The sequence below is a fragment of the Marmota flaviventris genome, chromosome X (assembly GCF_047511675.1).
Source record: "Marmota flaviventris isolate mMarFla1 chromosome X, mMarFla1.hap1, whole genome shotgun sequence".
NCBI classification, from domain to species: domain Eukaryota; kingdom Metazoa; phylum Chordata; class Mammalia; order Rodentia; family Sciuridae; genus Marmota; species Marmota flaviventris.
The window spans coordinates 43,833,423-43,905,511 of NC_092518.1; the positions used below are offsets into that span (position 1 = coordinate 43,833,423).

At 38.0% G+C, this 72,089-nt stretch overlaps 1 protein-coding gene and 1 pseudogene across 2 annotated transcripts; one reads left to right on the forward strand and one right to left on the reverse strand.

Annotated features, from left to right (window-relative positions):
• Positions 1–17,108: 17,108 nt before the first annotated feature.
• Positions 17,109–24,564, forward strand: Maged1 (MAGE family member D1). Of its 2 annotated transcripts, none has more exons than XM_071606448.1 (13): positions 17,109–17,128; positions 17,838–17,910; positions 18,623–19,345; positions 19,983–20,651; positions 20,779–20,842; positions 21,055–21,134; positions 21,304–21,395; positions 21,611–21,690; positions 21,782–21,824; positions 22,097–22,159; positions 22,747–22,861; positions 23,758–24,143; positions 24,356–24,564. In XM_071606448.1, exons 2-12 carry the CDS (start codon positions 17,866–17,868, stop codon positions 24,133–24,135), a joined length of 2,352 nt encoding a protein of 783 aa, XP_071462549.1. In that variant the 5' UTR covers positions 17,109–17,128; positions 17,838–17,865; the 3' UTR covers positions 24,136–24,143; positions 24,356–24,564. The 2 variants fall into 2 exon arrangements, with proteins under 2 accessions (XP_071462549.1, XP_027808069.1); XM_027952268.2 differs by lacking the exon at positions 17,109–17,128 and adding an exon at positions 17,145–17,337.
• A 7,917-nt stretch (positions 24,565–32,481) lies between these two features.
• On the reverse strand, positions 32,482–32,969 carry LOC114105679 (RNA-binding protein 3 pseudogene; annotated as a pseudogene).
• Between the last annotated feature and the right edge of the window lie 39,120 nt (positions 32,970–72,089).

Genomic DNA, 72,089 nt, shown 5'->3' on the forward strand with positions numbered 1-72,089 from the left:
CTCCCTGTGCAGGTCTTTCTTTTGGGGTACTCTGCTTTGTTAACTCAAGCAACCTTGGTCTTTCCAATCCCTCATCTGTCACCTCACCCATGAATCCTTTGAATTCTGACTGCTCAAGTGAACTGGAACGTCTCAAGCAGTAAAGGCTGATCTCATTCTCCAACATTTCTTAGAGATCACTGCTTTTCATTGCATAATTCCAGTGTCTTAAAAACCAATGTTTCATATTGCTGTCCATTTTTTTTTAGTGTTTTTGTTAGGTTGGAGGGCAAACCCAGTGGTGATTTTCTTTTAAACCTGTTTGATGCCCCTCTCTACTGCCATATATCAGATATAAGCAACAGTTGTATCAGTGACAGTCATTTTTTTGTTGTTGTTGTTATCAGATAAGGAGAAAATTCTAAGAATAAGAAATTTATTCAGAATCAGGAATTCAAGGAAGAATTTGGATCATAAGGAATATGACATCATATACCAAGGGCCACTCTTCATAACTCTGACCTTAAGAAACTTCTGAGTAAAGACGAGTTGGAAAGACAGATTAACTTCCCTTCAAAGGATAGATGTTTAAAGCCTGAGACAGACACAAGGTTGGTTCTCTGCCAGGGAGATTCCAAGATGATAGTTAAGTGTCAGAGGAGTTCTGCTCTAATCTCAGACACTCTCCTGTGTGCCAGTGAAAGCAACATAGAAGCACAGGCGGCTCATGGTGTGGGTTACAAGACCATAGTTTCAGAGATTATAAATCACCCCAAAAGGCCATTATGGTGAGAAAACATGTGTGAAGAGCATTCAAGAGCCCTTAATCAAGCTTCATAACTTCACCCTTCATCTGTGAGATAAACCCTGAATATAGTTATTATTGATGATCTGTCAACCACAGAATGTTTAAAAAAAGAGTTATTAGGCAGGACCACAGTAGAATTTTCTTAAAGCTTGACTTAAAGCAAACATTACTGAATATTAAATATGTAGTGAAGAGAAGCCATAGAAATGTAGTTGATGTAGAAAAACTTTCAGAATTAAGTTGAATCTGAGTAATCATCAGGCATTTCTTGACTAAATAAAATGTGAAACTTCCCTCTTTTCTTATCCCATGCAGGCTCCCCAATTTCAATAAGTGATTCCTTTAGATTCCTCTTCACATGGCTTGGGTGAAGAGGTCACATACCCCTCCCCTCCTTCTAGGGAGGGGAAAGCATGCTTCCATGCCAGGGACTCAAAACACTGTAAATTCTGATTCTCTCTATATCACTGCTGAAAATACATGAGATGAATAAGAATAATGTGACTAGTCCAAAGGCCCTACTTAAGCCTTGTAGGATTCTTTTTAGAATTCCTTAATTGCTTTCTCTAGAATGTGGATGTACTTAGTCCCTTTTTAAAAGCTATGTGGCGTTAATCAGAATTCTTAGGAAACTGGGAGAGTCCCATTCTATATCCTGCTAAATTTGTATTATGTTTTCTTACTTAATATTGCAATAGAAGCATACTTCTGTCATTAAAAATATCTAAATAATTAATATATTTTTTAAAAAAGTCAGTTCCCTCCTGAGCATTCAGTATTCAAAGGTAGAGCTTTGTGTGTGTGTGTGTGGGGGGGGGGCGCTAAATATACATTCCTGAATTGCTTTCCAGAAAAAGGAATATTTCTTTGATTTTTTGGATAGAAAAAAAAACCCTTAGTATAAAAAATGGAGGAAATACAATGGAAAAGAAAGTAATGGTTTACATTTTTTTTCTTAGATTAGGATTCATAAGGAAGACTAAGAGGTAAGCCACCAATTAAAAAGTATACTTGCATGAAATGTGATAGACATGTTAGTCTTCTTAATATAAAAAGAACTTTTACAGCAGAACTACAGATGATTGAAAAAACACTTGAGTGTGATCCTGTTCATTAATTATAAAAGAAATGTAATTTAAATCGATTAAATATAATTTTGTCCTTCATACTGGAAAATGTAATATTTTAAAGCAAATGTTCATAAAGGATACATGAGATCTCTTCTGCATTGTTAGTGTTAACTAAAACCTTTCTGGAAAGCATTTTGGTGTTATTGAATAACAGCCTTAAAATAGTTCATATCCCTTTGACCTAGTAATTCCATTTCTAATAATACACTATACAGGAATAATTGGTGATATGCACAGAGGTTTGTGGGAAAAAATCATAATGAGAATCTAGTGAACAAAAATAGATGGAAAGAACATTTTTGTTATTTGGTTAAGTAGGTAAGTTTATTTAATGAATAATGTACAGTTATTATAAAGAAGTAAGCACAGGACTTTAAAAAAATTGTAGTTGTAGATGGACAGCATTTTATTTTATGTGGTGCTAAGGATCAAATCCAGTGCCTCACATGTGCCAAGCAAATGATCTGCCACTGAGCTACAGCCCCAACCCAGCACAGGCCTTTTAATGTTCTGAAAAATGTTTCAGAATAATTATGGTATAACATTGTGGTGTACAAAAGAGTCTCAAATAATATGTATTAGTTACAATTGGGCATGTGCGTATGTGATAATGGAATTAGAATAGATCATTTCCCTAATGTTTTTCTGATGATCTTTGTTTTATGAAATGAAATCTGGAAATCTCATAAGCTGGAGTTTGTGATGACTTTTCTCAGTCTACTTCTACACCTGTTTTAATTGTTAATGCTCCATGATTTGCAAATTAAGTAGTTCATAAGTTTTATATTGATGTTGAAAATCAAGAACATATGTGATACTAAATCATATTCCAAGTATCTGACAGTATTCAGATATATCATGGGATTTTCCAGTGCAAATGAAATAGAGGCTCTGTCACAAGATGCCATAAGCCCATGTGGTAGGCTCATCTGATGAGATAGCAAGCAAACATACCCAAACTCTGTACTGAGGTTCTACTTGCAGGCTTCCTCCCCTTGTCTCTTCTGATAACCTGTTTATTAATGGAATATGTATTGATATGATGTAAATATTTAAGGTATAATCTGTTTAAGTATATGCCAAAATGCATTTGATGTAATCTTAGGATGCTATTTTGCCTGGTTTCATGATGCAAATTGACACTAAAAACCCAGCAAAGCTGGGCACCATAGTGCATGCCTATAATCCTAGTGGCTCCGGAGGCTGAGACAGGAGAATTGAGAGTTCAAAGCCAGCCTTAGCAAAAGTGAGGTGCTAAGAAACTCAGAGAGACTCTGTCTCTAAATAAAATACAAAATATGGCTGGGGATGTAGCTCAGTGGTTGAGTGCCCCTTGAGTTCAATCCCTAGTATCAACAAAACAAAACCCAGTAAAATTTCTTAAAATTATGCAAGTATGACTAGAACCAGTTTTCTTTACATTAGACTGAGATCACTAGTCCTTGAAAGTTAAGTGATACAAGTGATGTTTGCTCATCATTATTTCTGTAACTCTTTGCATATAGCACTTAGTAGATATACTTTTAAAATGTATATCCTTCCACATATATGATGAATAGAATGAAATCAAGTTGGCTTCAGTCCAGAAAATATGTGAGAAGTATTTAAGAATTCTGAAACATTAATTTTGAGGCACCATAATGTTTTATGTTTGGAACTCAATGTATAGTATTGGTGTGGAGGTTTTGACAAGGACACGTTGTTTCACATGATTATTCTATTATTTAATTAGAAAGGAGCATTACAATCTTATGCTATGATTTTTTTCTTGAGTCATTGCTAAATCATAGGCTTCTTATTATCCTGTTTACAATATATAGTGAATATTTAACCTAGTAATGTTTTGCTTTAAAGTACCATGCCTGATTTTTTAAAAATTGTAGTTACAGATGAACAGAATGCCTTTATTTTATTTGTATGTGGTGCTGAGGGTCAAACCCTAGTGCCTCACACATGCTAGGCAAGCACTCTGCCACTGAGCTACAGCCCCAGCCCCCATGCCTGATTTTAACACACCTTATTTTTTTCATGAATTATTTAATTGTGCAGATTTAATAAAAATGCTTCTGTCGTTCTTATTCTAAATTCTTTAAAATTTTTAAAAATATTTTTGTTCTTTTTAGATATGCATGACAGTAGAGTGTATTTTTATATAATATACATGGAGTATAACTTATTCTAATTAGCATCCCATTCTTGCAGTTGTATATGATGTGGAGTCTCACTTGTTGTATTAATACATCTAATTTTGTTTATTTTTGTCTGCTATAACTTATCCCATCCCTTTATTTTCATCCTTGCTGTACTTCTGTGTTCAAGATATTTCTCTGGAGAATTATATGTAGTTTTTTAATAATGTAAAATGTATGCATAAATTTCCTTTGATTACAGCACCCTAAAATATTCTATAATTGCAGATTCTATTTCCTCTTTGAAGGAAAACTCCATTTATTCACTCTCCTGTGCTTTTTCTTTCTTTATGCAGTCTCAAATTTCTGTCCTATTTCATTTTCTTTCTGCCTGTAGAAAATCTAACATTTCTTGCAGGGCATGTCTACTGGTGATGAATTTATTCAGCTCTTATTCATCTGAGAAAGTCTTTATTTCTCCTTCACTTTGAAAGATACTTTTGCTATATATAGAAATCTAGGTTGCTGGGTTATTTTTTTAAACACTTGAAATTTTTTACTACACTCTCTTTCTTGCATGGTTTCTGACAGAAAGTCTGCTACAATTCTTATCCTTAATCCACTACAAGTAAGATATGTTTTTTGAACTTCCTGGATCTGCAGTTTGGTGTCTGTTGTTAATTTTGGAAAATTCTTAGCCATTTATTACTTGCAGTTTCTTCTGCTCCATTTGCTCTGTTTCTTCTGATTTTCCATTTATGTATATGTGACACTAGATTTGTCCATCCTTTAGGATTTCAGGTTGGTGATTTGCCTTGAAACTTCATTTCTCTGATAGGTATAAAAAAGTCATTGATTTTTAGTTTTCCCAGATTTTTCTTCTTCTTCTTCTTGGTCTTTCTTTTCAAGGCTGTACTTCTAGCCTCACATTGATTCTGTGAGGAAGAAAAGCACAGGGGAAGCAAAGAGTCAAGTGGATATTGTGGGTTCTTGTAAAAAAGAGAACTGTAGGCCCTGTATTCCAAGAATGGAAAAAAAAAACCTCAGGTAGGTCTGTAAGATCCTCAAGTAACAGAGCCTTGTGTCTAAATTCTTGGAAATATCTGTATGGTATCTATAGACATTCTGGGCCTTAGGCTTCTTCCCGCATTTTCCCTCGGCCCAAGTTATCATGAGAGTGCATGCGGGGCAAAGAAAGTCTCACAGAGATTAAGAGGCCCTAGCATATGATAGGAGCAACATGTTCCCCGTGGATATGAGTGGTATATGCCACTGACATAGTCAGCCCCAAAGGAGTTTCACAGTTGAGACTCAACTCAGCAACTGCCTGCTTGGACAGACACAGGTAAATCAGATATGACATGATTGCCAGCACGGATTATGGTATTTAACAGAAGTCCTACATCCTGATGCTTTTTTTCAGTTTTTGATAGATTTTTTATTTATTCATTTATTTATATGCAGTGCTGAGAATCGAACCCAGTGCCTCACACATGCTAGGCAAGCACTCTACCACTGAGCCAGAACCCCAGTCCATCCTGACATTTTGACACTATTTAAGATCCCCAGAATTTAGGTGCAATCTCAAAGCAAAGGGTGAGAAGGACTCCATACTGTGAAGATTAAGTTTCAACTACTCAGTAAAATGGGAACTTGACAAAGAATTTATGTTGAGCTGCAGAATAAAAAAAAACAAAAACTTAAATTTTCTGCAAACTGAGTTTGTTAGATAACATCCATACCTGCAAAATAATCAGCAGCCCTGTGATAGATGTCAAGTATCCCTAACAAATTCATCTACTCAAAACATGGGGTATGTGGCTCTTACAGTTGAAAATCACAGTGTTCTTACCTTGAGGCCAGAGTGACTTTACATAAGAAATGACTTTAGGCATTTCAGTGGGTATTTGAGGAGAGAAAAGAACTTCTGACAGTCATCATTCTTTTCTCTGCAGAATGAAGTATCATTGGTGAGGTATGATTTTATTTCATTTCTTCTTTTTTCCTGTCTCCATTCCTCTTTATTTCAAGCATTTACTTTTCTCCCTTGTTATTTCCTTCTTTAAAAAAAAAAATTAATGTTTATTTTTTAGTTTTCGGCAGACACAACATCTTTGTATGTGGTGCTGAGGATCGAACCCGGGCCGTGCGCATGCCAGGCGAGCGCGCTACCGCTTGAGCCACATCCCCAGCCCTCTCTCCCTTGTTATTTCATCTACTCCCTCCTTCCTCTTTTTCTCCCTTCTTGTTTATTTTCCTTTCCTCTTTACCTACTCTATAACCCCTTGTCTTAGTCAGTTCAGGCAGCTATAGTAGAATGTCATAGACTGGTTGGCTCAAACAGAAATTTGTCAACAGTTTTGGGAGCTGGGAAGTCCAAGATCAAAGTACTGGCAGATCTGGTGTCTGCAAAGGCCCCTCTTTCTGATTTGCAGACAGCCATCTTCTTAGTGTATAATCACAAGGTTGGGAGCAGAGAGCAAACCCTCTCATCTCTTCTTATGAAGTCACTAATCCCTACCATGAGTGATTCACCCTCATGGTCTGATTACCCCCACAGACCCCATCTCCGAATACTACTACATTGGGAATTTAGGATTGAATATCTGAATTCAGTGAGGATACATTTTGGCCAAAGCACCCTACTATCTCTTCCTGCATCTCTCCCCACACTCCTCTTCTCCATCCTACATTCTCTTCTCCCTTTTATATTCTACTTCCTTATTCTCTTTTCCTCTAGCTTTTCTTTTACCTCAATCTAGCATCCATTCTTTCTGTGCTCTCTTATTTTTTCCTTATCTTTCTAATTCCACTTATTTCCAACTACTGTTTTCAGTCGTTGTCTCTTACTTCCTTTTCTTCTCTCTTTCCCTTTCCATTCCCTTTTGTTTCAGCATGGCTCTTCTTTTCCTTTTATCCCTAACTCCAGGTTCCCATCTAACAACTATTGGGAAAAGGTGAAAGAAAGAGAATAAAGTAGAATCAAGTTGCATTTTTGAGTATTTTTTGAAAAAAAAATGTAGTTGTAGATGGACAGCATGCCTTTATTTAATGTGTTCATTTTTATGTGGTGCTAAGGATCAAACCCAGAGTCCCTCACATGCTAGGCAAGCACTCTACCACTGAGCAACAGCTCCAGCCACTCAAGTTGTATTTAAAATGATTGAGTCAACAGGACTAGATAATGGATTAGGTTGGGAAATAAAGCAGAGAGAGACATTCTGAATAACCCAAAGTAAAATAAGGACAGAAAGAAACTTTAAATATGATTTTTCAAAACTACTTATAAAAAAGCAACAATCATTCTGATTGATAAAATATCAAAGTCATTTCAGGAAAAAGAGATACTTATTGAAATTATTACTGATTATTGTTCTTGATGTTTTAGTGGATCATAGAAGACAACAAAATAAGTACTGTGCATAATGTAAAAGAGTTGATCAAAATTAATTTTTCCATTTTTAGTATTATGCAGTAAGAAATCAGTAGTTTTATTTTTTTATTTTTTAAAAGAAATACACTAAAATTGGGAACTTCTGTTTTAAGAAAAAAGAGGTAAATGGAGTAGATGTATTTCCCCCTATTCATCCATAGTCATATATAAACCAAATGTAAGAAGACTTTAGAAGTTTAATTGAAGATGGAATATTCTCTAGGGAACATTTGAGTCCAAGGAATGATTTCCCTGGGCTTTGTCTTTTTTTCTGCTTATATCCCAGACCAGATGCTAGTGAAGCCTGCAAACTGGAAACACTAAAAGACACAGACAAAATAATAATTTTCAACTGAAGTCTGCTTTATTTCTCTGTCCAAAGAATTGGACAGCTTAGAAATACCAAACAATAATCACTCTACTCTGGCTAAGCACCAGAGCGGAGATTGTAGCTCCAGCCCTACTTGTAAAAGCCAACCAGAGGCCCTAAACTTCTTCCATTGCCAAGGTATAATGATCTCCAATTTCCTTACTGAGTGATGTTAGAGAAGGGCAAATGGGGAGTGGGAATAGCTCAGATCCCTTAGTGTTAGTAGATACCTCATGGGGCTTCTGTATCTCCCTGCCCCACCGTGGGTGATAATGAAATACTCCTCCCCTAACCAATAGTTTGATATCAAGAAAAAAGCCTAATGATGACATTTATCCACCGGTGGTCACAATGGGGAAATAATTAGGCACCCGAGTGTCTTCCAGTTAGAGTAAAAGCTTAGTGTGGAGCAGAAACTCTTTTAGCCCAGTAACAAGGCTGAGTGGGGAATGTGAACTTCACCCATATGCAGTAAAAGAGAAGATTTGAATAAGATCCAACTCCTTGTAACATAATAAGTAAAATATCTATGATTTACTTGAAAATCACTTGCCATAGTCAGCACTTTAATAATCACAACATAAATGAGAAAAGACAATATATCAACATCAAGATGACATAGATAATAGAATCATCTGACAAATATTTTTAATAGTCATAGTAAAAATGTTTCAGTGATCAAATGTGAACATGCATAGAACAAATAAAATAGAAAGCCTCAGCAAGAAAATAGAAAATCTCAAAAAGAAATAGAAAGCATAAAAAGAAATTAATAGGAAATTTAAGAATAGAAAAATCCAATCAAAGGAATTTTAATAAAGAAAAACCTCAATAGATAAGCTCAGTGGCACACTAAAGATAACAGAAGGAATGAATCAGTGAATTTGAAGATAGAACAATAGAAATTATCCAGTCTAAACAACAGAGAAAAAATAGTCTCTTAAACAAAAATAAACAAAAGATTAAAAGCCTCACTTGTAATGTATTACACTAGACATAATATTGATGTCATTATAGCTACAGAAGAAAAGCAAAACAATAAAGTAAAAAGAGATATTGAAAAAGTGTTCAAGGATATAAAGGCTATGAAAATTTCCCAAGTTTTGGGGGAAATTTCCCTAGATTCATGAAGGTGAGCAAATTCCAAACAGGATACGGCCAAAGAAACTCACACCAAAACCCTTCATTTTCAAACTTCTGAATGCTAACGACAGAAAAAGATACTTTGAAAGCCATCAGAGATAAAGAAAAAAAAACCTATATGGAATACCAAACCAGTGACAGCAGTTCTGTCATGGAGATCATGACATTTTTAAATGTTGCAAGGAAAGAACAATCAACTCAGAATTATATACCCAATGAAAATATCCTTCAATAATGAAAAGGAAATCAAGACATTTGCAGAAGGGAAACTAACAATTACTGCCAACCTGTGTATCCCAAAATAATGGTTAAAGGCAGTTCTCCATTAAAAAAAATGGGGCTGGGGGGCTGGGGTTGTGGTTCAGAAGTGGAGCGCTCACCTAGCATGTGTGAGGTGTTAGATTCGATTCTCAGCACCACATAATAAATAAATAAATAAATAAATAACATAAAGGTATAAAACAAACAAACAAAAATCGGTTCTAAAAAAATGGGGCTGGATGTGTAGCTCAGTGGTTGTGTGTGTGCTTATTAACATGTGTAAGGCCCTGGGTTTTATCCCCAGATCCAAGAAAGAAAGAAAGAAATGGAGATTTTTTTTAATACCATTTCTACACAATCTCATAAAATATGAGGAAATAACTCATTAATTTTATTAAGTTGGTGTTACCCTGATCCAAAAACAAGAAAGAATCTTACACATTAATGTCTCAGAAAAATAAATGCAAAAATCTTCAACAAAATATTGGACAATCAAATACAGCAATGTAGAAAAAGATATACTCTGTGACCAAATAGAGTTTATTTCATGTACAATTCAGTATTCATAAATCAATGTACTTTACAATATCAGCAGGCTAAAGAATAAAATTCATGCCAGGTGCAGTGGGACACACTTTTAATCTCAGCGGCTCAGGAGGCTGAGACAGGAGGATCACAGGTTCAAAGCCAGCCTCAGCAAATTAGTGAGTCCCTAAGAAACTTAGCAAGACCCTGTCTCTAAGTAAAATATTAAAAAAGGGCTGGGGATGTTGCTCAGTGGTTAAGCACCCCTGTGTTCAATCCCTGGTACCAAAAAATATAATAAAAAATAAAAGTCTTATATTGACCGACTCATTAAATCATTGTAGAAAATCCAACAACTCATTTATAATAAAAACTGTTAGCAACCCAGCAGTAGAGGGTAACTTTTTCAAAACCACAACAGTTTATACTATAACTTCAACTAGCAGAAGAAATAAGAAATAAAACTATTGTCGTAATAGTGTGTAGGGGTTTCCAAAAATCTACAAAACAACAATAACAACAACAACAAACCTTCATAGAACTATAGAACTGGTAAGTCCCAGGATACAAGATCAACATACCATTATCAATTTTATTTCTGGATCCTAGAAATATACCTGTGGAAACCCAAATTAAAAATGAAATGCTATTTAAAATGACTAAAAAAAATGAAACACATATAAATTTAAAAAACATGCACAGGACTTATATGCTAAAAATACACAAAAGTTTAATGTAGAAATTAAAGAATACCAAAGTAAATGGAGAGACATACTATGTCATGGCTTGAAAGAATCAGCATAAAAAAGATATTAATTCTTCTAAATTGATAAGCCATTTGATTGCAAATCTTATCACAATCACAGCAAATTTTTGTAGATAAAAACAAGATTATTCCAAAATATATAGAAAAACTAATAGATAATTTTGAAAAAGAAGGATAAAATTGGAGAAATCATTCTACCTAATTTCAAGATTATTGAATACAGTAATCAGGACTGCAGTATTGATAGATGAAGAAACACAGAACAAACAGTGGAATGAAATGGAGAACTCAGAAACAGACTTCCATAAATGTTACCAATTGATTTTTGACAAAAGTGCAAAAAAGAATTCAGTTCCAAGGATGGATTGTGTTGTAGTGATTGAATATCCATAGCTCTGACTTCCTCTACCCCAAGAAAAAAATGAACCTCAGCCTGTACACCTTAATCAAAACATAAAACTAGGAGCTGGGATGTTGCTCAGTGGTAGAGTACTTAAGTGGCATGTGCAGTGCCCTGTGTTCAATCCTCTGGACGAGAAACAACAGCAACAACTTAAAACTAAATGGTTGGCAGACTCAATGTCAAAAATTAAAGCTATAAGATTTTTAAAATATAACAAGAGAAAAATCTTCAGATCCTAAAATTTGTGGGAGAGTTCTTAGAAATGACATAAATCCACAGTCCTTACAAGGGAAAAAAATCAATTAAGTGGACTTTTTTCAAATTTTTGCTTTACACAAGAATATTCAGAAGATAAAAAGACAAGCTATAAACTGGAAGAAAATATTTGTAAACCATGTATCTGACAAAGGATATATGGCATATATATATATATATATATATATATATATATATATATATATATATAAATTCTCAAGATTAAACATTTTTAAAAAGCTAGAAGGAAAGCAAACATTCCAATTAGAAAATGTCAAGAGACATTTCATCAAAGAAGATATATGGATGGCAGATAAGCACATGAAAATATATTCAACACAAGCATTAAGGAAATGCAAATTAAAACTACAATCTGATATTACTACACACCTGTGGCTAAAAACAGTTAACAGCTGGGCATGGTGGCACACGCCTTTAATCCCAGCGACTTGGGAGGCTGAGGCAGAGGATCATGAGTTCAAAGCTCTAAGCAACTCAATGAGACCCTGTCTCAAAATTAAAAAAAAAATAAAATAAAAATAAAAAGGGACTAGTTATATGGCTCAGTAGTTAGGCACACCTATGTTCAATCCCTGGTAACATACCCCCCCAGAAAACAACAACAACAAAACAACTAGCAGATACTGTCAAGGATTTGGAGAAGCTGGATCACTCACATATTGTTGAATGGAGTGTAAAATGGTAATCCACTCTAAGAAAGTTTTGTAGTTTCTTTTTAAAACTAACATGTACTTACTGTAAGACCCAGCAATTGCACTCTTGGACATTTGTTGCAGAGAAGTGGGAACCTGTGTTCACGCACACACACAACTTGTACACAAATTTTTTTTTAATCTTTTTTTTTTTTGAGAGAGAGAATTTTAATATTTATTTTTTAGTTTTTGGTGGACACAACATCTTTGTTTGTATGTGGTGCTGAGGATCGAACCCGGGCGGCACAGCATGCCAAGCGAGCGCGCTACTGCTTGAGCCACATCCCCATCCCCCACAAATGTTTATAGCAGCTTTATTCATTGTAATCACAAACTGGAAATGACCCATATGTGTTTTCAGTGGATGAATGTATAAATCAACTGCAGCACATCGATGCTATGGAATAGTACTCAGCAATAAAAAGAAAAACTATTGAAACACAAAACAAACTGGATGTATCTCCCAGGCATTACTCTGGTGTGAAAAAAGTCGATTCTCAAAATGTGACATATTGTATGATTCCATTTTTATAACATTGAAATGATAAACTTACAGAGACAGAGAGCACATTAGTGGCTGTAAGAGTTTAAGGTGAGAGAAAGGAGATTAGTGTGACATTAACCGGGAGTATGAGGGAAATCTTTGTGTTGTACGAAATCTTTGTATTGATGCAATAATTCCGTATCTTGATTGCTGTGGTGATTTATAGAGACATCCTCATGTGATAAAGTGGCATGTTATTGTACCATATTTGATTTTGTCCTATATTATGTCCATGTAAACATTTGAGGAAGTAGATGGAGGGGGGTACATAGAACCTGCCTGTACTATCTTTGCAATTTTCTATGTATCTCTATTTCAAAATAAAAAAGAATTCTAAAAACTTTATAAAGTAGTGCAATTAAGAAAATATTGCTAAAAGTTGCTGGACACCAGCTGTACTTGAGAAATCATTCCATTAAATATTGTTGCCGCCATTGAACACTGGACGGTGGATACTGGCCTTGTTACCAGTGCCCACCCTGGAAATTGCATTTTCTTGTGACTTCTGCTCCTACCACCAGAACTAGGACAATGGATTCCATCATTGCATTTTTTAATCACTCAGAATAAGTTAGGTGGGCATTGTGACTGCAAAGTGAAAAGGTTGATTCAGCAGGTCTGGAGTGTTCCAAACCCTGTGCATTCCAAAACAAAAATGTCTTGTACAAAGAAAGGTCTGGCTCTTGAGCAACTTTGGGAGGTAACCTCTAAGCCCTTGGAAAATATTCTGCCTGATTTGAGTGTCTTTGTTTGCCCAGGGCCTTGAGCCACATCAGACTGTTTATACTAACAAAGTTTATGGTAGGAACTTTGGGCCTTGGGGTATTAGTCTGGAGACTGAATAACTAACTCAGGTGCTCGGGGATTAGCCGACTGACCCCCAGTAAAAACCCTAGGTACTAAGTCCTGGGTGAACATCCCTGTTGACAGTGTTCCTTACATTTTTTTCACATTGTTGGGAGAATTAAGCACCAACCATACAACTCCTTTGGGAGACAACAAATGACAATTCATGTCTGGTCTGTCCTGTATGTACCTTTTACCTTTGTTGACTTTCATCTATATCCCTTCATTACAATAAAGCATGTCATATGTGTATCACTTTTTGTGAGATCTATGAGTCTTTCTAATAAATCACTGACTTTGAGAGTTGTCTTTGGAAGCTTGCAGCACTGGTAAATCTGAGATCAAATTCTCTTAGGTGCCAAGGGGATGTGAATATTCTGGCCTTTGTGGCATTTTCAGTAGCAAGTGTTCTGTAATATAAAGTATATGCACTTGTATTAGCTTACTGAAATGTGAACTCCTAAAGCTGAGCATGGTGGCACACTCTCCTGTAATCCTAGTGACTCTGGAGGCAAAGGCAGGAGGATTGCAAGTATCAAGCCAGCCTGGGCAATTTAGCAAGACCCTATTTCAAAATAAGAAACAAAAAATGGGTTGGAGAAGTACCTCAGTGGCAGAGGGCTTACTTAGCATGTGTGAAACCCTGGATTCAATCCCCAGTACTGCAAAAATAAATAAATAAACAAAAGTGGGGGAGGTGCTGGGGATATAGCTCAGTGGCAGAGTGCCCCTGCATCAAAAAACCCCTAAAAATCAATAAGACAAAGACAGAATACCCAAATAAAAAATAGATAAAAGACTTGCACATACACTTCACTAAATAAATTTAATATGTCCATTACTGTGTTCTGCCACACTACTTCCAGAAGTATAAATAAAACACAAAAATGTCCATAAATATGCATCAGTCTGGGAAAATTTGAAAAGGTCTTATAATATGAGGCGCTGTAGAGTATGTCAACCTTACTTTTGGGCACGTGATTTTTTAGAAATAAAACACATCACGCATTAAAATGAGAATAGCTGGGTGTGATGGCACATGCCTGTAATCCCAGCAGCTCAGGAGACTGAGACAGGAGGATCAAAGCTAGCCTCAGCAAAAGCAAGGCGCCAAGCAACTCAGTCAGATCCTGTCTCTAAATAAAATACAAAATAGGGCTGGGGATGTGGCTCAGTGGTTGAGTGTACCTGAGTTCAATCCCCAGTACCAAAAAAAAAAAAAAAAAAAAAAAAGAAGAAGAAAGGAAAAAGAAAAAAAGAATATGTATAGAGGTGTTTTGATTGAAGTGGTTTTTGTAGATGCCCCTCCTCCTCAAAACCTTATGACTTATATGAATGTCTGTGAGGGGAAATTTGCATTCTGGTTCACACCTATTGTGGAATATTATGCAGACATTTAAAAGAATGAGTCAGGTAGATGTTGTTAAATGATGTAAATCAGATGCATAAAAGTTTATGAAATATCTTAATTCTTGTAAAACAATAAAACATGGCTTTTTGAAGTTAGAGCTCTGTCTGGCAGGTGAAGATAGAAGTGAAAGAATAGAAAGCAGTAAGCAAAAGAATTCAATTTAAAATATTTATGGCATTTCTATAATCCTTTTGATGTAAGATTTTTCATGTATTTATGCATAAAGTGGTATATGGACAGGTAGCATAAAATCTTAGCAACTTTCTCAAGATGATGTTTACATAATGTCTAAAATATTTAGATATTGTTTGAAGCTTTAATAATAAATAGATTTTATAATGACAATGTAGTATTTGTATAATGAAAAATAAGTTAATTTATCCCAGGAAAAATGTCTCTTGGGTTTCTTGCTTTAGCAGTATGATTCATTCATTCATCAAATGAATATTTATTGAGCATATAAAGTGTTTTCAGGCATTGTTGTATGTTCTGGGGATGCAAATGAATAAAACAGACAACAATCTATCTCTCTAAGCAGCTTATATTCTACTGTAGAGAGAAGGGTACAACTAGAGGAGATGGAAGGGAGGAAGGACTCAGTTTAAGACCTGTTATTTTGAGTACCAGAGGGATCCAATTGGATAAGTGAGGCAGGCAGTTGGATTAGGGATCTAGAATTCATAGGCCATGTCAGGACTGGAGATACAGATATGGAAGCAGATAGTATATAAAATGGTGTTTCAGATCTCCTTTCCTGAGTCTGATCACGTCTCACTGCAGACACTTTACAGAGGAAGTGCTGAGGAAAAACAGGCAGCTGACAGGGGAGGTTGCTATGCAACAGATGAGGAAAGTCATCCAGCCAGGCAGAATTGATGTTGGCCCTTGGGGACCAAATGCTGCAGTCCTTCCTAGCATTAGCTTCCTTTCATATGCAGGCTCCTGGCAGGAGCTGATGCCAGAACAAATGGGAAGTGTACAAAGATCTGCCTTGGATTCTGGCAAAGTATCAGTTCGGTTTGAGTCATCTCACATGTGTCTACGTTTTCTGGCTTTTTGAGCGTCTTCAGCCATCCTGGAAGCAGAGTAGCCTGTGTGTCCTTGAGCAGGACCCCATTTTCTGTGCTTCCCACTCTGCATACTGAGAAAGCAGGCTCAGAAGTCAAGTGACCCAAAGGGGTTCAGCTGCCAGGGACAGAGAAGCCAGGCACTCCATCTCTGGAATTCTGAAGCCCAGCCCAGCTTCTTTCTGCAAGACCACAGCTGCCTCAGGCTTCAGGCCTGGAAGGCAGCAGGAGGCCATTGACTCTGAAGCAGGGCTTGCCATGGCACAGACACACAAGTGCCTGACTTGTGTGTTCCGGGAAAACGTTGGGGGGCAGGGTGATGCTGTCACTCCTAGGAAAGAGTCTTGAGAGTGGGAGCAGAGAGAGGGCCCAGTGTAGGATCGAGTCCTACCACATAGAGCAGGCATGGTTCTGGGTCTTGAATGCAGAGCCTGAGCTTAGGCCTCCTGGAATGCAGCCCTTGCTTGTTTGGGGGCAGATGTAGGGGTGGGGGTGGTCTGTTTCTCAAATGGAGGAGGAAAGCTTGCCTTGGTCCCCAGGCCAGCATAAGCAGAACAGAGGCTTTGCATTCAGGAAGACCCATACCCAGATTTTGCATTTCTATTTACTGGCTCTGTGACCTTGTGTGGCCCATGCACCCTGTGCCTCAGCTTCCCTGGTCTGTAAAATGGGGAGCCTCCCATCCACCTTCCAGGGCTGCTATGTCAGGAAAATAAGCCACCGCACTGATCCTGCTGTGAGGTACAAGCTGTGCTTTTCTCTGCCCACTCCCCTTCCCCTCCAAAATGTTTCCATGGCTGGAGCTGCAAAAAAAAAAAAAAAAAAAGGCAGGAGGGGAGCTAGTGTTCTGAGCCTGGGCAATAGTGAGGGGGGAACATGTAAGTCACGTGGCGGGCATATATTTTACCTCTTTCAACAGTGCATCCTCTGGCCTTCCCTTTCCTGGTTTGCAAAGTAAAAGAACTCCAGGGGAGGCCTAGCACTTGTTGCAATTAGAGACCCCCCACAGAGACACCCTCAATAGAGACCTAAGCGGTACTCTGCAGGCGGGTAGAGAAGCCATCAGTTCTGACCCTGGGGCCTTGAATAGGGGAGGGGCAGAATAGAGACGCATTGCGGAAAAGGTAGGGGGCCGGTGTGTGGGGCTAGGGGTGGGATCCAGAGGCTCAGCGCATCTGTTGGGGGAGGGGATGTAGAGGAAGGGGAGGAACTGCTGTACACTGTCGACCTGGTTGGTGGTGGGGTGGTGTGTTGGCAAAGGGGCGGGACCTTCTTCCAGTGCACATGCGCGTCGTAGTCTCCAGGACGAAGCTTTTGTTGGGAAAGCAGGCGGGACTCTTATTTGGTCGGTTAGCTCTTGCGCATGCGCGCGGCGTCCTGAGGCGGTGGGTGGTATATTAGGCGAAGAGGCGGGGTCGTCTAAGCTGCCGCGCTGGCATTTTCTCCTGGATAAGGAGAGAGTGCGGCTGCTGAGAGCCGAGCACAGCTATCCCGATCCTCTGAGTCGTGAAGAAGGGAGGCAACGAGGGGGTTGGGGTTGGGGCCTGAGGCAAGGTGAGATTAGCCCCCAGACCGGGCATCTGCCCCCTGGTGCGGGCTCCCCATTTTCTGCCCCCGACTCCTTTACCCCGGATTCGGAACCCCTCTCCATTGCCTGACTCCCCACATCCCCCACCCGCTCTTTCCTGATTCGAACCCCCGTATCACCCTCGGAACCCCTGTCCAATCCCTGCCATCGTTCCTCACAGAATCCTCACAGATTTCTCGATCTCGGTCTGTACTGTTATTCCTCCTGATTCGAAACCTCCATTCAACTTCCCGAGCGCGAATCCTATCTTAACCCGAACCCCGATTGGGAAGCTTCTCCCTGTCAAGCTTCTCGAGATCCAGAATCTCCATCGGGACGCCTGCTCACTTTTCCCGCTCCGTCCCTCCTCACATCCAGCCCCTCCTCCGCCCCCACAATCAAACCACGCGCACGCACACCCCTCATTTCGGCCCTCCGTGTTTGCCCTCGGTGGTATAACGCCCAGCTCCTCTTCCACAACCCCCAGGCTCTGCTCTCCCAGAGGGACAGGAGCCATGGCTCAGAAAATGGACTGTGGTGCGGGCCTCCTCGGCTTCCAGGTGAGATCTCCGCTCCCCACCCCTCCATTTCCCGGGCAGACACTCCCCCCGCCCTCGGGCCCCACGGGTCGCCCACACGCCAAGATCCGATTTTGCCCTCTTTTCGTGCCTAGACTCCTTCATCTTTCAAATTCCCAGCGTTTATAGAAGGGGGGTGGGGCGGCCCTTTTCAGCCATCAGTCCCTGCTCAGAGAAAGGGGAGACCCTGTTAGTAGTCAGGGCAATCTGCCCAGAGAATGCGGGTTGGGTAAGGAACCATTTTTTTTTTCCACAGTCCTGACGCGTGTGAAGCAGTCTGTCGCCCCCTCCCCCAACCAACCGCCTCCACCCTCCCTTTCTCCCGCATTCCCCCCTCGGGCGACCCCCCTTGTGCTCCTCAACTCCTCGCTCCGCCTCGTCCTAAGCTCCCTCCGCAAGCCCCACTGGCTCTTCCCTGAGCCCACTCCTCCGTCCCTCAGCACCCCCCTCCCCACTCGGTTAGCACAGCTCCGCACGCTGCCCCGCCCCTCGTCTTGCCCCTGCGTCCGCCCCCTCCACCCGTCCCAGGTTCTGCACCCGCCCCGCCCCCCTTCGACCCTAGTCTGCTCCCTAGGTGTGTCCCAGCCTCTCCAGGTTTTGCACCAACGGCCTCCTGCAGCTCCCCTACTGCGCTGCGCCCCTCCTCCTGCTTCTGAGGCCCAGACATTGAATTTTTTCCCCCTGTATTTTGCAGGCTGAGGCCTCTGTGGAAGACAGCGCCTTGCTTATGCAGACCTTGATGGAGGCGATCCAGATATCGGAGGCTCCACCTACCAACCAGGCCACAGCAGCTGCCAGCATGCCGAATGCTAGTCCCCAGAGTTCACAGCCCCCAACTGCCAATGAGATGGCTGACATTCAGGTCTCAGCAGCTGCAGCTAGGCCTAAGACAGCCTTTAAAGCCCAGAATGCCACCACAAAAGGCCCAAATGGTGTCTATGATTTCTCTCAGGCACATAATGCCAATGAGATGCCCAACAATCACCCTAAGGCAGCCTTTAAGTCTCAGAATGCCACCCCAAAAGGCCCTAATGCTGCCTATGATTTTTCCCAGGCAGCAACCACAGGTGAATTAACTACTAACAAGTCTGAAATGGCCTTTAAGGGCCAGAATGCCACTACTAAGGTGGGCTCAAACACCACCTACAATTTCTCTCAGCCTCCTAATGCCAGTGAGGTGGCCAACAACCGGCCTAAGACAGCCTTCAAGGCTTGGAATGATACCACTAAGGCTCCTACAGCCGATACCCAGAACCAGAATGTAAACCAAACCAAAATGGCTGCTTCCCCACCTGACATAGAGGCAAACCCAAGTATCTCTGAACCTGACGGTGCAGCTGCGCAGACATCTGCAGATGGTTCCCAGGCTCAGAATCTGGAGTCCCGGACTATAATTCGGGGAAAGAGGACTCGCAAGGTGAGATCCCCGCTAGCTTCACTTTGCTTTGGGTTCTCTCCTTTCTTCTCTGAGGTTCTTTTTTTCTGAACGAAAGTGTATGTAATTGCCTGTATTTGGCTAGGCTGAAGGGGATGTTAAGGTGAATGTTTATTTCTGTCCGCTGAGTGCCCACAGACTAATGGAGAGTTAATACGTAGGCATGTTGACAGCAGCCACCATGTTAAGTCATTTTACATTTTGAGAGCAGCCACCATGTTAGGTCTTGAGCTAGGCCCCCTCACACAGGTTATCTCATTAAATCTTGAAAATACCTCTTACTATCTAGGGATCATACTTGAGTTTTACAGAGGAGGAAATTAAGTCCCAGAGAGATGAATTGACTTGAATGATTCATTCAGGATGATATAAGCAGAGCCAGGAAGAGTAAGCCTCAAGCCTCCAACCTTGGGTTGCTTTTGACCTGATTTAGAGATGAGATTCTAAAATTAAGAAATTCTAAAGGGAAAGACAAACCTCAGACTCAGGGTGACCAATGGCCAGTCGGTTAGGTGGCTGTCAATACAGGTAAGGGTTTAGGGGACCTTCCTGGAATAGATAGGGTAAGGATATAGGACCAAATAATTATCTTCAACTTTTCTTCTCTCTGATGTTGCAGATTAATAACTTGAATGTGGAAGAGAACAGCAGTGGGGATCAGAGGCGGGCCCCACTGGCTGCAGGGACCTGGAGGTCTGCACCAGTTCCAGTGACCACTCAGAACCCACCTGGTGCACCCCCTAATGTGCTCTGGCAGACCCCATTGGCTTGGCAGAATCCGTCTGGCTGGCAAAACCAGACAGCCAGGCAGACCCCACCAGCACGTCAGAGCCCCCCAGCTAGGCAGACCCCACCAGCCTGGCAAAACCCAGTCGCTTGGCAGAATCCAGTGATCTGGCCAAACCCAGTGATCTGGCAGAACCCTGTGATCTGGCCAAATCCCATTGTCTGGCCTGGCCCAGTTGTCTGGCCAAACCCACTGGCCTGGCAGAATCCACCTGGATGGCAGACCCCACCTGGATGGCAGACCCCACCTGGCTGGCAGGGCCCTCCAGACTGGCAAGGCCCTCCTGATTGGCCGCTACCACCTGATTGGCCACTGCCACCGGATTGGCCACTTCCTACTGACTGGCCACTGCCACCTGACTGGATTCCTGCCGACTGGCCAATTCCACCTGACTGGCAGAACCTGCGACCCTCACCTAACCTGAGACCCTCCCCCAACTCGCGTGCCTCACAGAACCCTGGTGCCCCGCAACCGCGAGATGTGGCCCTTCTTCAGGAAAGAGTAAGAGCTATACCTTCCCACTCACTTCTCTCTCGCTTTTTTATGTTGTTGTTGTCCTCCCATTTATAATCAACCAAATTTTCTGAAAATATATTAAAGCTTTGATGATTTCCTTTTCTCCTCTCAGGCAAATAAGTTGGTCAAGTACCTGATGCTTAAAGACTACACAAAGGTGCCCATTAAGCGCTCAGGTAGGCATCCAGTGCCCTCTTCCAGAGATCTGCCCTCCCCCTCCCTTTGCTTTATGGCCATCCCTTTGCTTATATGTCCCCTCAATTTCATAGCTAGTTCTTTATTTTCCACCTTTGAGGACATTAGCTGTATTATTCTCAGTAAGACTGGCAAAGGGGTTACTGCTCTATGGCCCTGCTCAGCCCAGGTGCTCCCTTTTCTCTTCTTACAGAAATGCTAAGGGATATCATCCGAGAATACACTGATGTTTACCCAGAAATCATTGAACGGGCATGCTTTGTCCTGGAGAAGGTGAGAAGGCAGCTCTGAGGGACAGGAATGATGGGGAAAGTCTTGATTTCAAAGATTCATAGGGTTCCTACTGGGAATTTAGGGCAGTCACACGGGGAGGTGATTGACAGCGTCTGGGTAGCTTGTGATAAATTTTGTAATTTCATAGTCTGTTTTCTTTCCCCTATAGAAATTTGGGATTCAGCTGAAGGAAATTGACAAGGAAGAACACCTGTATATTCTCATCAGTACCCCTGAGTCCCTGGCTGGCATACTGGGAACGTAAGATGGGAGAGGAGGTGGAACATGGCCTTTCTCAGTGATGCTTTTTTCCGGGAATTTCAAATAGGTCAGGGTCCAGGATTCAGGTTCACATAGCAGGTCATGGGCAGAGCTGGGGTATAATTCTCTCCTCACTAATGAATGTTGGGGAAGCTAGATGGGTAAGTGATCTGGGGTCTCTCTGCTGAAAACATGTTCTTTTTGTACTCTTTTAGGACCAAAGACACACCCAAGCTGGGTCTCCTCTTAGTGATTCTGGGTGTCATCTTCATGAATGGCAACCGTGCCAGTGAGGGTGAGTGACTGGACTTGCAGCTGGGGGTTGGCTACAGCCTGATTTTCATGCTCATTTTCCGTGCCTTGTCTCCTCTTGCCTCCCATTGCAGCTGTCCTCTGGGAGGCACTACGCAAGATGGGACTGCGTCCTGGGTATGATTGGGCTCTCTCATCGCTTGCCTGTTTGAATCATCCTTTGGCAACAGAGGATGGTCCCAGGATTGCATTAACCTGGTGGTCTGGGGGTTTGGTTTGGGAAGAACCAGAGCCCAAGGATATTACCTGGGTGGATGGGGAAATAGTCCTGAACTCTCTGCCTTTTTTCTCATCTCTGACCTTGTGCTAGAAAGCTCTTTGCTTTTCTTTGGGCAAAGTCAAGTAATTTCTGATTATAGATTCCTTTCTTTTCATTTTTTAACTGTTAGGGTGAGACATCCCCTCCTTGGAGATCTGAGAAAACTTCTTACTTATGAGTTTGTAAAGCAAAAGTAAGTGATGCCTAAGGGGTCTTTTCTGGGTATCATGATTCTGACTGTGTGATGGTCTGCCTCAGAAAGCCCCTTCTAAGCTCATTTCTTAACTATACCTGTATGTAAGTTCACAAAATGTGTAATTAGGAGTTACTCCTTGAGATTGAATTTTTCTACAGCATAGTTGTTTTACAAGCAAAACCTGTCCTCCATCCCCATGGTAGACATTTCCAAGCCTGGGGCAGGCAGAGACTTTTGTACTGCTATATAATGATGGCAGTGATCCTATCTGGGGGCTCGTTGAAATGATTACAAGAACCTGGAGCTAGAGCTTTGGCAGAAGGGTGAGGTTAGTGTTGTCCTCTGTGTGACCCTAAACAAGCCTCCTGTGCACCTCTGAATGATTGCGTACTATAGAATCACTGGCACAGGAATTCAGAGGTCTGATTATTAAAGTGTAAATAACCTGATTGTGTTTAGGAATGAGTCTGGTAATAAGAGAGTTGCTACCTGAAATCAGGAGTTTTAAAATCTGAGGTTATTGTGCATTGGTGGACTACCACTCTCTTTGGGTAGGTAAACACAAGACTTTTTTGCTCTCTCAGATACCTGGACTACAGACGAGTGCCCAACAGCAACCCTCCCGAGTACGAGTTCCTCTGGGGCCTCCGTTCCTACCATGAGACTAGCAAGATGAAAGTGTTGAGATTCATTGCAGAGGTAATGGAGGAACTGCTTCAGAACTGATAGGTTAAGGGATGAGGTATCACTGGCTGGGAAAGGCCCAGAGCAGGAATGAGATCCTAGGTGTGTTGTTGTTGTTATGTAAGCAATAACACAAATTTAGGTGCTTAATATGTATTGGATGCCTAATATATAGTAACTAATACTGTTATGAGTTTTATATTGTTTTCTTTTTTTGGTCAGGTTTTTTTAGTATATTTTTATTTTTTCCAAGCTTTATTAAGGCATAGTCAGTAAAAATTATATATATTTATGGGTTACCTGGGTTTTTTTTTAAATGTTGGCTTTTTTCGGTTTTTTATTGACTAATAAAAATGGCACATATTTGTGGGGTACAATGTGATGTTTTATGTATTTATATATTGTGGAATGGTTAAATGAATCTAACTAATTAACTATCACCTCACATATTTACCATTTTTTTGTTTTAAGAATGATTAAAACCAGCTCTTAGCAATTTTCATATATATAATACATTAACTATAGTCATCGTGTTATACAGTAGATCTCCAGAAATTATTCATCCTATCTAACAAAATTCCCACTGCTTAACCAATATCTCCCCATTCTCTACCCCAGACCCAGGCAACTACCTTTCTACTTTACTTCTATGATTTTGACTTTTTTTTAGATTTGACACATAAGTAACATTATATAGTATTTATCTTTATGTATCTGAATTATTTACTTAGCCTAATGTCCTCTAGCTTTACCCATGTTGTCAAAAATGTTGGGATTTCTTTCTTTTTAAAGGCTAAATACTATTCCATTGTGTGTATAGACCACCTTTTCCTTATCCATTCATCTATTGATGAACAATTAGGTTGATCCTATATTTTAGTAGTTATAAATAAAAGCTATTTATATGTCAGGTTCAGAAGAGAGACCCTCGTGACTGGACTGCACAGTTCATGGAGGCTGCAGATGAGGCTTTGGATGCTCTGGATGCTGCTGCAGCTGAGGCTGAGGCGCGGGCTGAAGCAAGAACCCGTATGGGAATTGGAGATGAGGCTGTGTCTGGGCCCTGGAGCTGGGATGACATTGAGTTTGAGCTGCTGACCTGGGATGAGGAAGGAGATTTTGGAGATCCCTGGTCCAGAATCCCGTTTACCTTCTGGGCCAGATACCACCAGAATGCCCGCTCCAGATTTCCTCAGACCTTCGCTGGCCCCATTATTGGCCCCAGTGGCACAGCCAGTGCCAACTTTGCTGCCAACTTTGGTGCCATTGGTTTCTTCTGGGTCGAGTGAGATTTCAGGTAGGTACATCAATTTGGATTGGGGAGTTATGGACCTTGGAGGGTATAGGGTTGATAGGGTTGTATATATCTACATAAGCTAAGATTCATAGGAAGTCTTTGTTGGGGAGATGATGGAAGTATAGGAAAGCACTGTTTGATATTTATGTTACTTGTTATTTGATATATATCATTAATTTTTTTTTTTTACTTTTTCTTTCTTGTGTTCACAGATATTGCTCATCGGTTGCAATAGTCTTTCCCCTGAGTGAGGCTGAAGCCTCAGATTCCTTCTAAACACAAGCTATCTAGAGAGCCACATCCTGTTGACTGAAAGTGGCATGCAAGATAAATTTATTTGCTGTTCCTGTCTATTGCTTTTTTTTCCTTGTGTGCTGTCAAGTTTTGGTATCAGAAATAAACATTGAAATTGCAAAGTGAATTTGATGTGCTATGTTTTCTTTTTTCTGTTTTTTTTTTATATTCAGGGAGAGATCAACATATTTAATGTGAGAGGACATCAGCTCTAACCTGAAGGGTGGATCAGCTTTCACCTTTGAAATGTGGGAGGATCCAGCTAATGGATTGGGAACCAAAAGGAAGGAATCATAGTGCACACAAGAGACCCAAGAATAGTGTAGTTTATTCAGTAAATATCTCAAAAACTTGTAGATATACTGTTACATGTCCTGGAGTGATATTGAGAGAAAAGAAATGAGGGAGAACTCCAGGTAATGACAAGGTTCAGAGTGGGAGTTGAAGGGGAGAGATGAATCAGTAAGTTGGTTATACTGTCCATGTGGGAAGTGAAATATCTCCAAGGATGGAGATAGGAGTAGGAGTAAGAACAGTAGGAGCCACGTGCCAAAATCAGGAAGAAAATATACCCATAGCCACATTGTCCAGGCCTCCTCCCATCTCTGGGAATGCAGCCCAGTTAGCCTATCCCTCTAGGAAACCCTCATCATTCCTCACCCCCACAGAACCAGGCTTTATCATAGAGACAGGGTTTTATGGACAGTGAAGGAGGACTTACAATGGCCTCTTCTTTCCTGCAGGGAGAAAGAGGAGCCTTTGTTGTATAGAGAACAAGGATTAAGTAAGACAAAGCTCCAAAGTTAGACAGCCTTTTGCTGTGACTGAACAGTGACCTGGCTTGATTACTGAAGGTCTGTGCTGGAAGCAAGGCTCTCCCACTGAGAATGAAATTATGCCTAGACCACAACTTCCTTAAGAGTTTGGTGGTATCTGGGCATGCAGACAAGGGCATAAGCAAGAGCTTCTGGCATAGGAAATGAGCAAAGGCAAGTTGGCCCATTGTAAAAAGCTCAGTAATGGGTAGAGAGAGTGTTCAGAGCTTTCTCAGGCTTTCAGATGATGTTTGAATTCTATAAAGGCCCTTGCTTAACAGAAATGAGACAGAAGTCAGTATATGACCCTAGTTCCTCCCCTGTCTCCTTGTCTTCTCTGCTAGACTCCTTTTTTCAGCCAGGTCTAGGTCCTGATGCTCTTCTCTGAAAGGCTTGGGGGAATCAGCCTGAGGCCTTTTCAGCATGGAATGTCCTAGTCTTGCATCTGTGACTCGGACTGTGCTGTGGTTCCTGTATTTCTGGGGTTTTCTTCCTGGTGACATGAAGCAGCTGAAATCTGGGATTGGGGCAGCCTTTCTGTGGGAGAGGGTGCTTTCACCACATGCTGTGTCCACAGCAGGCTTGAATGTGGAGTCCCCCACTTGCCTCAGGCTTCTCAGTGTGTTTTCATATCTTCCACATTCAGGTAGCCTCAGAAAAGAACAAACTATGTATCTGTAAGCCACCAAAGTGAGGACAAGTCTTTTCTGAAATGTCATTCCTACCCTCCTATCACCACCCACACCCCAGCTCCATACTGTGTGCAGATTGTATCTGCCTGTATGGAGGAGAATTCAGATGAGCTATGTAATATGTGGTAAGATGACAGGCTTAAGAGATGCGAGTAGAACATCCAGTTCTGCCCTGAACTATCCAAGTTATCTGCACTCTCCTCTGTGGCCTCCCTCAACTTTTGTGGCCTATGAGATGGTGTTTTAATCTATGCAAGACTGATGGAACTCTGTGGATCCTCCAAGCTATGCTAGGTACAGAAGAGGTAAAAGAGTCCTGGGTCACTGCTTTAGGTGATCAGATCCAGGAAAAGTTTATTTAAGAGGACAATACAGTTCAGCAAAACCAGAGGCATGTAAGACACTAGGGAGTTCTAGGGAAACTGAAAAAGGAGGAACATGCATCATTGCAACCAGGGGCTTGCAAAGGAGGCCTAATGCCTGTGGAAGACCCCTTAGATCCCTCTGTACTGCAACTTACTGCAGGCTTCAGCAGAAAAAGAGCAGGCTTCCACTCTGTTCATACCCCAGACTAGATTGATTCTGTTGCTCCCCTGTTCAGAAAATTCTGTTGTGACTTGTACAATTGGCAAAATATGAATAAGGGCTTTAGATAAGATACCAATGTTGTGTCAATGTTAGTGGTCTTATTTTGATACACTGTTTTCTGTAAGAGAATGTCTTAGTAACTTTCAAAATATTTAAAACTCTGTGTTTGTGTGTGTGTTTGTGTGGAGTGTGGAGGGGAGAGGGAGGGGTAGAGTGAAATAATGAAGAAATATATTCCTTAGACTAGGGAGATCATCCTGGGTGGGCCTTTATAGTCAAGTGAGACTTTATAGGGGCTTCTAGTTTTCTTGGCAAGAGATGTTTGAAGAGTGAGATAAATTTTATGCACGGAATTTTTCCATTCCTGAATTTGGAGATGGAGGGAGCTAGATAGAAAGCAAAAAATATGGGTAGCCTCTGTGACATAAGAGATGCCTCCAGTTGATAACCAACAAAGAAACCAGGACCTCAGATCTATAGCTGCAGGGACAGAAGTTACAACAATATTAGTTAGATTGGAAATAGATTCTTCTCCAAAGGCCCCAGAGAGGAATGCAGCCCTACCAACCCATTGATTTCAGTCTTGCCTGGAAAGAGAACCCAACCAAGCCATGCCTGACCTACACTAACTAGAAGGTAATAAATGGATGTTGTTTTAGCCACTCAGTTTGTAGTCATTTGTTACGCATTAATAGAAAGCCAATACTTAACCTTTGTGGGATGGCAAGCCCGGATGTTTGTCTACCCCTATTGAAACAGAGTAAATCAGATTATTCCCCCTGAAATTGCCAAAGGGCAGGCATGCAACCTACTCTTAGTCAATCGCATGCTCTCTCCTTGGACTTTGAAACTTAAATGATTGACAGGAGTAAAAAAATAGGGTTTGTGATTTTGCCCCCAGGGCAGCATCCTGATCAGACTGTTCCGGTCTGTGTTTTGTTCCTATTCAGTTCTCAAGTTACTTTCTTTGGTCTTTCTCCAATTCTAAGAGGATCTGACATCTTTCTAATAAATTTGTTTTATTTACATTGGCAAGAAAAAGAGAGTCCTAGATTCCAATTCCACCTTTTTTTTCAATGATGTGACATTAAGCAAGTATCTTTTCTCTGAATGCTAGTATTCATCCATAAATGTAGAAGAGGAAATAAAATATTTTGTAAAAACTGAATTTCTATGCACTCTCCTATATTTCCCAGCCATCTCTGCTGCTGTGCTGGGGTCATATGACTATTTTTGGCCACTGTCTCTGTACTTTCAGGACAAGACACCTTATGAGTCCCTATATCTTCAAAATAATGTGTTCAGCAGAATCCTGGGAAGTTCCCTGAATGGTTAGTTGAATGTCCTAGTGGAGGTGAGGCAGTAAGATGAGAACAGGGAAGGACTTTGATGGCCTTTGAATTTGGGGCTTGGCTTCAACTTTATCTGTCTCTGCCATAGCACCAACCTGCAAAAGACTCATATGCATAGGTAATTAAATAACTTTGGTTTTGTGTAGAGAGGGTCAAGTGAAGGATATGGACAGATTAAACTGGAGGGCCAAAAGGGACTAGATGAACAAGTGTAGGTTGGGATCAGATTGAAGAAAAACCTCAAAGATGAGCCTAAAGAGCTTAGACTCTCTTCCTGCGACCCTAGCCATGCATATGATGCCAGTTTTTTCACCCACTAGTTTTAGTATCCATTGATGATTCTTCCCCATTCAATGACTACCATGTTTGTTGTACAGAGATAACTTTCTATTTCCATCATTATTTATGATATATGATATAATTTATATAAACACATAAGCTTATAATTAGAAATCATTCTTTTCAAAATAAAAATAAAAATTTAGTTTCATCTAAAAATATTTTATCACTACTTTATAATTTGAGGATCAACTCATTCTTTTTATAAAAATGTTTTTTAAAATTTGATCAACATGTCTTAATTGCACAAACTAACAGGGTTTAGTTTGATATTTCCACACATGAATACAGAATGCACTGATCAAATCCAACCTCCCTTAATTTGTTGCCCCCCCACTCGCTTCCCAATCTCTATTAATCACTATACTGATTTTACAACTTTTTTTTAACCTTCCATCATTCTTTTCTTTCCAGCTTTATTGAGGTATAATTGACAAACAAGAATTTTATATATTTGCAATGTACTACACAATGTTTTGATATATGGATACATTGAGAAATGATTGTCACAACCTAATTTATATATCCATTTGCTCATATTGTTTGTGTGTGTGTGTGTGTGTGTGTGTGTGTGTGTGGTGAAAAAATTTAAGATATGCTCTCAGCCAATTTCAAGTATACAATCTAGTATACTAGATAGCACCATGCTATATATTAGATCACCAGAAATTATTTATCCTGCCTAACTGAAACTTTGCACTTTTTGACCAACATCTCCCCATCTTACCCCTCCACCACACACCCAACCTCTGGCAATCACTATTCTGACTGTTTCTATGAGTTTGAAGATTCCATATATAAGTGAAACATGCAGTATTTGTCTTTCTGTGCCTGATTTATTTCACTTATCATAGTATCATTGAAGTTCATACATGTTGCTGCAAATGACAGGATTTCCTTATTTTTAAGTAGTATTGAATAGTATTCAATTGAGCATACATATCACATTTTCTTTACCCATTCATCTTTTAATAGGCATGTAGGTTGACCTGAGTGATTGTGAATAGTGCTGTAATGAACATGGGAATGCAGACCTCCCTGAGATATTCTGATTTCATTCCTTTGTAAATATATTCAAAGGTTGGATTGCTAGATCATATGATAGTTCTATTTTTAATTTTTTGAGGACTATCCATATTGTTTTCAATTTAAAAAGTTCAACATTATTAAACATCAGGGAAATGCAAATTAAAATCACAATCATGCCTATTCAAATGGCTGTTATCAAGACCAATGATAATTTGTGATCACAAGGATACAGAGAAAAGGGGACCATTATACACATCAGTATATCCATATAATTAGTATATTCATATAAATTTAAATTTAAACTGGTCTATGTCTACAAAAAAAAATTCTGCCTAGACTTTGGCACTAGTTGCACTGCACTCATGGATCATTTGGGGGAAATGTGCATCTTTACAGTGTTATTACTTCCACTCCATGAGCATGGCCTGCTTCCTCATTTATTTAGGCCTCATATTTCTTCATCAGCATTTTTAGCATGCAACTATTGTATGTATTTTGTTAGTTTAGACCTTTTCTTTGAAATAACTGTAAATGGTATTATTTTTAATTCCCATTTCCACATACTTGTTAGTAAATAGACAAGTGATTGATTTTTGTGTATTGAATTTATATCTCATGAACTTGCTAAAGTTAATAAATTATGGTGGTGCAGGCCTGTAATTCCAGTGGCTCAGGAGGCTGAAGCAGGAGGATCTCAAGTGCAAAGCCAGCCTCAGCAACTTAGTGAGGCCATAGGCAATGTTGTGAGACCCTGTCTCTAAATAAAACTAAATGGGCTCAGTGGTTAAGTGCCCCTGGGTTCAATCCCTGGTACCAAAATAAATAAATAACTAAATAAACAAACAAATAAATAAATAGACAGATAAATAAATAAATAAAAATTTAAGGATGAGCTTGCTAAAGTCACTTATTAGTTCTATGTGACTTTCTTTTTTACAGAATCCTATGATTTTTTCCTCTGGACAATCAGATTATCTGCAAATAAGGTCAGTTTTGTTTCTTCATTTCCAATCTGAACTTTTTTTTTGGTATCTTTTTTTTTGGGGGGGGGTTCTTATTGCACTAGCTAGAATTTCCAGTACTGTGTTAAATGAGAATAATGAGAACAGATAACTTTGCATATTGTTAATAAAGTGGAAATACTTCTGAATTTCCACATTTTAAGTATGACCTTAACTATCTATAGGTGTTTTATGGATGCTCTTTATGAAGTTGAGGAAGTGTTGCTCTATTCCTAGTTTGCTGGGAGATTTACTATTAATTGTTGTTGAATTTTGTCACACTTTATTTAACATCAGTAGATATGATTGTATGATTTTTCTTCTTTTAGCCTTTTTGTGAGTTTTTTATTATAGCAAAATGCACATGACATAAATTTTAGCATCTTCACTATTTTTAACAGTTCAATTGTGCTAATATATCCACTTTATTGTGCAACCTGTCTATAGAACCTGTCCATTTTGCAAAACTGAAATTCTATATCCAATAAACAACTCTCCATTTTCCCCTTCTCTAGTCCATGGAAACAATTTATTTTCTGTATCTATGAACTTTGACATTCTAGATACCTCATATAAGTTGTATTTTACACTATTTATCTTCAAGGAACTGGATTTTTTCACTTAGCACAATGTCCTCCAGGTTCATCCATGTTATTGAATAGTGTGATTTTCATCTTTTTAAAAGTTGAATAGTAGTTATTATTTTAAAAGCAGAATATCAATCCATCGTATTTTTTTAAAGAGAGAGCAAGAGAGAGAGAGAGAGAGAGAGAGAGAGAGAGAGAAGAGAGAAAGAGAGAATTTTTTAATATTTATTTTTTAGTTTTCGGTGGACACAACATCTTTATTTTATTTTTATGTGGTGCTGAGGATCGAACCCACTGCCCCACGCATGCCAGGCGAGCGCGTTACCGCTTGAGCCACATCCCCAGCCCCAATCCATCATATTTTTAAGGTTGCACAATACTCTATTTTATGAATGTACCATATTTTTATCCATTTATCTGTCACTCACATTTGAGTTTCTTCAACCTCTTAACTATTTCAAATAGTGCTACAATGAACATGGATATGCAAATATCTTTTTGAGACCCCGATTTGAATTATTTTGGATAGATAACCAGGAGTGAAAATTCTGAATCACATGGTAATTTGATTTTTAATTTTTTGAGGAGCAGCCATACTGTTTTCCACAGTAGTTGTACCATTTTACAATCACACCAGCAGTGTACAAGAGTTCCAATTTTTCCTCATCTTCAACAGCACTTGTTATTTCCTTTTGTTATTGTTATTGTTTTTCATCGTAATGTAATTGAGGCGATATTACATTCTTGTTTTCATTTGCATTCCCAGATTGATTAATGATGTTGAGCATCTTTCAAAATGCTTGTTGGACATTTGTATAATATTTTTGTAGAAATGTCCTTTCCAGTCCTTTGCTCACTTTTTAAATTGGGATAATTGATTCTTTTTGTGTGTTGTCTGGTTTTTATGAGAATGTGTGTGTGTGTGTGTGTGTGTGTGTGTGTGTGCGCGCGCGCGCATGCGCGCGCGCGCACTCACAGGTTTCATATTTTCAGTCAGTTCTGTGAAGGATATCCTAAACACTATATAAGTCACAAAAGAACATTTTTTTCTTCCACTATTAAAATAATGACATTCACAAACAATTTTTTTACCTTTATTTGATTTATTTATTTATATGTGCTGCTGAGGATTGAACCCATGGCCTCGCATGTGCTAGGTGACCACTCTATTGCTGAGCCACAACCCCAGCCCCTTCACAAACATTTTTAAGAAGCTTGTCTGCATCATCAGGGTGGTGATCCTGAATTTTAAGCAAAAGTATCACATTCTTGACACAGATTGCTTATAGGTACATTTGGAAATTGCTTTCTAGTCATGATAAACATCGTATACAGGTTTTAAAAATATCCCCACTTTAGCTTTAAAAAATTAGTTGGGTCAAACATTTTTTTTTCCAGAAGCAATGATATTGAGAACCCAAACTAAAAACCTAATAAATGGAGAAATACCTGGTCTCAATAAATGTCCCCGAATTTGTCTTTAAATGAGAAAAAAAAATTATATGGAGCTTTTTAAAAAGTCTTTTGACAAGCTACCTTGGGAGCTCAATTCAAAATAGAAGTTGATGTACTAAAACAGATGTTTCAGTGCAGCTCCAAAAATCTTTATAAGTACAGCGATTTGGAAGGACAATCCTGGATCAGAAGTGTTATTCCTTGTGTATCTACTTTACGTGTGCATGCCTCAACTTAGTTGTCATAATTGTCTCGGTAATTTCCTCCTGAGTAGTGGTCATAGCCACCCTGGCTCCTGCCACAGTAGTCTCGGGACTATCTGTATCCATATTCATAACCTCCAGGTCAACTGTCATACCTGCCATTCCCATACCCCTGGTCCCCACCATCTCTAGAATAGCTGCAACCATGATCTCTGGTGCCACGGGTAGATGTGCCTGGATGGTCCACATGGATCTGGCGACCATCCAGGGACTCTCCATTCATGGCTTTCATGGCATCTGAGGCATGTTCTGGGTTGGTGATGGTGATGAAGCCAAAAGCCTGGGATCACTGGGCCTCCCGGTCCTTGACAACAACCACTCAGAAACAGGCCCAAAGGTCTTCAGGACCTGCTCATCATCAGTATTGAGGGTGAGCCCTCCCATGAAAAGCTTCCCTTCTTAAGAAGACATGGCAGTGAATCTGAGTCCTGAAAATTAAAAAGTAAGAAAAGACAAGCTCTGAAGAGCAGGGAGAATAGGGCAAGTTATGGGATTTATTTATTTTGTTTATAAACCCCTTATTAGATATATGACTTGCAAATAGCTTCTTGCATTCTATGAGTTTTCTTTTTTTAATTGTTATTGAGAGAGAGAGAGAGAGAGAGAGAGAGAGAGAATTTTTTAATATTTATTTTTTAGTTTTCGGTGGACACAACATCTTTGTTTGTATGTGGTGCTGAGGATCGAACCCTGGCTGCACGCATGCCAGGCGAGCGCACTACCGCTTGAGCCACATCCCCAGCCCTATGAGTTTTCTTTTCACTCTGTTTATTTTGTCCTTTGTTGCACGAAAGTGTTTACATTTGATGTAGTGCCATTTGTCTATCCTTGATTTTGTTACCTGTACTTTTAGTGTCATAACCAACATTTCATTGCCGAACTCAATGCCGTGAAACTTTTCTACTATATTTTCTTCTAGGAGTTTTATACTTTGGGGCGTTACCCTTAAGTACATTTGAGTTGATTTTCGTTCATGGTATATTATAAGGGTCCAATTTCACTTATTTGCATATGGATATCCAGTTTTCCCAACACCATTTATTGAAGAAACTATCTTTTTTCCAGTGAACAATCTTAGCATATTTGTTAAAGTTCATTTAGCCACGTATGTGAAGATTTGTCTCAGACTCTCTATTCTATTTCATTAGTTTCCATGTCTATCTTTATGCCAGTACCACACTGTTTTTTTTAAATGTTATTGTATTTTTTGAACCTTTATTTATTCATTTTTATGTGGTGCTGAGGATGAAACCCAATGCCTCACATATGCTAGTCAAGAGCTTTACCACTGAACTATAACCATCGCCCCTACCACGCCGTTTTGATTACTATAGCTTTGTAATAAATTTTGAAATCAGACAAGGTGAGTTTCCATCTTTGTTCTTCTTTTCCAAATTGTTTTGGCTATTCAGGGTTCCTTGAAATTCTACATGTAGTTTATATTTTTTTTTCTATTTCTGGAAAAAATGCTGTTGGGATTATATTGAATCTATAAATCACTTTGAGTAATATTAACATCCTATCAATAATTAGTATTGACTTTATTCCATGAACACAAAAATCTTTCCATTTGTTTATGTCTTTTTTTATCAATTTTTTTTTAGTTTTCTTTCATCTCCTTGGTTAGGTCTGTTCCTAAATATTTTACTTCTTTTTGATCATATTGTAAATGGAATTGTTTTCTTAATTTCTTTTTTGAATTGTCTATTGCTATTGTATAAAAATGCAGCTGATTTTTGTCAGTTGATTACATATCCTGCAACTTTGCTGAATTTATACTAATCTGGCTAGAGCAGGCATTCTTGTCTTATCCCTGATCTTAAAGGGAAATAGTTGGCTCATAAAATTAGCTTGGAAGTGTTCCTATTCTTATGTTATCTGTAAGAGATTGTAAAAGCAATATTAATTGTTTAAATATTTGCTTATATTCTCATGTGAAACCATATGGGCCTATACTTTCTTTTTAGGGAGTCTTTAAGTTATAAATCATTTTCTTTAATCACTATAATATATATTTTTATTATTTTTTTTTTGGTATCTCATTCTTCCAAGATTTTGTCCAGGTCTAAATTATAGATTTTATGAGCACTTGGGTTATTTGTTGCATTTTCTGTAATCCTCTTTACATTTGTAGTGTAACAAGTGTAAAAAGGTGATGTTTCTTATTTCATTTTTTTTTTTTGGCTCATCCCATCCCTCCTCCCCACACAACTCTTATTTCATTCTTGATATCTATTATTTATCTTTTTATTTTGTTAACTTTACTAACGCTTCATCATTTGTTGATAATTTAAAAACACTAGCTTTTGATGCACTGATTTTCTAGATCATTTCCTGTGTGTGTGTATATGTGTGTGTGTGTGTGTGTGTGTGTGTTGCTGAGGATTGAACCCAGGGCCTTGTGCATGTGAGGCAAGCACTCTACCAACTGAGCCCCCATTTCCTATTTTTAATATTATTATTTTCTATTCTTATCTCTATTATTTTCTTCCTTCTCCTTGCTTTATGTTTATTTTCTTCTTTTTCTAGTTGTTTGAGATAAAAAAAAAATTAGGTCACTGATTTGAATTGTTCCTCTTTTTAAAAAAAATTTTAATTATATTTAGAGGGGTACTGGGGATTGAACTCAGGGGCACTCGACCACTAAGCCACCCTTTATTTAGAGACAGGGTCTCACTGAGTTGCTTAGCACCTCACCATTGCTGAGGTTGGCTTTGAATTTGCGATCCTGCTGCCTCAGCCTCCTGAGCCACTGGGATTACAGGTATGCACTATGCCTGGCTAAAACTTTTATTTTATTTATTTACTTTTATGTGATGCTGAGTTTCGAACCCAGTGCCTCACACCTGGTAAGCAAGTGCTCTATCATTGAGCTACAGACCTACCCCAATCTTTCATGTTTTTAATGTAAGCATTTAGAGTTATAAACTTCCTGTTCTTCACTATTTTATTGTATTGCACATACATTGATTCTTTTGATTTCATTTTCATTCAGTTCTATGCTTATGTGTGTGTGTGTGTGTGTGTGTGTGTGTGTGTGTGTTGTAGATGGACACAATACCTTTGTTTTATTTATTTATTTTTATATGGTGCTGAGGTTTGAACCCAGGGCCTCACACATGTGAAATGAGCACTCTACCACTGAGCCACAACCCCAGCCCTCTATGTATATTTTTAAATTTCCTTTGAGACTTCTTTGATCTACTGATTATGCAGAAGTATGTTGTTCAATTTCTAAGAACATACAGATTTTGTTACTGATTATTAATTCTATTTTTATGGTTAGAGAACATACTCTGTATAATGTTTTAGTGTTATTGAGATTTATCTTTAAGGCATGATTTATTCTGTTGAATTTTCCATGTGTTCTTGTAAAAAACGTGTTTTCTGCTGTGTTTAGTTTATATATCAGTTTATATAGCAGTTTATATATCAGTTATCTCATATTGATTTATTATATTGTTCACTTCTTTTACATCCTTGTAGATATTTTGCCTTGTAGTTGTATCTATTTTTAAATTGCTTTTATGTTTTGAATACATGACAGTGGAATGCATCACAATTCTTATTACACATATAGAACACAATTTTTCATGTCTCTGTTTGTAGTTGTATCTATTGCTGAGAGTGTACTTTTGAAGTCCCCTGGTACAATTTTGGATTTTTCTATTTCTCCTTTCTGCTTTATCAGTTTTTTTGAGGCTTCATTGTTTGATGCATATGTGTTTAGGACCATAATTTCTTCCTGGTGATGGATGCTTTATCATTACTTAGTGTTCCACCACATCTCTAGTAATTTCCTTTGCTTTTTTTTCTATTTTATCTGATAGTAACATCAACATGCCTGCTTTCTTTTTATTTATTTCTGCATTATATGTCACATTTCATACTTTCACCCTAAATATTCTTTGAATTTCCAGTGAATTTCCTTTTTTTCCTTGTAAGCCATTTTATTTTATTTTTTACTTTTAAATAAATTGTATTGTATTTAATGTATACACCATGATATTATGGGATATATATAGATAGTAAAATAGCTACTATAGTAAAACAAATTAACATACTCATAATCTCAAATAGGTTCCATTTTTCTGTGTCTTTGTAACAAGAATAGTTAAAATCTGTTCATATAGCAAAGATTTCAAATGCAACATCTCTCATTGTATATTAAGTCTGTAGACATGTTAATCCCCCATATCTGCCACTTTGCATCCTGTGGCCTACACACATCTCCCCATTTTCCCCATCCCTGCTCCTGCCTCTTTAATTTTTTTAAAAAAATTCTCTCTCTCTCTCTCTCTCTCTCTCTCTCTCTATATATATATATATATATATATATATATATATATATATATATATTGATTTTGATAAAATTCCGTATATCAGTAAGATAATGCATTATTTTTCTTCCTGTGCCTGGCTTATTTCACCTAGCAGAGGGCCTTCCAGTTTTATCTACAGTGTAGCAATGACAGGATCTCTTTTTTCAAGACTGAATAATACTCATACTTTATCCATTCATCTGTTGACAGTCACTAAGGTTGTTTTCACTTTTTTGCTATTATGAATAATGTGGCAAGGAACATAGGAGTACAAATATATTTACAGGGTGGTAATTTCATTTCCTTTGGGTATACAACCAGATGACGTTTTGCTGGGTCATAAAGTCATTCTATTTTTAATTTCTTTAGGAACCTGCATACTCTTTTCCATAAAGGCTGCACCAATCTAAACTCCTGCCAATAGTGTGCAAAGTTTACTTTTTCCAACATTTGCTATCACTTGTCTTTTTGATAATAATCATTCTTACAGGTATGAGGTGATAGCTCATTGTGGGTTTGATGTGCGTATCCCTGGTAATTAGGGATGCTGAGCATTTTTTCATATGCCCGTTGGCCATTTCTGTGTCTTCCTTGGAGAAATGTCTATTCAGGTGCTTTACCCAGTCTTTAATCGTTTACTTGTTATTCTGCTATTGCTTATATGGGCTCTTTATACATTTTGGATATGAATCCCTTTTCAGATATCTGGTTTACACATATTTTTCAACAAATCCATATGTTACCTCTTCATTTTGTTTATTATACCAAGGATGAGCCAGTCCTGATTATGAAATCTGGACTTCAAATTATTGCCCTTTTTTGTCACTGGAGATTTGGGGTTCTGTCATAACTGCCCAGTATGACTCAACTAATGGTAAAATGTAGAGTTAGAGAAATAAAGAGACCCTGCTTCATTTTTGTGAATGAAGCCTGCCTGGGCTTCTTCCCAGCTATACCCTGAGGGATCTTCATTGAGAGGCACTGGGAGCTGACCCAGTGAACAATAAACCGGTTCTGTGGGTCTGTGTCTCCTCAGGGAAAAGACATGGGAATGAACAAAATGACTACTGTATAGGGTAGGAGTGGGGCATTCTTGTGTCCTCTGGATAAATACTAGCCCTACACTGCTACATTCTCCCTCATAATGACACATATTCTGATGTCTCTCACTCTGTTGCAGATAGTGTACACACCCATCCAAATGTCATAACTCACCCTGAAATGCCATATGTATCCATTCAAATAGACCTACATTCAGTTGTTGAGCTGCCCCCATAGAGACAGCACTGAATATCTGCAGGCATGATTAGTGCACTCTATTTATGAATAGGTAAGTTTCTGTAATTCTTAAAATTTCAACCATCTAAAGAGTCATCTTTTCCCTATTCTTCTTTCTGCTTTGTCTCCATTTGTTCCTTGAACTGTCTTTCTATTTGGCCTTTCTGGCATCTGCTCTCATTTTTTAGTTCATATAAGAATGTTACTGGTGGGGCTGGGGTTGTGACTCAGTGGTAGAGCGCTCGCCTAGCATGTGCCAGTCCCTGGGTTTGATCCTCAGCACAACATAAAAATAAATAAATAAATAAAGGTATTGTGTCCAACTACAACTAAAAAATAAATATTTTTTTAAAGAATGTCACCAATGCCCTTCTGCCTTCCTAGGGCTTATGATGATGCAAAAACAAGTCTACCAGCAACCTGAATAAGAAGACTGATTGTAGTGGTAGTGGGAGAAATTGATTGATGGGAAGTCTCCTGAATTCCAGTAGTTTTTCAATTATTTGTCCCCTCTGTGTTTCTTGAAGCATCCTCATACTGTTAAACCAGTTTCTAGTTCTTAATCTATTATTTCAGTAAGCAAGTTGTTCTCATTTAGACAGCATTTTATCTCTTAGTAGTTTGACCTTGACATTTACACTGTCCAGACAGCAAACACCTAGCAGGCAAAACTGTTGGTTTCTGCTATTTCTCAATTATCTTAGTTACAGTTAGAATTGGACCCTTTAGTTCATCATTTATAACTATTCCCCACATCTCTATTTATTGGCTTTCTTCACATACAATGTCATTTTATGTACCTCACATTTTACAATTTTGTTTAAATAGAAAACACACTCTTAGTCCTTTTGGAAATAACTCTCAGCTCTCAGTAAGTTATGTATTTGAGATTCTGTCCTGTAATTTTGCTACTATTGTTGCTTGTACAAAAGATTACATTCTTAAAGGCTCACATTCACTGTTAATATAAGCATAGTCAAATGGGATGAATAAATTATCTATAGGTGGCTAGTTTTCAAGAGGACATATTTGGGATGATTTGTCTATCTCTGGAAAATAAAGCCTCTGTTCCCACAGTCTTTAGTAAAGTTGCATTCTTCTGCCCATCATGAAATAAATCCACTATTCAGATCAAACCTACATCATATGAAACCATCACTCCAAATAAGCCTTAAAGTAAGTATTCTCTAATATGTTGTCAGAAAAGGAGAGTAGAAGAACCTCATGATAAAGATAAGATTGGTGCAATAAAGTGGTTTCAGGACAGGAGGCACTTTCCATTTTAGCTAATTTAAACACTCAAAGTCTTGCCTAAAATACTCCTTACCAGCTTTGTTAATAATCCTGGCTCACAGTGAATTATAACACAAGATATTACCTGAGAAACATATAAAAGCCATTTTGTACCTTTGCATTAAGATTACCTTGTCTGATTGTTAATAGTTGTTAATACTTATTTGTGGCAAGGGACTAATTTTATCATGACTCCTGAATTTATGTTCCCTATTTAGTAGTTTCATTTTAATTTTTTAAATTGCAGTTGTACACAATACCTTTATTTTATTTATTTATTTTTATGGAGTGCTGAGGATTGAACCCAGTGCCTCATATGTGCTAAGTAAGCACTCTACCACTGAGCCACAACCCCAGCCCTAGTAAATTCATTTTTATCTAATGAATTAAAAATATCAGCATGAATATCTTCCTAAGAGAGAGGATTAAATAACATCCCAGGGTCCTAGAAAAGGGCGTGGATACTTCATCATGAAATATTTGAAATATTCCTAACAGAAACATTTAAGCAATGACAAATGCAGTAGTTGATACTATGCACTAAGTGTGGAAAGAGGCGCCTACCACTTTTGTCCACTCCATAAAGTTCTGTCAGTATCAGTTTTGTAAAAGCATGCTCCTGCTAAAACTCTTTCAACATCTCCTGCAGGATAAACATAAAACTATGTCATGTGAGTTTTAAAGACTTGCTATGTTTTGATCAAACTACCTTAACAGCTCTATGTCTCTTCTTGTTCTTCTAAGAGTCATCACTCCCCCTTAAAACGCCCACATCAACACAGAACTCTCTGTCCTTTTCTAAGTCACAAATATATTCTCCCCTAAAGTCTCGGACTGTGCCTATTCTTGGTGACTTTGCTCTATGTTTCTTGCAGCCAATTTGGTGATTGCTTGTCCTAAATTGTCAGTGCTTTTTGATTGTTCACCCTGGAACCTGGGTCGGGGGGTGGTGCGGGAACCACAGTGCTGTCCTTGGGTCAGGCAGAAAAGATCACCCTCTAAGTAGCGCTGCTCCAGGCAGGGTTGGCAGCAGAACAATGGAACTTTCACTTATTTTTCCTGTGTGGGCCCTCTCTTTGGAAACATTATGTCTCTGGCTTCTAAATATTTCCAAATTGGGGAAATTGGACTCATCTCAACACCCCAAACATGGAAAACTTTATTAGGAACTTCCCATTGAAAGCCTCCCAGTCTGATTCTTTCTGTCTTAATATGAATTTCTCCTGGTCCCTGTTTTTGATGTTGTGTTTGAAATCTTCCATATTTCTTTAAGGCTTTTCAGTTCTATGTGGAAGGTGTTGGGGCAGAAAATTTAAGACAAGGTGCTAGGCAGGTAACATTACTTCCCTGCAGAACAGTTTGTATGATAGATGAGGGGCGAGTCCATTACCCCATTCCTTTCCCTCCCCATGCTCAGCTGCCCTGCTGGATAGTCTGAACCACTTTTTAATCTCCTAATTGGATGATAGGAGAGATGCCAAGGCCGCCTCAGAGATATGAGGTGCCCTTGTTTTGGGTGGCTTATTGTTCTGCCTCTGAAAACCACTAACACTGATTTTTAGTCCCAGCACTAGGGCAGAAAAACAGGAAAGAGGAAGAAGGAAGTTTAGATTTAACAATGAACTAGAACAAAGTTTTTACATTAGTCCCCAGAAAATATTGTCCCTTAATTTTCTTCAATATATGTAAATTGAGAAATAGAAAAATAGGAAAAATAACTGATCGCACCAAAATTCTATATCATATGTTTGGTATATATATGCACTTGAGAAATGAGTGTGAATTACAAGCTTTTTATGATGAATGAAGGCTGAGGAATTTAGTCATCAGCAGATCAGTACTATAAGTAATGCTAATAAAGTACTTCAGACTGAAGCAAAATGAAATCCAAAGAAATTTTGATCTGCAATGAGGAATAAAGAGCACCAGAAATGCTAAGTATAATATATTATCTTTTATTTTTATTGAATTATAAAAGAGAACAGATTATTTAAAGCAAAAAAGACATTATTTAGGTGTCTATAACAAATACTATGAAAAAATATACAACTGCAACCACACAATTGAGAGAAATGAATGGATTTCGAGTATTGTAATTGTATTATTTTTATGTGGAATGATGTATGTTAACTCTACTACATTGTGATAAATTAATGATGCATGTGGTAACCCTTAAGCAACCACTAAAAATAACACAAAAATTATAGCTGTAATACATTAAAGTGGAATACTAAAAATCTTTAACCCAAATAAGTTAGTAATATGAAACAGGGAAATAATAAATGTGAAAAAAGTGAATACAAATAACAAATGATATACTTAATCTCAATCACATACATAATTGTATTCAATAGAAATAGACAAACATTTGAGGCAGACATTATTAGACAGCTTAAGAAAGCAATACCAAACTATTTGCTGATGAAAAGAGAAGCACTTAAATATAAAGACCCAAATAGCTTGAAAATAGAATAATCAGAAAGCAAAATGTAAATCTAAGAATAATGTTGGGGCTATATAAATATCAACCTAACTGGCTTCAAGAAAAATAATATTGCAAGAGATAAAATGAGTAGCCATGAATAAAGTCTTCTTTGCTATGTTAAAAAACAGATAAATTGAGAAATTTCATAAAGTTAGCAGGTTAATAAATAATGACATTAAATATGTATTCACCTAAAATCAGTTCTCTGAAGGAATTTCAAATGCAGACAGTACTAAAGAGAGAAAGAGATACATTCACAATCACAATTGATGATGACCACCTCTCAGTAATTAATAGAAGAATGAAACAAAAAATCAGTAAGGAGTTAGAATATTTCGATAATGCTATCATCCAAATTAATATATCTGACATTTCATATAGCACTACATTTAACAACTGCAGAATTCATACTATTTTTAAGGGTACATGACATTCTCACAAAGGTTTATTTTATTATGGTCTGTGAATCGTGTCCAAAAATATAAAAAATTTGAAATCTTACACAATATATTCTCTGCCCCCCAATTAAAAATCTTTATGAAATATCTAGAAATACCTACAACCTCAATAATTAAAAATGAAATAATATGCTCCTAAACAAAATATTAATCAAAGATTAAATCACAAGGGAAATGGAATATATGTTAACTGAATCTTATGTAATCACAACATATCAAAATATATGGGATACGGTGAGGTCAGTGCATGAAGAAAAACTTAGTCTTAAATGCTTATATTGAAAAAGCATAAAGTCTTATCAGTTATTTAAATGTCACCTTCAAAAGCTATTAAACCAGAACAAACTAAGTTCTGAGAAATGAGTGTGAATTACAAGCTTTTTATGATGAATAACTGAATCTTATGTTGTGATTACATAAGATTCAGTTAAAATATATTCCATTTCCCTTGTGATTTCATCTTTGATTAATATTTTGTTTAGGAGCATATTATTTCATTTTAACTATTGAGGTTGTAGGTATTTCTAGATATTTCATATTTAAAGATTTTTAATTGGGGGGCAGAGAATGTATTGTGTAAGATTTCAAAATTTTTATATTTTTGGACACGATTCACAGACCATAATAAAATCAACCTTTGTGAGAATGTCATGTACCCTTACACATAGTATGAATTCTGCAGTTGTTAAGTAGAAGGAGTGAAATAATGACAAGAACAAAAACAATTAGTGCTGAGAGCCATTAGCCAAGTGGGTATGACAATTTCCTTGCCAGCGTACCCCATGTTGCAGTGACATTGAATGTAGGTGACCTTGCTCAAGGACCAAGGCGGATTAGGGCGTTCCCGGTTTAGGTTCCAGGTTTAAGGTTTAAGATTATTCCTGCTGGGAATAGGGCATATCTTGCTGCCTGAGTTCCCCTTGAGTTCTCACGGGATTCAGACAGTATTCTTTGGGAGATAGAAGCCCAGTGGAGGTGGATTTGGGCAGAGAACGTGGATTTCCCCAGAACGTGTTTGTAGACGGCTGGTGTGAGTTCGGGAATAAAGAGTTGCTGTTTGAATCTACAAGCTGTGTGGTGGCTCGTGATTGTGTGCCCAGCCAGACTGCGGCATCTGTGCCCAGCCAGACTGTGGCATTTGGCGGCTCGTACGGGGAACTTCTGAAGCTTGGAGGTAAGTGAAATTGCTCGTCCCTGAGGAAGAGCGAAAGAATGGGTGACCAATTCAAAAAACAATGTGTTATTGTTTTGATTTATCTTGTTTTTGTTTCAAGCTGCCTATCCCTAGAAATTTCTCAGGCAAACTGGAAAAAATGGTTGACTAAAGGTTTGAAGTTTGTCGGCCCTGAGGAAGAGAAAATTGATACAACGATTTTTTATTCCGTTTTTGTTTCATTCAGTTTCGGTTTTGTTTTGTGTTATCTTATTGGGTTGCGTTATCTTTATAGTAGATTAGAAATTAGTAAAAAACCGAAAAGATGTTAAGTACATTGTTAGAGGTTCAGACCATGGAGAAAGACATTTTAGATCAAGCAAAAGAGAAGGTCTCTCGAGCTAGTCAGAAAGAGGAAGAAAATTTAAAGGAAAAGGGGTTTTTAGGAAAAAGGCCACAACAGGAGGCTGTTAGTAACTCCGTTTTATCACAAGAGGGCGTAATTCAACCAACAGCCCCACCGATGGAGACAGCTGAGTGGCCCTCAAACCCCGTAGTTGATAAATGGGATCCTGAGACAGGACCTCAAAGATTAGCATGCCCTGTACTTGAACAGGCAGGAGGGCAGCGAATTCACCGTGCTTTAGATTTTAAAACAGTGAAGCAGTTAAAGGAGGCTGTAACAACCTATGGTCCCCAAGCTCCCTTCACGGTAAGCATGGTTGAGTCCATTACTAACTTGGACATGACGCCAGCAGATTGGGCTAGCATGTGTAAATCTGTACTAAATGGAGGACAATATTTGTTATGGAAGGTTGCCAATGAGGAATTTTGCACGGAGACAGCTAGGCGAAATGCAGCAGCCGGTTACCCTCAAAGAAATCTAGATATGTTGTTAGGAAAAGGACCTTATGAGGGTCAACGGCAACAAATTGAATATGATCCTGCTATATATGCACAAATTGCTGCAGACGCAGTTAGGGCATGGAAGACTTTACAAGGACATGGAGATTTACAAGGTCAGCTATCTAAGGTAATACAGAGAGCTAATGAACCTTACGCTGACTTTGTAGATAGGCTAATTCAAACGGCTGCCAAAATTTTTGGGGATACAGAACAAGCAATGCCATTAATAAAACAACTGGCTTATGACCAAGCAAATTGTTGCTGCAGAGAGGTTATTAGACCATGGAGACATGAAGATTTAAACACATATATTAAATTATGTAGAGATATTAATGAACAAGGGCAAGTCTTGGCAGCTGCAGTACAACAGGCTTTAGATGCCAGGCCAAAAACATGCTACAATTGTGAACAAACAGGACATTTTAAAAGGAATTGCCCCATAGGAGGAGGGTTTAACAAAAGTAGGCATCAAAGGAATAGAATACCGGGTATTTGCCCACGATGCCGTAGAGGGAGACATTGGGCTAATGAATGCCGTTCTCAAACCACCATAGAGGGTACTCCTTTATCAAAAAACGGACAAAGACCAGGTATCTATCCACGATATCATGGAGAAAGGCATCAGGCTCCATTGCCAAAAAACGGACAGGGGGGCCCAATGCCCCGGGGCCCACAACCACAAATCTACGGGGCAGTGGAGGAACCCAGCAACACCATCAGGCTAGTGCCCAGGACACATTGTCCATTAAATCCCTCATCAGACAAACCCAAGGGAGTGCAGGGTTGGACATCTGCGCCTCTGCCAGAGCAGTATTAACTCCAGAGATGGGAGTTCAAATCATTCCCACAGGAGTAAAAGGACCTCTTCCCCAAGGAACAGTAGGCTTATTATTGGGACGTAGTTCATCTATATTAAAAGGACTTATGATAAGTCCTGGGGTAATTGATCCCGATTATGTAGGTGAAATAAAAATTATAGCTAGTTCTCCAAGAGGTATATCAGTAATTTCACCTGGAGATAGAATAGCACAGTTGTTAATAATACCCAGCCTACATAATAAATTTCCTAGTCACAGTGTAGAAAGAGGTTCCAGGGGATTAGGCTCCACAGGTGTAGATTGGGCTATGTTGTCTTTAAATTTAGATTCTCGCCCAATGCTAAAACTAAATATTCAAGGTCATGAGTTTAATGGGCTACTGGACACAGGAGCTGACCTTAGCATCATATCTCGTCAAGAATGGCCAAAACATTGGCCATTACAACAAGCCACTCAAACGCTTCGAGGCCTAGGAGTGGCAACTAATCCCCATAGAAGTTCTATGATATTAGATTGGAAGGATCCTGAAGGATGTGAAGGAACTATACAACCATATGTATTGGATCATCTTCCTATAAATTTATGGGGATGAGATGTCCTAGATCAATTAGGTTTTACATTAATAAATAATATCAATCCTAATGCGCCCACTACTAGAGCTAGACAAGGCTTTAGGAAAGAAAAAAGATTAGGAAAACAAGGGCAAGGTAGAGCAGCACCAATACAAATAGATCAAGGAACAGACAGACATGGGTTGGATTTTCAGAAAGGGCCACTGAGACAATCAAAATTACTTGGAAATCAGAAAGACCAGTGTGGGTTCCTCAGTGGCCCCTGACTAAGGAAAAGATACAAGTAGCCCATGATCTGGTCAAACAACAATTAGCGGAAGGACATATACAACCTTCCATATCTCCCCATAATACTCCCATTTTTGTCATCAAAAAGAAATCTGGTAAATGGAGATTATTGCAAGATTTAAGAGCCATTAATAATGAGATGGTTATTATGGGACCTGCTCAATCAGGGATTCCTCAATTGTCTGCTTTGCCAAAAACCTGGCATGTTTTAGCTATAGATATTAAAGATTGTTTTTTTTTCAATTCCAATTCATCCCGAGGATAGTCCACGTTTTGCATTTACTATCCCTGCATTAAATCATGAAGGTCCTGATCAGAGATATGAATGGAAAGTACTCCCTCAAGGGATGGCTAACAGTCCAACTATGTGTCAAATATATGTTAACAAAGCAATCCAGCCACTTAGAAATCAAAATCCTGAACTACAAATATTTCACTATATGGATGATGTATTATTGGCACATAAAGATAAAAACATATTGCTGGAATGTTATGCCACACTTACAAACTTATTAAAAATTTATAATCTAGAGATAGCAATAGATAAAGTACAATTAAATTTTCCAATTAATTATTTAGGAGTTCTATTATCCTCAACCATGGTCCATCCACCAAAAATTCAAATACGAGTAGATCAACTCAAATCACTTAACGACTTTCAAAAGTTATTGGGAGACATAAATTGGATAAGGCCTTATCTAGGTATACCAACAGGAGAGTTGGGACCTTTATTTGATATTCTAAAAGGTCCATCAGATCCAAATTCACCCCGCATGTTAACTCCTAAAGCAAGAAAGGCATTAAAAATTATTGAAACATATATGGAAAACATACATTTGGATAGAATTGATATAAGTTTGCCTTTATTATTTATTGTACTACCAACAAAAAATATTCCTACAGGAGTATTTTGGCAAGAAGGTCCATTATTGTGGATACATTTATCTTATTCTCCTAACACTATTCTTACTAGGTATCCTGAGGCTGTAGGACAATTAATACTCAAAGGAATAAAAGCAGCGAAGGGAGTGTTTGGAATTTCTCCCAATAAAATTATTACTCCATATACTATGGATCAAATTGATGAGTTAGCTAATGAGTTAAATACTTGGGCAATAATCATGTGTAAATCTAATGTTTCATTTGATAATCATTTACCATCTAATCTTTTGTTGTCTTTTTGGTCTAAGCATCCTGTAGTTTTTCCTAAAATGACAAGAAAAACACCTATCATGAATGCTCCAAATGTATTCACTGATGGGTCAAATAATGGTACAGCAGCAGTAGTTACCCCTGATCAAACTTTTACATTTTTAGTACCCAAACAATCAGCTCAAAAGGTAGAGCTTAATGCAGTTTTACAAGCTTTTTTGATGTTTAAAGATTCTGTATTTAATTTATTTTCTGATAGTATGTAGTTAATGCTATAGTATCTCTTGAAGATGCTGGTAGGATTTCCCCTTCTTCTACTGTTTTCTCTTTGTTTTCCACTATACAAAGTCTAATCTGGGACAGAAAAGATCCATTCTTTATAGGACATTTTAGGGCACATACAGGATTGCCTGGAGCCCTTAGTTTAGGCAATGATTTAGCAGATAAAACTACACATGACATACATATTTTCTCTACATTTGAAGAAGCTACAAATTTTCATAAAAGGTTTCATGTTAATGCTAATACTTTACAAAAGCATTTTAAAATAACTAAAGAACAAGCCAGACATATAATAAAACAATGTCAAAATTGTGTGACATTTTTACCACAAGTTAATCTTGGAGTCAATCCTAGAGGACTTATACCTAACCATATTTGGCAGATGGACGTCACACACTTGCCAGAATTTGGAAAATTAAAATATTTACACGTTACAGTTGATACTTCTTCTGGATTTTTGATGGGCTCCCTTCATGCCGGAGAAAAAACTAAAGATGTTATAGCTCATTGCTTACAAAATTTTGCCACTGTGGGCGTTCCTAAACAGTTAAAAACCGATAATGGTCCTGGCTATACCTCTACCTCTTTTAAACAATTTTGCTCATCATTTGGTATTACTCATATAACAGGAATCCCATACAATCCACAACAAGGCATAGTTGAAAGAGCTCATCAAACTATTAAAACATACTTATTAAAGCAAAAAGAGGGAATTGGAAGGGGGTATATATCCCCCAAAGATAAACTTAAAATAACGCTTTTTACTCTAAACTTTTTAAATTTGGATTCATCAGGACTTAGTGCTGTGGAAAGGCATATGTATCCAAAAAATGTACATAAGCCTAAAGTACTTTGGAAAGATATTCTAACAGGACAATGGAAAGGTCCTGACCCAGTGATTGTCTGGAATCGGGGGTCTGTTTGTGTTTTTCCACAGGGAGAACAGCAGCCGATTTGGATTCCAGCGAGATTAACTAAAACAATTTCTACAGATCGAAAAGAAGATGATTTGACTCAAATCCATAACAGCTGATATCCAGAACTCCAGCTTGGCCATTCTTACATCTGCGACAGTGATTAACCAGGATGCTTTTTTCAATAGCTATTTTATTATTGCATTTTTCCACATCATAAGGTTCTATTTTTATTTTTTGAGCTCATACAAAACTAGGTTAATGTTTTTCAGATCAGTTTTATTTTTTGACTGTGGAGTTTTTAAGCATTGCAATGGAGATTTCACCCAGGTAAAGCTACAAGGCCTTTACTATTTTCTTATGTGTTGTACTTTTGTGTACACTCTTGTGTTTTGTGTTGTATGTCTGTATGTGCGTATGTCCATATTTCTTATATGAGGAGCGCTCATGAAAAAATGGATCCGAATTATAATTATTTTTTTTATTCACGTGATTTAAATGGTTTAATTTAAATTAGGTAAACAGCTGTTAAGGATTGTTTTTAAAGTAGGTTAACAGATCTGTTTGTTTACTTTCACCTTTCTTTTTCATTATATTTAATAATTCTTTTCAGGATAATGTCTCTTTAGCATCATTGCCAGAATTCCTATCTTCATCCCAGTGCCGGTGAAGACAAAGATACAACCAGACTACAGCTTCTATGATAGCTATCACAGTAAACTGTATAAACTGATGCATCAATGAATATAACTCAACAAGTAATGCTCAATCAAGGAGTTAACTTACTTTGGGAGGAAACGGATTTTGGGAGGAAATGGACATATTGATAGATTCCTCCGCTTTGAACTGCTTGCAGAACTTGCCTGGACTATGTAACTATCGTTTGGTGCAGCGAATTGTGGTAATGCTGGCATATCTTTGCTGATGGTGTCACTAGTGATGCAATTTTTATTTCCTTGCCAGCGCACCCCATGTTAATTGTGGTAGTGCTGACATATCTTTGCTGATGGTGTCACCAGTGATGCAATTTTTCCCAAGGAGCCGTCAATTGGCTTGGTGTCGTGGCATTTCTGTATCCTCCTCCCTTCTGCTAGTGATGGTCTCAAATTTGGGGGCCAATGGCTTATGCTGGACCGGTAGTCAGTGACGGGTATGATCCAATTGCAGTGGTATCAACCTAAGACAGGAGGCTGACGCCTAAAGGTCAGTTTTCCGATGACGGGTAAGAACCATATGTTGAATTGGACAACCTACCAGGCATGGTCCTTAAGCCACATTAACCTCACTCCCCCACTGGCACCAAGGCCAAATTTGGGGGCCAACAGAGGTGAGGCAAAGAACCTCACCCCCCCACTGGTGCATAGACCTATCCACAAGTATGGCTGTATGCTGGACCGGTAGTCAGTGACGGGTATGATTCAATTGCAGTGGTATCAACCTAAGACAGGAGGCTGACGCCTAAAGGTCAGTTTTCCGATGACGGGTAAGAACCATATGTTGAATTGGACAACCTACCAGGCACGGTCCTTAAGCCACATTGCTTGTTGTTTAATTAATCAGAAGGGGGGAGATGCTGGGAGCCATTAGCCCAGTGGGTATGACAATTTCCTTGCCAGCGTACCCCATGTTGCAGTGACATTGAATGTAGGTGACCTTGCTCAAGGACCAAGGCGGATTAGGGCGTTCCGGTTTAGGTTCCAGGTTTAAGGTTTAAGATTATTCCTGCTGGGAATAGGGCATATCTTGCTGCCTGAGTTCCCCTTGAGTTCTCACGGGATTCAGACAGTATTCTTTGGGAGATAGAAGCCCAGTGGAGGTGGATTTGGGCAGAGAACGTGGATTTCCCCAGAACGTGTTTGTAGACGGCTGGTGTGAGTTCGGGAATAAAGAGTTGCTGTTTGAATCTACAAGCTGTGTGGTGGCTCGTGATTGTGTGCCCAGCCAGACTGTGGCAAATTAGACTAGAAAACAGATCAAGAATATAAAAAATTAATAGTCAAATTTTTGTTCTTTAAAAGATTAATAAAATTTATAATTTCCTAGCAAGATTGACCAAGAAATAGAGAAAATCTCAAAATATCTATAACAGGTATAAGAAAGTATATGTCCCTACAGATTTTATAGATATTAAAAGTTAAACTGGGGCTGGGGCTGCAGCTCAGTGGCAGAGCGCTTACCTAGCATGCGTGAGGCAAAGGGTTCGATCTTCAGCACCACATTAAAAAAATAAATAAAGGCATTCTGTCCATCTACAACTACAAATTTTCTTTAAAAAAAGTTAAATCTGTGTATGTTTTCTGGTCACAATGAAATTAAATTAGAAAGCAATATTGTTATAATAATCAGTATTTCCTCTAAGAGTGGGAGATTCATTTCTTTCCTCACTTTTGTGTCTTATTGGCCTTTGTACTAGTTGATCTGATTACTTATTACTTCAGTAGCAGAAAAGAGCATTGGGGAAAAGCATTTTGTGAATTGCCTGGCAGAAAGGGGTTAGGGACTGTCATAGAATTGGTAAACTGAGAGATGACATTGAGGACTATTATCTTTCTAGTACTGCAATGATATTTGGGTGCATAGCTAAAACATACACATAATAGTGGGAAAAGTTACCAACTGGAGGTCCCTGACCAAATCTTGCAAGGGACTTTCAACACTTAGGAAAGCTACATTATGGCAACCCCTCATCAATAAGATGTGGTTACAGCCTATTGTCATTAAGCTCTTGACTATGAGTTAAGAAATGAGTTAATTCAATAATAGAGTAGGACTGAAAAACTAAGTCAATTGAGTAAAATTTGCTTGTCCTTTTCTCTCCCTTTTTCTATATCCCATGACATATGCAGGAGAAAGCAAGTGGCTAAAAGGGACAATAAAGGGGAGAGAATGTGCAATCTCTGACTTCTTCACCTCCTCCTACAAGTTATGAGATTGAAGTCACAGTCTGTTCTAGAATGACCTGAGCTAGGCAAGGAGATCTGAGATTCACAGTGTGTTCAAAAATAAAATTGTAAAATTAGTGAGACTGACTCATAAATATCAATATGAGATCATTCTAGTAAGAATTTTACCAGCAAGTTATGGAATTTGGCCAAACCACACAAATGTGAAAGGAATATTTTCAACTTCACTAGATGGAGAGCGCCTACTGGAAAAAAAATAGAATCATTTCATGTTTGTATTCCAATGAGTTGAGAATCCTTAATATAACCACTTGTAGTGGAGATATGACTATCTCAGCTATTATTACACTTCCTGTTACTGTTCTGCTTGTTCCTCAATTTGCCCATTTATTTTGTCTGTGTTCTTAGTTGCCCATTTCACCTTCTCAATTTTTATTGTACTTCATAATCTCTTCTCTTCCTGATTTTTTTCACTCTTCCTTCTCTTGAGCTTTTATTCCATTCTCCCATCATTCTCTTTCCTCTTGTCTTCTGTCTTATCCATACCCTTTCTTGGGGTATATCGAACCTCTTCTTAGAGTTCATCACATAATTTAGCAACAAGATTATGACACCTTTGAGAGTAAATGAGGATACCAAATTGATAATTTGGCTAATCAGTAAACACAAACTAATACTGTCTAAGGCAAACTGGGATTTGTGGTCATACTTGCTGTAACAAACCCATATTTTACACAGACAGGTCAGATAGGCAGGGAAGATCAGTAAGAGAAAATGACTAAGCTCATTTCTGTAGGATGCGTAGGAGTTAGCTAGGTGAGGAACAGGGAGAGGTGAGTTACTGACCAAGCAAATGGGAATACAGACATTCTGAAGTGAGAATGAAGGATGTTCTAATTAACTGGAGAAGGGGAAGAGATGGCATGGACTGAGGCTACAGATGCAGATAGTGAGAAGCCAGATTAGGGAAGGAATAGAATAAAAGTGTTTCCAGAATATCTGCATGTAGTGAAGGGGAGATAGAATGAGGTTCTCTGTGAGGAATGAGACCGAAGTGCTAGATGACCTGCAACAAAGTTATACTTTCATAGTAAGCACAGGAATTTTATTCAGAATTGCAAGTCACAGGTCAATAAAAATATCACCATTTCTGGAGGTGCTTATATTCACAAAATTGCATCACCACATGAAATGTATGGGTTCTTACTGAAGAACACTGATATTCTTACTGAATGAAATGACAGTGAGGGACGGAGATGAGGAAAACAGAAGGAAGTTAGAGCCCTGCTCAAGCCACAGCTTTGCCAGAGTGAAGACTCTAATTGTAATGGGAAGGGAATGGGACACTCAAGAGGCAAAGTGACAGGATTTGATTTGCATCTTAAGAGGATTACTTTAGTTACCCTGTGGAGAACTGATTGTAGTAGGAAAAAAGATTTGAAGCACAGAGGCCATTTAAGAGACTCAATAAGCCAAGATAGAGACAATAGTGGCCTAAACCAGGATGGCAGAAAGGGAGAGATAATGGTATAAAATTGAGGTAGACAATTTAGGATTTGATGGTGGTTCAAATAGGGAAAGGGAATTAAGGAAAAGGAGTGGTGATTAGCAACATGAGTGCATTTGGGTGGTATTTGCTGAGTTGGAGAAGTCATGTGAAGCAAAATATGATGTTTGTGAGAAAGATATACTATAAAATATGATGTTTGTGAGAAAGATATACTATAAAATGTCAGTTTCAGACATGTTGATTTTCAGAGTACCGAGATATCCAATTGCAGAATGGAGGTAGGCAATTGGATTTGGTCTAAAAGTTACAGGTTAAATCAGGACTGGAGATAAAGAATTGAGAGCAGGAAACGTATAAAATGGTGTTTCAGATCTCCTTTCCGGAGTCTGATCACGTCTCACTGCAGACACTTTACAGAGGAAGTGCTGAGGAAAAACAGGCAGCTGACAGGGGAGGTTGCTATGCAACAGATGAGGAAAGTCATCCAGCCAGGCAGAATTGATGTTGGCCCTTGGGGACCAAATGCTGCAGTCCTTCCTAGCATTAGCTTCCTTTCGTATGCAGGCTCCTGGCAGGAGCTGATGCCAGAACAAATGGGAAGTGTACGAAGATCTGCCTTGGATTCTGGCAAAGTATCAGTTCGGTTTGAGTCATCTCACATGTGTCTACGTTTTCTGGCTTTTTGAGCGTCTTCAGCCATCCTGGAAGCAGAGTAGCCTGTGTGTCCTTGAGCAGGACCCCATTTTCTGTGCTTCCCACTCTGCATACTGAGAAAGCAGGCTCAGAAGTCAAGTGACCCAAAGGGGTTCAGCTGCCAGGGACAGAGAAGCCAGGCACTCCATCTCTGGAATTCTGAAGCCCAGCCCAGCTTCTTTCTGCAAGACCACAGCTGCCTCAGGCTTCAGGCCTGGAAGGCAACAGGAGGCCATTGACTCTGAAGCAGGGCTTGCCATGGCACAGACACACAAGTGCCTGACTTGTGTGTTCCGGGAAAACGTTGGGGGGCAGGGTGATGCTGTCACTCCTAGGAAAGAGTCTTGAGAGTGGGAGCAGAGAGAGGGCCCAGTGTAGGATCGAGTCCTACCACATAGAGCAGGCATGGTTCTGGGCCTTGAATGCAGAGCCTGAGCTTAGGCCTCCTGGAATGCAGCCCTTGCTTGTTTGGGGGCAGATGTAGGGGTGGGGGTGGTCTGTTTCTCAAATGGAGGAGGGAAGCTTGCCTTGGTCCCCAGGCCAGCATAAGCAGAACAGAGGCTTTGCATTCAGGAAGACCCATACCCAGATTTTGCATTTCTATTTACTGGCTCTGTGACCCTGTGTGGCCCATGCACCCTGTGCCTCAGCTTCCCTGGTCTGTAAAATGGGGAGCCTCCCATCCACCTTCCAGGGCTGCACTGATCCTGCTGTGAGGTACAGCTGTGCCCTTCCCTCTTGCCTCTTTGAACTTGCAATCCTCCTGCCTCTTCCCTCTTTGAACTTGCAATCCTCCTGCCTCAGCCTCTTGGGTCGCTGGGATTACAGGCATGTGCCACATTGCCTGGCCAAAATAAAATAAAATAAAATAATCTTTTCATGATATTAAGAGAGGGTGAGGGAAAAAATCAACATTTAAGGAATGAAATGAGACACCTTAGAGTCAAGCCAAGAGAGCAACTGTGGATGTGGAAAGGAAAAAGACAGTCCACCAACTGGCCAGACTGTCATGTGGAGAAAGACGGGCTCTACTGAAATGAATACCAAATAGGTGACTTTATATCCCATTTAAAAAAGGACTGTGCAGGCAAAAGGGAATGGTTGGGCAAGCATGGTGGTACACACCTGAAATCTCAGCAGCTTGGGAGACTGAGGCAGGAGGATCGTGATTTCAAAGCCAGAATCAGAAAAAGTGAGGTGCTAGGCAACTCAATAAGACCCTGTCTTTAAATAAAATGCAAAGAAAAAAAATAGGGCTGGGGATATGGCTCAGTGGTTGAGTGCCCTGAGTTCAATCCCTGCTATATTCTCCCAAAACAAAAGGAAATGGCCAGCATGGAATCTGTAAGGGGGCATCCAACCAGCTAAACAATGTGTCCCTTTGAGGCAGTCTACCTATGAGATCTCAGTGGTCTGGCTGCTGAGAGTAACACTGGCATTCGTAACCAGAAATTCCCTGTGAGACTGTGTATATGGAGAATCAGAACACAAGAATTCCAGCCACAGTGATGAGCAATCCATACCCCTCACCCTGATACTGAGGCCTTCAAGCTGCCTGTAGCTATTTTCCTTTATTAGAAAAAAAGGTGCATCTGAAGATTGGCCAACAAATAGTAAAGAGATGGTAACAACTTTCACTTGATTTCAATCTGGGAAAGAAATCAAATAGTGACCTTAAGATAAAAATATCTATGCATTAATTTAGTTAATGCCTGTTGCTTCCTATAAATATTCAAGGTAACATTTTTTTTCAAAGAAGTACTTTTTGCTATGTGCATGCATGAATTTCTGAAAATCTGGGTCATATATATGATAAATTAAGAAATACAATTATCATCTAAACAATATTAAATATGGAGCTGGAGATGTGGTTCAGTGGTAGAGTGCTTACCTAGCATGTGTGGGGCACTGGGTTTGATTCTCAGAACCACATATAAATTAATGAGTAAAATAAAGGTCTGCTGACATCTAAATTTTTTTGAAAATATTAAACATAAAAAAGAAAACAAAGTGCACACAAATCAGCACCAGTCACTCAAAATGAGCATATGTAAAATAATTAGCTTCTGTTTTATATGTTAGTATTATGTGAGTCCAATTGACATGGATCAGCCTTCTGAGGCTGGACAGTTGCACAATGTCCACAACCTGAAACATGGTAATCACAGGACTTGCCACAAGGTGGTTAGTTTAAAAGTCAGCTGTATATCTTAAAGAGACCTCTATGAGAGCTTCTGTCTGGACAAAGTGCTACACCAAACACCTCCTGTGCATCTCCTCATCCCTGGGGTCAAGAAAAGGAAGAACAAAGATTTGAGGGTGACACTTCTGTGACCACCAACTGGCTCTCCATATGTGCACCTTACCCTATGAAGTGCTTTATGTATGGACCTAGCCATAGACGCATTTTGCTGTGTGTTGGTTGAGTGACTGTCTTTTTCCTTTCTACATCCACAGTTGCTCTCTTGGCTTGACTCTAAGGTGTCTCATTTCATTCCTTAAATGTTGATTTTTTCCCTCACCCTCTCCTAATATCATGAAAAGATTATTTTATTTTATTTTATTTTGGCCAGGCAATGTGGCACATGCCTGTAATCCCAGCGACCCAAGAGGCTGAGGCAGGAGGATTGCATGTTCAAAGCCAGCCTCGGCAACTTAGTGAGACCCTATCTCAAAATAATAATAAAAAGTGCTGAGGATGTGGCTCAGTTGTTAAGTGCCCCTTGGTTCAATCCCTAGTAGCAAAAAAATATTTTTTTTTGTTTTGTGTCACAGCAGAAAAGTATTAAAGTATTCCAATTATAGATCCTCATTTTACAATTTCATTATAAAAGAATCCCACATTTTGGATGTACAGATGTTTTCCAATTTTCACTATTGCATATGAAAAATCAATGTTTCTGTTCCTAAATATGAAAGTAAGTCTCTGATTTTTCTTGCAGCTAATTCCTTAAAGTAGAATTATTGATATGCAATTATATGAACATTTCTAAAAATCTGCATATATATTTCACTTCAGAATGGCTGTACTGATTTATAGTACTGCAGTTTTGTGTGAATGCTAGATTTACTATCATCATCAACACTAACAACTATACTCTTTAAAATATGCCAATTCTATATTTGAAAAATTGATTTAATATTATACTTTAAAAATACCTTTACTCTCTTCTAATTATAGAAACAATTTATACTTAGCCTAGAAAATTGGAAAATACATAAGGAAATGAAAAACAAAATAAAAGTCTATAATCTTACACCAATTTAACCACAGTTTAATATTTCATTTGCATTTATTTATTTATTTCTCCTTGACTCCTTTCTTTTTATATCCACCATCCAACCAATCTGCCAAGAAAATATTTTGGTTCTATCTTCAAAATATATTTCCAGGGCTGGGGTTGTGGCTCAGTGGTAGAGCACTTGCCTAGTACTTGTGAGGCACTAGGTTTGATCCTCAGCACTACAATAAAAATAAATAAATAAAATAAAGATATTGTGTCCATCTACAACTAAAAAATATTTAAAAAATATATTTCCAATTTGACCACTTCTTACCAATTCTACAGTTATCACTCTTATTCTAGCTACTATCGTTGTTTATGTGGACCATGAATAAAATCCTCTCGCCCTGGCCTGCCCGCTTGTTTCTTGGCCAAGACAGTCTTCTCCTCACAGTGTTCATAGAAGATCCTGCTAAAATCTCATGTAACTCTTCTGCTCACAACCCTTCCATATCTCTTATCAAACTCAGAGAAAAATACAGTCTTCAGAGTGGTCTATAAAGTCCAACAGGACTTTGGCATCACCTCTCTGACCTCATTGCCTCACCCTCTTGTTCACTCCACTACAGCCGCATTGGCTACCTTCCAGATCCTTAAATATACCAGGCTTGCTTCCACTTTAGGTGTTTGCTCAGCTGTTTCCATTGCCAGGAATACTTTTCTATAATATAGCTGCATGACTAATTCCCTCACAGTGAAGTATTTGCTCAAATAAGCACCCCATACTATTCTGATCCTCTTTGCTCTGCTCTATTTATCTTTCCCTTGTAACTCTTATTTTGTAATACACTATATATTTTAGTTCCTTTCCATGTTGGTTGTTTACAGAATGTTTCCCCTAGTAGAAAATGAAATGCAAAAAAGCAGAGATAATTGGGATCTTTTTTTTTTTTTTTTTTTTTTGGTACCGGGGCTTGAACCCAGGGGAGTTTAACCACTATGCTATAACCCCAGCCATCTTTTTATAAATTATTTAAAGACAGGGTCTCACTGAGTTTCTTAGGGCCTTGCTAAGTTCTTGAGACTGGCTTTGAACTTGCAATCCTCATGCCCCAGCCTTCTAAGCAACAGGGATTACAGGCATATGATGCTGCACCCAGTTGTTTGTGTGTTTTGTTTTAGGTTTCCAAAGAACATTGAACAAGGACTGGGCACTTAGAAGACACTCAATAAATATTTGTTCTATCATCTATCTATCTATCTATAATCTATCACTCATTCTACATCTCTATCATCTATCTGTATTAATAAATGCTTAAGAAAAGTAATAAGTTCCTAGTGAGCCTGCCTGAGATAATATAAGGGGAACTCTTATTTTGTTGCTCTTTAAAGGAACAGAGTGGTGAGGGTAAAAAGGATTACACTACAGGGCTGGGGCTGGGGCTCAGTGGTACAGCGCTTGCCTAGCATGTGTGAGGCACTGGGTTCAATCCTCAGCACCACATAAAAATAAAATAAAGGTATTGTGTCCACCTACAACTAAAAAATAAATGTCTTTAAAAAAGGTGTTACACTAGAAGTCATGGAGATGGGAGAAAGCTGTCTATGTGTTTAATGCAACTCCTTCCATTAAACTCCAAGGTCTTTAGTATATTTCACACATTCTCAAGAACTCTTGGGAATGAGTAGCTACTTTAGAGACCGAGGTTGGCATATGGGAAAAGGCGGAGTTGTGAGTTCAAGAGACATGAACCAAAAGAGAAGCTGATTCAAAGTGACATCAACAAGATTGCAGATTAGGCACTTGTTCCTTCATAGAGCAATAAATTTAACAATATATTAACTTGAATAATTATGTAGGGACAAATTGAAAAGATCCAGCACCCAGGCCAATGAAAAACTGAGGAGGGATTCCAGCAAAGGCCTTCAGAAAATTCCAGGATTTTGCACACCTATCTGTGCCCCTCCCCATACCTGGCATAGTGTGACATATCCAGGAGGAAACATGTCACAACAGGGCTCCTCTCTTGGGATGGAACAAAAGAGTGGACCATATGTCCAACATTCCTGTTTGTCTGGGGGATGACCAAGGGTTAGATTTCTGTCTTGCATTACTTAGAGTACTGACAACTGGTGGTAAAATTAGGAACCTCTGAAAACAGAGGCGAGAACTGGAGCATGTTAGAGCTTCAGTTCTGTAGGCAGACACCAAGGGGAGCAAGCAATAATGAGCTGAAATGAGGGACTGACATGTTGCTTAGGGAATCTGAAACACTTAAAAGCACTCGCAACAAGCCCAGAGAAGAATCCTCCCAATGGTTTCAGAAGTCCTAGAACCTCTTTTTTTTTTTAAATCTTTATCATTTATTATTTTTATTTGGACAACATATAATCATTTATACAAAATGCCTACTATCCTAGAATCCCCTTTTATAATTTTATTTGATTAAAAAAAGAAGACACAAAATAACTCAGGTCACTAATACTGTATAAAAATGAAATTGATTAAACAGTTTCAAAGACCAGCAACTTACAGTGTTAAAGACCATCCATTGTGAAAGAACATCTCTGTCTACCCAGAGTGATAAGTAATTTGCTAAATCTATCTGCAAACTGACAAAACTAATTGGTTTCTATAATTATAACAACCAAAATTCTACCTGGGCTTATTGTTGAAGGACTTGGTCTGCATGAAGGCAATATGTAACAACTGGAGGAGGGAGAAGTGTTGTTTATTCAAACAGCCAATTAAGAAAAATGTAAGGAATACAAAGAAATATGGGAATATGTTTTAATAAAAGGAACAAAATAAAGTCACAAAAACTGACCATAAAGAAATGGGGACAAAAAAATTAAAATAACTGTCTTAAAAATAAAGCTAAAAGAAAATGCAACTACAAAAGCTAAACAAAATCAGGAAAGTTATCATGAACAAAATGAAAATATCAACAAAATAGTAGGAACTATAAAAAAGAGCCATATGGAAATTACGGAGGTGAAAAATACAAAAACAGATTAAAAATTCACTGAGGATTTAACAAAAGACTAAATCCAGCAGACAAAAAAAAAAAAAAAAAAAAAAAAACCTCAGGAATTGAATATGGGTCATTTAAACCTGTTGAGAAAGAGGAGCAAAAAAAATGAACAGAGTCCAGGAGATTTTGGAATACTATCAAGCAGACCGATATATACATTATGGGAGCTAATGAAGGAGCTGGGGAGGGGGGACGTGGAAAAGAGCTTATTTGAAGAAATAGTGGTCCTAAACTTCTCAAGTCTGAGAAAATAAGTGGATATGAAAATTCAGGAAGCTCAACAAATTTAAGAATAATTTTCCCCCTCAGTTTTTGTGTGCAAAATGCAGAGAAGAGACCATGAGTTACTAGGTTCTCTTGAAGTTCTAGAAATTTATCAAAAAATGTAGAAAATACATATCAATATCATCTAAATGTCTGAAGTTCAAACTTAATATTGAGATGATGAAATATGGTTTACTTTTTCTAATTTAATAATGAGAATATCTGAGGATGTGGGAGATTATCTTGAGCCCAGAAATTCAAGGTCAGCCTGGAAAACCTAGTCATAAAATTTATGGATGATTTTTAAAGAATTCTTGACTTATTTATTATTGCTTTACATATCCAGAAAAAGTAATTACAGACACTTTTAATAAATGGATTGAAATTCTGACTAGTTCAAGTAGAACTTTTTAAACATCATATACATATATGTATATACATATATATAGTTCAGATTTCTCCACTTTATTTATATATTTGGTGCTGCACAATATTAGTTGTATTTAATGTACATTTAGTACTGTGTGTATATGTGTAGGAAGTTAATACTGTGTGATATCATTTTACATGTAGGTTCATACATCCATTACCACAGTGAGGATACAGAAGAGTTCCATCAACATGTGTCTCCAATACATTGTCTTTTTATAACCATGCCCATTTTCTATCTCTCCACCTTAACCCCTAGCAATTGCTTATACACATATGTATATATATGGACAGCCATGGCAAGGAGAGGTGAATGTAAGTGCAACAGTCTCAGAGTTCCTCAAAGAAAAATGGAGCAATTATTATGGCCTCAGCATGTGTTATTAACAGTGGTCTTAGTGCACACTCTGGTTGTCCAAGATATTTTGGAGAAAAGGAGGTTGAAAGCAGGGAAAAGCACTGGAGAGTAAGGAAGGTACTGCATGCAGCTAAAGGGCAAGGCCTCTATCTGGGGAAGCAGAAAACAATTTCCTGGAGCCCTTGTCATCCCCACACCATGCACCCAGGATGAGACAATCACCAAGCTCCAGTTCCTACACCAAAACAAGAAAGAGGATATTCCATTACTGCAGATCAAACATTCCATTTCTGGCATGGATTTCTATGACTCCTGTACTTTCAATGCATATTTTTTAAAAACAATACTGCATAGAACAATCATAAGTCCTGGTAGATTGAAGACTGTGACTTTGACTGAGTGACCTATTCACCAATGCATTAATCAAATATTTCTGGACCTCATATTATAAAGGTGCAAGGTGACTTCACACACATCTCATGGAGCTCATGGCCCAGTGTTCCAGGATGTTTGCTGCTTGGTTGTGGCACAGATTTGAATCATGTACCACCAGGACTGTGTCCAAGCACTGGGCTGGGTAAACACTATAGTTGTAGATAATTATAGATTCTGATGCTGTTTTAAGTAATGATCCAGAGAGATTCTGTATACTATTTACCCATATTTTTCATTAATAATCAATTTGCAAATCTATGGTACAATATCACAACCAGGGTATCGACATTGATGCAATCCACAGACCTTGTTCAGATTTCTCCACTTTATTTGTATATGTGGTACTGTACAATATTAATTGTATTTAATGTACATATAGTACTGTGTGTGTATGTGTATGAATTTAGTACTGTGTGATATCATTTTACATGTAGGTTCATTTTATCCATTACCACAGTGAGGATATATAAGAGTTCCATCAACATGTGTCTCCAACATTGTCTTTTTATAGCCATGCCCATTTTCTACCTCCCCACCTTAACCCCTAGCAATTGCTTATCTTTTGTACATTTCTACAGTTTTGCCATTTCAGGAAATTTATATACTTGCAATAACAGATTATGAAACCTTTGGAATGGGTTTTTAAAAATATTTATTTATAGATTTTAATTAATTATATATGAAAGTAGAATGCATTTTGATTCATTGTACACAATTTCAGCACAACTTTTCATTTCTCTGGTTGTATACAATGTAGTGTCTCACCATATGTGCAATCATACATGTACCTAGGGTGATGATTCCACCATCTTTCCTGCCCCATACCCCCTCTATTACCCTCCCTCTCCTTTGACCAATCAAAGTTCCTCCATTTTTCCCATGCCCCCCCCCCATTATGGATCAGCATCCACTTATCAGAGAGAACATTTGGTCTTTAGTTTTTTGGGATTGGCTTACTTCACTTAGCATTATCTTCTCCAACTTTACCCATTTACCTGCAAATACCATAATTTTATTCTCTTTTAATGCTGAGTAATATTGCATTGTGTATATATACCACAGTTTCTTTATCCATTCATCTATTGAAGGGCATCTAGGTTGGTTCCACAATTTAGCTATTGTGAATTGAGCTGCTATAAACATTGATGTGGCTGTATCACTATACTATGCTGATTTTAAGTCCTTTGGGTATAAACCAAGGAATGTGATAGCTGGGTCAAATGGTGGTTCCATTCCAAGTTTTCTAAGAAATTTCCATACTGCTTTCCAGATTGGTTATACCATTTTTCATTCCCACCAGCAATGTTTGAGTGTGCCTTTTTCCCTACATCCTTGCCAACAATTATTGTTGCTTTTAATGTTGATGACTGTCATTCTGACTGGCATGAGATGAAATCTTAGAGTAGTTTGAATTGCATTTCTCTAATTATTAGAGATATTGAACATTTTTTCATATATATTTTTCTTAGAAGTGTCTGTTCAGCTCCTTAGCCCATTTATTGATTGGGTTGTTGGTTTTTTAAAAAATTTTGGTGTTAAGTTTTTTGAGTTCTTTTATATCCTGGAGATTAGTGCTCTATCTGACATGTGTGTGGCAAAAATTTGCTCCCCAAATGTAGGCTCTCTCTTCACCTCATTGATTGTTTCTTTTACTGAGAAGAACCTTTTTAGTTTGAATTCATCCCATTTATTAATTCTTGATATTATTTCTTGTGCTTTAGGAATCTTGTTAAGGAAGTTGGGGCCTAATCCAACATTATGAAGATTTGGGCCTACTTTTTCCTCTATTAGGTGCAGGATCTGTGGTCTAATTTTTGGAATGGGCTTTTTCACTCACCAGAATGGTTTAGAGATTTATTTAAGTTATGTGTATCAATAGTTCATTTCATTATATTGCTGAACAGAATTATATTATAAGGATATACCACCATTTGTTTAACAATTTACCCAGCTTTAATTCCATGATTTGGCACTATAATTACTGCCTTGTAAATTTCTTAGCTTATCTTCTCCTTTATCAAATACACTTAATAAGACTGAAGCCCTTCTTGAATTCAAATATTCTCAAGCTCCCTACTTGTACCTGAGCAGATGAATACTGCTTTTAATGAAATTGTGCAGTAATGCTGATGGTTCTTATTTAAAATTTATGACCATAGAGCTCCAATGGGACTCAACACTTCTTCACAGTTCCACCTCTAAGTAATTTCACATTGCCATTCCTGGAGAGGACAATTTAAAACCTTATCCTCTTTCCTCAAATTTCTAAACCCTCCTCCTCTCACATTTAGAGGAAATAACTTCACAAAAACTTGAGAAAATAGATACACCTAAACCATTTATATAAATATTATATAAACATTAAAAGAGTGCAAAGGTGATAAAAAGAAATATCTCATTTTCTTAATGCCAAATCTACCACCTCACCTGCATGAGTGCTTATGTGTTTCACCTTTTTGGTTTTTTTAAAAAAATTATTAATTATTGATGGACCTTTATTCATTTATTTGTTTATATGTGGTGCTGAGAATCGAACCCAGTGGCTCATACATGCTAGGCAAGCATGCTACCACTGAGCCACAAAACCCCAGCCCACCTTTCTGGATTTTAAAAATATTTTTAGTCGTAGATGGACACAACTTATTTATTTATTTATTTATTTTTATGTGGTGCTGAGGATCAAATCCAGTGCCTCACATGTGCTAGGCAAGTGCTCCACCACTGAGCTACAATCCAACCCCACGTTTCTGTTTTGAAGAAGAGTCACTCCTGTTGCCTGTGGCCAACCCCTATCCCTGTGCTTTGTATTTCATCACATATTCCAGGTAGTATTACATTGTATTCATATTTTGTTTGTCCAGATGATACTTGGATAATTTCCAGTTTGGAGCCACGATGAGTAAAGCTTCTGTGAACACTTACATACAGGTGTTTGTATAGACTTACATTTTCATTTATGTTGGGTAAATACCTGAGAACTTTATTATAGTGGCACCCCTTCCTCCACAGAAAATCTTAATTAAGCTTCTCCATAAATCTTCAACATAATTGATCTTAGGACTATCAGCACAAGAATCTCTACAAAAGTGTTAAATGTAGTTAGATTTCTTATTTCCTGTTGCTCTGTCTTATTTGGCCTGGAAGAGATCAGCACTCCAGGTGCTGGACACCTGGTTACTAGTTTTTCACAAATATTTATGGACTATCCAATATAAATGACAACATATATAATAGTTTGTAGAAGTGTGCTTGCAAATGCAGAGTGTAATAAGAAAAACAGATTCTTTTAACTAGACCCCTGGCTTTCTACTGGAGCTTCACAGAGATATTTACATTTCTAAGAGAAGAAGTTACCAATTGGGCTCCATGGTAACAGCTGTCAGGAGGAGGAAAGAAAGGGGAGAAGAAGCTCTCCTCTTCTCAACCCTTCTTTGATGGGTTAACTTGCCTAGAACTGTGAAAGAAAAGGCTGCTTTTATGTGAACTTCTGCAGACTGTGAACTTCTGAGCTCCCCCCCCCCTTTACACACTTGGGTATAAAGTTCTGAAACTACTTGAACTTGGGGTTCAGGGGGATTGATTGATTACAGCAAAAGCTTTGTCCTCTGAATGTGGCTATAGCCAAATAAACCTGCTTCCTGTTCCTATTTGGTGTCTTGCCTCGTCTGTCCCCTGCAACAGTATAGTTTTATGATAAATGCTTAATAATTTAAGGTACTACCATACTATTTTCTAAAGTGATTGCAACATTTTGCTTTCCTACCAGCAATGTATGAATGTATGAATCTTCAACACTTCATCTTCAGTCTTTATAATTAGAATCATTTGACTTGGTACGTAGGAGTTTGCTATTATGGTTTCCATTTGCCTTTCTCTGATGACTAAAGATGCTGGATGTCTAATCACACACTTATTGACCATGATTTCATTTCTTTTGTTCAAATGTCATGTCTATTTATTGAAAAGAATTTTAAAAAATATTTGAATAGCTTTAGATCCACAAAAAAGTTGTCAAGACAGTACAGAGTTGTCATGTTCTTGTGGTTTCCACCACTTTTAATATCTCCAATTTTTATCCTGTATTTGTCACATTCGTAAGTGTTGAAATATTAACAAACTAAAATCAATATTTTGTTTGTATTTTACTAGTTTTTCTCTAATGACATTTTCTATCCTAGGATCCCATCTTGCACCCCATACTACATTCAGTTTTTGTATATTCTCAGGGTACTCTGGACTATGGTAGTTTCTCAGACCTTCCATGAATTTGATGGCCATGACAACATTGAAGAGGATTCAATCTGGGTTTTTCTGATATTTTCTTCATGGTTAGTCTCTCCTTTTTAGTTACTTCTCACCCCTGCCAACCTTTTCACAAGAGCACTGTTAAGATGGTAGTAATGTGGAGGTAGGGAAGAGGGAGGTATTCTGAAGTGCTCTGTTTAGGTCTCAGTGGGATTGTGCCCCCCAGACTGTGACCGTCACAAATTCTTCTCAGCTTTTTTTTCCTTTTATTTTTTATCGATGCATTAAAATTATATAGAATAGTGGGATTCATTGAAAAATATTTGTGCATGCACATAACAATAATTTGGTCAATTTCATTCCTCAGTACCTCAGATTCTTAGCTTTTTTATCCCTTAAGTGAGACAGAAAAATTAGTGGGAACTGGATATGGGTATTTCTTTTCCCTCATAAAGATCAGTTATTTCCCTTGAGGGCAGATGAACAATAAAAAGCTCTGGGGATATTTCAACATAATTACTTTCCCCCTGGGCATATTTCAAAATAGTAACTTTTCTTGTATCACTGCTTGGAGCACTAGAGGATCTCTAATCTTCTCATGTGAAACTGGAAAGAATGCTGAGGTGGAACTCATCAAAGTGTGGAAATCCCTCTACTCCTGGGCCCTGGAGAGTTTTTAACACACACACACACAAAAGATAGTCCACACTTAGCTTCCAGAAACTTGTCTTATAGTTGAAGTTTTCTTATTTATTCCTGGGTCCAGTGTCTTCTGTTCTTCAGATGTGTTGTTGGTGGTGTGTCCTATGACCTCTGTTAGCTGATGGGTCTAAAAAGAATCGTAAGTTTTATTAGGAGGGTAGTAAAGATGCCTTCCAAGTTCTTCACATAACAGAGTGAAGAAGGTTGACTTATTTTCCAGCTTATTGAAGTGCACTTGAAGACAATTGACTTCTAAAATTTTATAGTTGGATTAAGATCCACTATTTTGTAATATTTTTGTTTACTTCATTTGTTTTCTGTTTGATTTCCTTCTTGTTCTACATTTTCTGGTTTTAATCAGGCATTTTATGTGATTCCATTTAGTTTTCTCACTTATCATGTTATTTATACTTCTTTTGTTAAGATTTTAGTGGTTGCTCTAGGGCTTACAATATATGTTTTTAAATAATTGAAGTCTTCCTTCCAATAAAACTGAAGTACTTTGTAGTGCTAGGCCTTATAACAGAGTGCTATAAATTTATTCTCTTTGGGTCACTTGTGACATGCTGTTATTTATTTCACTTTTCCATATGCTATAAGCCTTCCACATATTTTTTACTATTATTGTTTTAAACATATGGTTATGTTTTAGAACAACAAAGATGAGAGATTAAATAATTTGTTTTACTTTTACTGCTTTTCAGACACTGTTTTTCTTTTTAGATATAATTTTCTAAATATATTGTATTATTTCTGACTGAGGGACTTTGTTTTTCTTAATTTTTTGATTCTTTTTTTAATTATTAGTTGTTCAAAACATTACAAAGCTCTTGACATATCATATTTCATACATTTGATTCAAGCAGATTATGAACTCCCATTTTTACCCCGTAAACATATTGCAGATTCACATCGGTTCCACATCCACTTTTTTACATACTGCCATACTAGTGTCTGTTGTATTCTGCTGCCCTTCCTATCCTCTACTATCCCCCAAGACTGAGGGACTTTGTATAAAAATTTTCTTGCAGGGCCAGGCATAGTGGTGCACCCATGTAATCCCACCAGTTTTAGAGGCTGAGACAGGAGGATTGAAATTTCAAGGTCAACCTCAGGAATTTAGCAAGGCCCTAAGCAACTTAGTGAGAGCTTATCTCTAAATAACAAAAAATAAAAAGGGCTAGGGATGTGTGTGGCCTAGTGAGTTCAATCCCCGGTACCAATACCAAAAAACAAACAAACAAAAAATAAATAAAACAAAAGAAAAACCTTGCAGATATTGAATTTCAAATTTATGCTTTAAATTCCAACATTAACAAGATTTCATTCAACTGTTTTCTTGTTGACATTTGCTATAGTTTGAATGCTTGTGTCATTTTTCCCAAATTCATGTTGGAACTTAATCTCCATTGCAATAATTTAAAAAGGTGTAACTTTTGGGAGATGAGTAGGTCATGAAGACTCTGCTCTCAGGAATGAATTAGTGCTCTTATGAAAAAGCTGTAGGAAGGCCCTTCTGCCCTTCTGCCATGGGAGGACACAGTGTTCCTCTTGCCTGGAGGATATAGCAACAAGGCACCACCATGGATGCTCTCATTAGACTCAGCACCTACAGGTGACCAGATCTTAAACTGTATGAAATAAATTTCTGTTCTTTATAAATCACCCACTATCATGTATTTTGTTATAGTTGCCCTAATAGACCAAGAAAACATTGTTTCTGAAAAAAGGTCACATATTATTCTTATTGGTCCTCTCTAGGTAAGGTATTTGTTAAATTTTGGCTTCCTTCAATATTTTCATTTTATGTTTATTTTTTCTGCTTTTTAAATATGAAATGTTTAGGTAAGAATATATATATATATATATATATATATATATATATATATATATATATAGAGAGAGAGAGAGAGAGAGAGAGAGAGAAAGTCCTTAAAATATATTTAAGTCTTTAAAAAGTAGGCAATATGCATAATCAGAAAGATGGAAATTATAAGGAAGAATCAAAAATAAATTTTCCAAACAAGAATTCAACAACAGAAATGAAGAATGCTTTTATCAAGTTCATAAGTTGAATCCACAGAGTCAAGAATGAAGCTTCGTGAATGGATTTTACATATATACTTTTGGCATGTCTTTTATGTTTTATTTTGGTTTTTTTCTTATTATTAAAAGTTAAATATAGGGGCTGGGGTTGTGGCTCAGTGGTAGAGCACTTGCCTAGTATTTGTGAAGCACTGGGTTTGATCCTCAGCACCACATAAAAATAAATAAAATAAAGGTATTGTGTTCATCTACCACTAAAAACAAGTTATATAGAGGACTGGGGCTGTGGCTCAGTGGTAGAGCGCTCACCTAGCATGTCTGAGGCACTAGGTTCAATCCTCAGCACCACATAAAAAATAACTATAATAAATAAAGGTATAAAAAAGTGATAAAATCAATTTTTTAAAAAAATGTTAAATATAACCAAGTTCTGTGGCACTGCCTGTGATCCCAGCAACTCAGGAGGCTGAGGCAGGAGGATCGTGAGTTCAAAGCCAGCCTCAGCAACTTAGTGAGGCCTTCAGCAACTCAGTGAGACCCTGACTCTAAATAAAATACAAAATAGGGCTGGGGATATGGCTTAGTGGTTGAGGGCCCCTGAGTTCAATCCCCAGTACAAAAAAAATAAGTTAAATATAGACTTCTGGTTTCCAGTTTTGTAGGTAAGGAGCATGGAAATCCATGCCCTCCTAACAAAATATAAAAAGCTGAATGGACTGAAAAATCAGCAGCTATTCTTAGATCTGCAATATAAAGGAGGACACAGGGAAGCCATTGCCCCAAAGGTTAGAGAAATAGGCAGATAAATACAGGGAGTCATGGCTTATAGGAGCAGAGACTAATGAGCAGCAAAAATGGCCACAGGAATCAGTGCTGGGATAACTGATAACTGAACATTTCTGGATCACAGATAACTGAACAATTGCTGGAGGTTCAGTGTTGACAAGACTTAGAATTATAAACTTCAGGAGGACTGTGACAGGAGGCCATCATAGTATTGTGCAATTTATCCAGGAGCTCAACCATATTCCCACCCTGAATATTGGAGAAAAATACCCTCATGTGTCAAGCAAGTAGAGGACAAAAAGAACTGTTATGAAATATGCCAGAAGGGGAAAAAATTGCCTTCAGGAGAAACTAGTTTACCAGTTTCTAACCTGCTGATGTTTTCAGAGACAAACTGACCTGGGGGAAGGGAAATACTCAACTCTATCCCACTCTACTCCAGCCATTCTGTCTTTCTTAAGGAGGCTGAATAACGGATAAACCCTTGTGAAATTCATGGTCCAGAAGCATAGCCTTACTAAAGGACAGACCAAATCATATGTTTATTGACTGCTTCTCCCCTCCCCCAACTTACCACCACATTACTGAAGGCTTATTTATAGTGGTTTCTTTTATATGGTACATCATATTTGGTTATCAAGAGAAAAATCATAAGGCATACCAAAAGGATAAAAAATAATTTGAAGAGACAGATCAAACATCAGAATGAGATATGGCGAGGGTTTTAGGATCACCAGACTGGGAAGTTAAAACAACTATGATTAATATGCTAAGAGTTTTAAAGGATAAATTAGACCGTGTTCAAGAACAGATGGGCTTACATTAACAGGGAGATGGAAATCCCAAGAAAGAATCTAAAAGAAATGTTATAGATAAACACTGTAACAGAAATGAAGAATGCCTCTGATGGGCTCATTAGTAGACACGATGCAGCTGAGGGAAGAATTGCTGAGCTTGAGAAAATATCAATAAAAACTCCCAAAATGTAAAAGCAAAGAGAACAAAGACTGAAAACCAAAACAAAAAGAAATATCCGAGAACTGTAGGACAATTACATTACATGTAATATATGCATAATGGGAATACAAGAAGGAGAAGACCAAGAGAAAAGGACAGATGAAATATTTGAAATAATAATGACTGAGAATTTATTGAAATTAATGCCAGATGCCAAACCACAGATCCAGGAAGCTGAGAGAACACAAAGCAGAATAAATGCCAAAAAACTACACCTAAGCATATCATAGTCAAACTAAAAAATTACAGATAAATAAAAAATCCTGAGATAAGTCAAGGTTTTTTTAAACACCTTGCTTAAAGAAGAATCAAGAAAAGTTATATCCCATTTCTTCTTGGAAACTATACAAGCAAGAAGAGAGTGAAATATTAAAAAAAAATATTTATTTTTTAGGTGTAGATGGACACAACACAATGCCTTTATTTTTATGTGGTGCTAAGGATCGAACCCCGGTCCCGCCCATGCTAGGTGAGTGCTCTATCGCTGAGCCACAATCCCAGCCCCAAGAATGAAATATTTAAAGTGTTAAGGGGAAGAAACTCACCAGCTTAGAATTCTATGCCCTGCAAACTTACCTCTCAAACATGAGGGGCAAATGAAGAATTTCTTAAATAAATAAAAATTTTCAGAATTTATTGCCAGTAGATCTGGCTTGAAAGCAATGTTAAAAGAAGTTTTTAGAGAGAAGCAAAGTATATACCAGAAACTTATATCTACCTAAATAAGTGAAGATCATCAACAAAGGAAAAGGTAGAGCTAAAAAAAAAAAAAACCTTTTATTTTTCTTATTCCTGATTGATCTAATACATAACAGTTTTTTAAAAAAGTTAAAAGCAACAATATATTAGATTATATATGTTTATGTACATATCATATATATGCTTATATATGTAGATATAAGTGAAATTAAAAGAAATGGGAGGGAAGAATTAAGAATATTTTGTTATTATGAGGTTCTCATGGTACCCATGGAAAGGGGACTTGGATTAGTTTTAGATACATTCTAAAAAAGTCTAGGCCAATTATTTATTTCTTTACCATACATCAATTAAGTATATCCAAAATAGTGAAAACAGGTATTTAAAAACACCAAATATTGTACAGCAGCGTTCATAGCAATGCTGGTCATAATGACCAAATTATGGAATCAATGCAAACTCCCATCACCTGATGAATGTATAAACAAAATATGGTATAGCTATACAATAGAATATTATTTGGCCATAAAAAAGAATGTAGGTTTTCTTTCATATATAGAATCTAGGAAAAAACCTAGAATATGACATTAAGTTAATAGGAAGACTATTGGAGAAGAGGAAAGGAATTAGGGGGCTGAAGGAAGGGTAAAGGGAGGTAATGGGGTAGAAATCATCAAAGTATATTATATGCATGTACAAATATGCCACAAGGGAATTCATTATGCTTAATTAATATACACTAATAAAAATAAAACTTATAACAGCAGTTCTTGAGCACAGGTAGATAAGTTTCCAACAAGATATAAAAATAAAGGATTGTAGTTCTAATATATGATGTAGCATAGGCAAGCCTCAAAAGCACATGCTAAATAAAAAAAAAAAAAACAGACACAGATGCCACATATTGTGTAATTTCATTTGAAAGAAATATCCAGACTTGATAAATCTGTAGGGACAGAGAGCAGATTAGTGGTTGCCAGGGACTAGGGGAGCAGAGAGGGGAGAAAGGAGAGTGATTTTTAGTGCATACACGGTTTCCTTTTGCTAAATGCCTCTGGATTGTATACTTTCAAAAGATTAATTGTATATTATGTGCATTTTTTTCAATAAAGTTTTTGATGAAAAATAATGAATTGTAAACAACATGTGACAAACCTAACTCCCGATTCTGCTACTACCAGATCTGCAGTTTTCATCTTTTACACTCTAGTTAATTGCAAATCCATCCTTCCATTTGCTCAGGCTAAAAATATTGCAGTCATCC

Bases quoted from the DNA above. Each gene is read 5' to 3' on its own strand.
- Maged1 (XM_071606448.1), top strand. From the start codon at position 17,866: ATGGCTCAGAAAATGGACTGTGGTGCGGGCCTCCTCGGCTTCCAG. The intron at 20,652-20,778 runs GTAAGAGCTATA...TTCTCCTCTCAG, and splicing joins TGGCCCTTCTTCAGGAAAGA to GCAAATAAGTTGGTCAAGTA. The intron at 22,862-23,757 runs GTAATGGAGGAA...TTTATATGTCAG, and splicing joins TGTTGAGATTCATTGCAGAG to GTTCAGAAGAGAGACCCTCG.